The sequence below is a fragment of the Haliotis rufescens genome, unplaced genomic scaffold, assembly GCF_023055435.1.
Source record: "Haliotis rufescens isolate VD_foot unplaced genomic scaffold, xgHalRufe1.0.p SCAF_6, whole genome shotgun sequence".
Lineage (NCBI taxonomy): Eukaryota > Metazoa > Mollusca > Gastropoda > Lepetellida > Haliotidae > Haliotis > Haliotis rufescens.
The window spans coordinates 18,935,975-19,008,063 of NW_025964334.1; the positions used below are offsets into that span (position 1 = coordinate 18,935,975).

At 40.1% G+C, this 72,089-nt stretch overlaps 5 protein-coding genes across 5 annotated transcripts in view; 2 read left to right on the forward strand and 3 right to left on the reverse strand.

The window, feature by feature from the left end:
* The window catches only part of LOC125374905 (CD82 antigen-like), a 6,066-nt gene extending 1,681 nt beyond the window's left edge, over positions 1-4,385 (reverse strand). Inside the window, exons 1-5 of the mRNA XM_048386654.1 lie at positions 4,185-4,385; positions 2,816-3,022; positions 2,041-2,115; positions 1,351-1,458; positions 666-728 (exon numbers count right to left, since the gene is read on the reverse strand). Of these exons, the coding sequence (XP_048242611.1) occupies positions 666-728; positions 1,351-1,458; positions 2,041-2,115; positions 2,816-3,022; positions 4,185-4,250 (519 nt within the window). The 5' untranslated portion in view covers positions 4,251-4,385. The remainder of the gene's footprint in view (positions 1-665; positions 729-1,350; positions 1,459-2,040; positions 2,116-2,815; positions 3,023-4,184) is intronic.
* A 16,275-nt stretch (positions 4,386-20,660) lies between these two features.
* LOC124111256 (CD82 antigen-like) lies at positions 20,661-26,885 on the reverse strand. Its single transcript, XM_048386457.1, has 8 exons — positions 26,546-26,885; positions 25,177-25,383; positions 24,402-24,476; positions 23,712-23,819; positions 23,026-23,088; positions 21,812-21,916; positions 21,287-21,370; positions 20,661-20,774 (listed from the first exon to the last, which is right to left on the reverse strand). The coding sequence occupies exons 1-8, from the start codon at positions 26,609-26,611 to the stop codon at positions 20,703-20,705; spliced, it is 780 nt and encodes a 259-aa protein (XP_048242414.1). The 5' UTR covers positions 26,612-26,885; the 3' UTR covers positions 20,661-20,702.
* A 23,501-nt stretch (positions 26,886-50,386) lies between these two features.
* On the reverse strand, positions 50,387-53,423 carry LOC124111287. The gene is made up of 3 exons (XM_046470939.2): positions 53,345-53,423; positions 52,430-52,686; positions 50,387-50,569 (listed from the first exon to the last, which is right to left on the reverse strand). The coding sequence occupies exons 2-3, from the start codon at positions 52,676-52,678 to the stop codon at positions 50,462-50,464; spliced, it is 357 nt and encodes a 118-aa protein (XP_046326895.2). The 5' UTR covers positions 52,679-52,686; positions 53,345-53,423; the 3' UTR covers positions 50,387-50,461.
* Positions 53,424-53,597: 174 nt separating this feature from the next.
* LOC124111286 lies at positions 53,598-58,140 on the forward strand. Its single transcript, XM_046470937.2, has 3 exons — positions 53,598-53,661; positions 55,794-56,001; positions 57,943-58,140. Exons 1-3 carry the CDS (start codon positions 53,618-53,620, stop codon positions 58,078-58,080), a joined length of 390 nt encoding a protein of 129 aa, XP_046326893.2. The 5' UTR covers positions 53,598-53,617; the 3' UTR covers positions 58,081-58,140.
* Positions 58,141-66,732: 8,592 nt separating this feature from the next.
* Positions 66,733-67,489, forward strand: LOC125374747 (uncharacterized proline-rich protein-like; the record flags this gene model as incomplete). The annotated part of the gene is made up of 4 exons (XM_048386138.1): positions 66,733-66,799; positions 66,843-66,932; positions 67,274-67,339; positions 67,389-67,489. Coding segments are annotated over 4 exons (324 nt in total), but the record flags the coding sequence as incomplete, so codon positions are not given.
* Positions 67,490-72,089: the final 4,600 nt, after the last annotated feature.

Sequence of the window (72,089 nt, forward strand, 5' to 3'; positions counted from 1 at the left end):
TCTTTATTGGGAATGTTGCCATTTTAACATTAAGCGGTTGGTGCCCCTATGTGTGCACTGACGTCCTTCGGTACACATTGATCTTGCATGTTTTTATTTTTTGCTACCTATATTAAATATGTCCTGTTAGGGTTGTTCAATGATGTCAATTTTGTTCTTTGAGTCTCATTATCAGTAAGAAAATAATTATTTTCAAGTAATACTTTATTGGAAACATTTGACTATTGTTGAACTCTATTTCACTTGTACTTTTTGACAGAATTGCGGCGATTATCACCGTCCACAGTATCAGGACAACACGTATCTGCAAAAAGTATTCTACTGTCTTCAATCGCTGTTTACCTTTGGTAAATTAAACATCAGGTCATTTTCTATTTGGCTAAGGTCGTTAATATACATTGTGATGACCACTTGTCAAATTTCAATCTTGTAATTTTCAGTGACACCTATAACAATCATAATATGAATGTTATGTTGCATATGATGACGTCACTCGTTGCAAGTGACAATCCACGCCTTAATGAACCAACATGGTACGTTTACAAATACCACCATGGACACGACTTTATAGCCAAAATGGAGGCATGAGTTGTATATCGAACTATAACTCATTACTAATTATTGTTTACAATACCTTCTTGAAACAATGAAATCACGGTACACACCTTATCATTGCCAGTAAACACCGCATCATAATCTCTGTAATCGAAAACGCCACAGCAATGTAACTGTAAAGATAAGGATTCGGTGTTAGATTGGACCCCTAGACTGAAAGGTAGAGTGAGGGCTTTTTAAGTCTGTTACTTGTATATGCATATGAAATGCACATACATTTTTATAATGGAGGACATGCTATCAAAACAATGACATTTTCTGCTTTATTAAGTGAGGTTGGATAATGAATAGTTATGTAAATAAAAGAGGCAAAACCTTTGCAATAATCATAGTTTTACGATTTCGACAATATCATGGCCATGTATGTATGTACATGTTGCCCCGTGCATAAAACACTAGTCAGTACTCTACAGTTAACACATGACGGGATTCATGTCAAAGAAAAGCAAATATAAACATCTTGTATACGGTCTTAACAAATCTTAAAATAAACATAAAAAAGATCCGTGAAATTACTTTATTTTCTTAGATAATAACGTTGTTCTGCTCGAGTGAGCTACATGTACAGTTCCTGCACAGACAAACCACATCATTCAGTGGCGTGACAACCATAAATTTTCTGAAATATTGCCGATGGTGCGTTTCAATTCAAGTAAAGTAGCATTGGACACATTGGTTTGAGTACCGTTTTCCTGATTAAAGGTACATTCTGCCCATAAAGCTGTTTCCTGTTACCTGTTTTTGAACATAGTCCCAAGGTTTGGTGAACTCGGTAGCATTCTCGCTGTACTTGTTCTGCAAACGGTTTTTAAGGGTGCTACTGAAATGGTCTCTATCCTTTTTCTGAAAACATTAAACATATGTATGAACGGGTTATAAAATATAAAGAAATGTCTGTGATTTAGTCGTTCACGACTAGCCTCAGCACCATCCTCCCCCGTCTGAAGATAACACCTTTGGGGCGTATTTCCTGAAGGCGCTCGAAAATGACGTTACATGTCTCTGATACTATGACTTTGTTGATGCCCGAATAAATCCTGGAACTATCATCCCCACTAAGACAGCATATATGAAACTTTGAGCAAAAGGTTAAAATTACATGAGTCAAGAGAAGACAAACGTCAGAAACAATTGCACACTAGGTGGAGAACAGACAAGTATAACAATATTGAAAGTGAGAAATCTGTTAAAGTGTTCTAAGTGTTGATGGGTGTGTGGGATGGTCCCGTGAGCTGCAACCCTTGATTGGTGATGTGAGATGCGACTCCTGGGCAGTCCAAAAGTCTATGATCAATGTTTCAAATGCATCTAAGATTATAATTCTTGCCGTAAAAAAAGAACTATGCCATTCTTTATATTGTTTTGCGGGGTAACCGTGTTAAAATGATGAAAGGATATGTCCTACACATTGTGGGTTAGACCTACCAGATCAAAGTACTTGGCTGCCGATATGATGAACACCAGTATTACGATGGGGATGGTCAGGGACAAGGCGATGTACTGAATAATTAAGAGCACACTATTATACGACATGAACATTACATAAGAGCTAAAAAACAGTGTCAGGTACGCAGTTTCAACGTACCCTTGGGGCATGGACTGTTACTTGTGCTATTACACACACTGGTTTGTCTGTTACATATAGCGTTTTTAAACTGTTGCTTAAATATTGTTTCGGTATTGTAAAATAACATTCACTCATACCTAAGTATTATTACATCATAAGGGATTCAATTGGACAGATGTGATCAGGGGCCTGTGTGAACGAACATGTCATGGTAAGTAATCATATACAATATATTGGAAAGGATTAGGGGTGACTAAGGGGTTGTTTCTACTCTTCAGTCTTGTGTCAATGTATAATGCTGTAAAGCATTACCTTTGCTTATATGCAACTGAGCCAGAAAATACCATAATGAACTGTAGTCCTTGCTAATGTGTTCACTAATGTGTCAATGTATAATGCTGTAAACCATTATCTTTGTTTAAATGCAATTGTGCCAGTACATATCCTCATGAACTGTAGTCCTTGCTATGATGCTATTGTAGTAACTGATATTTCTGTGATCTAGTATCGTTGCTTGGATGCTATTGTGTCATTGGGTAAAGTGGTGAACAATTATCCACGCTTTTCTATAATTATATACAGCAACAAGTAAAATGTTATGAAAAATGTTAGTAAAATGTTGTTTGTTCATACCATTCCTAGCAAATACTTGTTCCTGGCAGCAGCTCCGACACAGCCACAGAAGCCAACAAAGACCACAAGGGCCCCAATGCCAATGATGATCAAGGCGCTGTTGGCGAGAAATGTACTACTTCCATCCAGCTTAATTTGAGTGATGTAAGTAATAAAGGGGTTCACTTTGAGAAAAATGCCAAGTCCTATTGTGGCTATTCCGACAATCTGTAAAGATTCAAGATCTCAATACATTATCATTGTGACATAGAAGACGTTCCCGGTTAATATATTCAGAAAATATGCATAAATCACATTTCAGTTGCAAATGTGCTTCTTGTAAGAGGATATTTCAGCACTAGTGCACAAAACCATACCAGAATACACACTCAACACATTGTACAGCTTTGGGGAATCGAATTCGGCTCTTCGTAGTCACAAACTCAAAGCTTGCTGGATTCTCCGGGCCTGTATTGTATTATGAGCACAAAGTTCACGAGTAAAGGTAGTAATACTGGTGTATTACGGTGTCCTCACTCACTCACTCATAGTGCTGACTTTAAAAGCATTAAGTTTATATGTGAAGACGTATTACCTGCCCTGTCCGGTATGGTAACCAAACGTAAAGATTATATTTGCATACATTACAAACATAAACAAAATCATATGAAATCTCTGCTGATAGGCATACACTGTAAATATATAAATCTGAATTGTACCTCAAACGTTGTGAAATGAAGAGAACAAAGGCTTGAGTTTAGAGGATATTGCTCAACATGAAGGGAACATTGAAGTTTTATGGATAGATTATTGTCACTCTGAATCTGTATGCATATATTTAAATATGAAGCAAACGAGGCTGTTTCTCTCGTCTCTTTTATGGCGACCTCAGGTGAATAAATCAGTGGAAGGTCACAGGCTATTTGACCATTACCGATTAACATCAGATCATTTATGTACCTGAAGCTTAAGTGAAACGTTTTTGGCGAAATTGGATCAGCAAGGAGGGGAGCTGAAATTAATGTTCACATGAATGTCTGCATGAAATGCGTCACAAAACTAATGCGAGTGCCATCTTTTAGCCTAGAATGCGTCATGAAATTAATGAGTGAGTGAGTTAATGCTTTACGTCACATCGGCAATATTTCAGCCATGTCGTGACGAGTATGAAATTAATATATAAAGTAATCATCATATAATTCAGTAAGGTATGATAACGGTTCTGTTGAATAATAACGTTTGCTGTTTCCTGCTGTAGTTATTTGACAAGGTTACAAAGAAAAACACATTGTAAATTTTGCTTGAGTAACTAGTTGAACAGACTTTAATTGTATCAAATAGGAGGGTTTCAGAAAAGTTTATATTTAGGTGAGGAGGAAAAGCAACTTACAGCAAATATGACATTGAAGAAGATGAAGAGGCACCTGAAGGTCTTTGTACACCAGCCCAGCTCCATCTTAGCGTGTGTAGTCTTGAGGAATATGGCTCCAGGTGTAACAGATGTAGGTGAGAAGTTTGACCTTAGAGTTTACCTCTGAAGCAAAACATAATTCATATAGGCAACTAATCTAAGTTGAGACTGTCATGTTGGTAGGGCTTATCCGTACATTTCCTAGTGAACTATTTATATCAAACATCAAACACATGAGCATAGAAAGAGGAAACCCATATGTCTTGACTATGTAAACAAAAGCCACAAACATTCTCCATAATCATCAGAAATATCTGCTAAAAGCAAAGTCCATTGTATGATTCAGACTCTATGATCAGCATTTGTTTGGGAATCATCATGAAATAATGATGACACCAGCTGATCGAGAAAAGGTGTGGATACAACCCAACCGGTGGCATACCTTCGAAACACGCAAAACGGTCAGTCATTTGTTCACTTGCGAAAAGCTAGGAACATGTTTTACAAAACAGGGAATTGCATCAGACTTAATGTTGGTCACTGATACAACAAATGTCGACATGTCTGCTATAAAACATGAAACCCGGATCAACAACGGTTGTATGCCACTCTTTGAATGTATTTTGAAGAAAGAGCATGTTTGAATGTATCTCAAAAGAGCTGGACCACCAAAGGTTGGAGCTGCTGGAACATTGCTCGACATTCAGGGAAAGTTGACTATCGGAATGTTGACGCCATCCTTATCATACAGTCTTGTGGAGATGTATTTTGTCACATCTAAACTTGTATGCATATATCTAAATATGAAATAGATGAGGTGGTTTCACTGGTCTCCTATATTACTAATACTGGTGGGTAAATCTGCATAAAAAGCCGACCAACGAGAAGAGGAACATAATTGGTGCCAATGGGAATGCCAATAACTACTTCTTGTGTACATGTTTTATCCCCAACTGTCACCATGGATGTTTTCAATGAGGAGGTCCAGCATTTCACATGTTGTTTGATCAGTTAATTTTATTTACTTTCATTTTTGACAAATTGCCTAGACCTGAAGATAGAGATGTAAATATAGCTATGGCAACCACGATTAGGAACAAATGTCCCATCGATCAAGGAATGAAGTTTTCCCCCAAGTTTGTAGTGTGGGGTTGTGGTACATGTATACAAAGGTGTAAAATCAAATATTTTGACACAATTCAACTTGAATTGGTTATTTTCTGAGATTGCACAAATTCAAGCAAATCCTTCGAATTTGTTAGAATCGACATTGTGAGAATTCCACTTGTCTCAAATACAGTCTGTGGATATATAGTAAGTGTTAAATATATTATTGATTATGGTTAATCTTTGAGACAAGGATCAGGGATTTGGTGCTACGTATGCAGAACCTGCAATATGTCGTTCTGAGTACGGATTTTAATGGAGCTTTGAAAACCAGTAAAAAAGGAAATGGACATGTCTTCATTTGTCATGCCAAAAGTATCTCAGTTAACATACTGACCTTATCTGTTGCATCACTTAATATGTAACTCATACCATTTTCTCCAATCAAACACTCAATTAATTGTATTTTGCTTTTAGGGTTTATCAGTGGGAACTACGACACACACATCATGGAAGTTCAGCCTCAAAGTTCAAGTGAGTGTACAGCGTTTGTTGGTCTGTCACCGATCTGTCGTGACTCCTTCTCTAAACCAGATGAGTGTATATGAACCTGACACTTTATCGTTACACGACTTTGTTCACTGTTTATAAAATGGAATTTTACTTTCAAAATACACAACCGAAATGAAAAAAGAATCTTTTCGGAAACTTACATATTTCTCGGAAACCTTAAGGTCGACCATGTGTTCTTCTTAAAATTGAAACATTGATAATCACATAATGGACAAATGCAACATAGATTAAACTGATTTTGCTTTTACAAATACGTCATTTATTTAGGCATCACCATAATCTCCACTGACCTTAAGCGACTATGTTATGAGAACATAAAATCTTATATCTCAGGAACCTCTGACTAAAAGTGGTGATACCCTGATGCTCTCTAAACTGACTTCATTGAATATAGTTCTCGCTCTCGCTCAGTTATTATAGGTTCAAAAACGTATAACCCTATTATCAATGGTGACTGACTTACTGTAGGATTCAATTTCATTACACGTTCATTCTATTAACAACAAAGGCAATGTGGACCCAATTTGAATGTACAGGGTAACAATCCATTCACAGAGGAGGCCTAACCTCATGCTAACATAGCTGTCTCACCTGTTTTGCGCTGCCAGATTACACAGTGTCTCGAGGCATACACAACGTATATGTACGCACAACTAGTAATAACAGGTACAGTGCGATACCTTATTTTGTAATTTCACTGAATATGTCGTCCTAATATAATGCAGGGTGTGACTGATCATGAATTATAACGATATTAAGTGGCTTTCAGGTTTATAATTAAAAATATATTAACACAACCGTTCATATAACGATGACCACGCCAAGTATCAACTTTCAGGTCAAATTTCGAATTCATGTGACCATTCAGATTGCCTGAAATCACCATAACGGATTTATTTGACAAAATCAAATGTTATGAAGGAGGTTGTGCAGAAACAAATACAGATAGCTTAGTATCCACAATATGACCTTGGGGACAACAAACCAAAGATCATACTTAGTGCGTAAGTTGGATTCGAATAAATGTAAAACGTCAATGTCATACAAGAGTCAGGGCATCCACCGAAACCGATTCCATTCGGTGCAAAAGATAAGAAATAACTAATCTAGTAATAAGGTTTTAAAGGGCAGGTTCAACCTGTTGTTTTTTTACTTTGTCAATGCGAAATGTTAATATTCAACATGAAGAGTATTTACCGAGTAGTTTCGATGAAAGTTGGAAGAGCCCATGCGCATTTGGACACATCCTTATCTTTAACAGTGACATTTTGTCGGTTTCTATTTCACATGCATCAAAGCCACCTTTGCTAAAACTGGGCAAATATTGGGGAAATATAGGGGAACGTTTGAAACAAATAGGGGTGTTAAGGAATTTTCCTTGACTTACAACTAAAGATACAGCTGTATAATGGAAATTTGTGCTTACCAGATACAGGTGTTTAATTGTCAATGGACATTCACTATCTTTCCTGACATTTATATGCACATGAAGCATCCTTAAGAGCAATATCAGTCCATTCAATTCCTAATCAGTCCTAATCTTGCTTCAAACTGAATGTCTGAATGGCCGTGGGGGTTATTGACTAGATGTGGGTGACATGGCTGGATACCAAACCTCAGCGCAGAGAAATGACAGGAACGTTTCACTACCTTTTTGTTTTGCTCCTACAAAAAAAAATCAAAAAAATCTAAAGCACCTAGGTAGTCAGTTGTGCCATAAAAATATGTCAAGTATAGGGATAAAATGTCAATATAGAAAATATTGGGAAAGTTAAAAATATAGGAATCTATAGGAATTAAAGGAACGCTGTTATGCCTGTATTTCATAACACAAAACCCAGAATGATATTCAGCTATGTTATACATTTCAAATGAGCACCCAAATTGAATGTGAAGAAAAACAGCCCATTCTCACTCGTAAGTGTGCTATCTCACGTGTCTTGCGCTGCCAGCATACTCGGTGTCCATGACTAGCAATTCCCAATATAGTGTGATACCTTTTATTGCCTTTATACTGCATATGTCGTCCTTGTATAATGCAGGGCGTCCATTGTCATGAGCTATCATATTAAGTGGGTTTCAGATATATAATTAATGAAAAGGTTATTAACGCTTACTGGAAAGTGGAAACCATGTTCAACTCACATTTCGAATTTATGTGACTATTCAGATACCAGCAATATCATATGGCCGAATTCATTAACAAAATAAAATATACGTAGAGAGGTTGTGCAGAATTATATTCATATGTACAGCTGATTATATCTCTAATATGTAGTCTATATAACATAAAATTATAACATGATACGACTAAAATGAGCAACACATAAATGGAGCCTGCAAAATGCTTTTGAAACCATACTTTATAAAATTTATGTTTATTCTGTTATTGGCAACCTCCTCGTGGTGAGTGCTGGCTAACGCTAATAGCTCTTCCCCCGTGTAGAACCGGGGCAGAATGTGTCCACAGCACCCCATTGCTGGTCATAAAAGGCGACCGAATTGGGCAACCTGTTTGCCGTGGGTTGCGCCCATGTGTCGGTGGAGGACGGGATTCTGGTGGTTGAGGGCACTGAAGCCAGGAACAGTGTTCTTTTGCCCCCAAACACCACTTCGACCCTTACTTCACCTAGACGGGTGGTAGAATGGGCCCGGTTCTATCAATCCGCTGGTCACGCCATGCCCTGTGTATGGAAAACGTTCATGTTAAGCATGTTCTGTATCTTTGAATGCTGTAAATGAATGTTCTCACTGAAAATTATATGTACAATGAATGTCCCATGCCAGAAGGCGGTGGCTCATGGGCCAATCTGGTATTGTTGACCTCCAAACTCAATATGTATCCAATTTCCTGTCATGGGCAGAACCAGCCTGGCATTTATTTTGGTATACAGATCTTGCTGTTTGTGTCATATTTTCTGGAGTATAACAACCCTGTAGCCCTGGTGTTTGCATCTTGGAGATCCGGTGCATTGCAACACTGTCTATTATGATACTCATGGTGGATGGGGAGCAGGGTGGCTGAATCACTTCAAAATAATCATGGCTCACTCACACTCTGGTTAAAAAAAGACGTCATTTAGACTCAAGTTTGTCTGATGAAGCTAATACTCTTCCTGATTCCTGGGCTCGATTCCTTGTGATCGAAGCCACAGATCATGAACCACTCAAACTAAGTCCCTTTGCTATACCAAAAGCTATTCATGGATATTGTGGAGAAGTTAAAATGTCACACGATTGCGTACTAGATCTCTTCTGGTGGAATGTGCGAGGAAACAGCAGTCTCACAATTTATTATCTATCAAACACTTTGCTAATATTGAGGTTACTGTTTTTTAAGCATAGGACGTTGAACTCTTGTGGTGGCATTGTTCGTGACAGGACACGTTCCCTTTCAGACGTGAGAAAAGATGAAATTGTTTCTGAACTAAAAAATCAAGGAGTACAAGCCGTCAAACGTTTCACTTTTGCTCGTCCGTCGGTTCAAAATTAAAGCAGGTTATGTCAACATCGGAGTGGAGGTGTATGTTCCCAATCCACTCCGATGCTATAAATGTCAAAAGTTTGGTCACGGTTCGAAAACCTGTAGACGCCCTGTTGTTTGTCATCATTGTGGTTGCAACCATGAGAGTGCGGATTGTACTCACGATCTCAAATGTGCCAACTGTGAAGGCCAACACATGGTCTCTTCCAAATCCTGCCCAGTATTTCAAACCGAGACGAAAATACGTAAATGTGAAATTAACATCTCTTTTGCAGACGCTAGGGAGCTTGTTGGCAGTCAATCAACAACTCTAAACTATTCTGCTGTTCTGACCAAATCTGCTAAAAACTTCTAATCGGTACTGTGTCAAACCGATCACTCTGTTGTGTTCAGGCTGAGACTCAGACTTCGTCTGAGGCATCTCCCGAAGAACCATCTATTCGGGAACGTAAATTATCTAAAAAGCAATGGCAAAGGTTAGATAGGAAACAATCATCTAGCACCACCTCTTCTTCGGAAGTATCTCTTCACAACTCCTTAAGTGCTTTAGACATGGGGTTGACTCCATCGCCAGGCAGTAGCGATAGGAGTTCATCTTACTCACGTTCACGTGAGCGATCACCAATTGAGCCACCATGACCCACTCATCCAATTTAATTCAATGGAACTGTAGAGGACTTAGGAATTATTATACTGAGTTACAACTCTTAATTCAGGATTTTAAGCCATCTGCCATATGTTTACAGGAAACATATTATAAGGATACTGACAAATGTGATATTAGAGGAAAAACCTCCTACAACGTCTTTTCACCTCCTGGTGCTAAAGCCACTGGAGGTTCTTCAATTCTAATGAAACACGGCGTCCTCCATAACCCTGTTCAACTTATTACTCCCCTTGAGGCTGTTGCAATCCGTGTAACTTTGAACATTGTTTTTACATTGTGCTCGCTATATATCCCACCATCTTCTTCTCTCCGACAGTCTGAACTTCAAACTCTCTGTGATCAACTCCCAAAGCCATGTATTATTTTGGGTATCTAAATGGGCACAATCCCCTTTGTGGTAGTGTTCAGACAAATAATAAGGGGAAACTTTTGGAAGATTTCATTTCCAACAATGACTTTCTATAACGATGGTTCAAACACATATCTACATCCCGGTACAGATACCTACTCTGCTCTGGATTTATCACTCATTCACTCTGATTTATTAAACGAATTTGAATGGTCCGTCCACGAAAACCTCCGTGGCAGTGATCATGTCCCAACTATTTTAAAACCTGCCTTACCTTCAGATGTTCCTCCTTCAACTAAATTGAACTTCACTAAGGCCAACTGGCCTTTATTTGAAATACTCGCATCCAATAAATTGAAACCTGATCTATTTATTGACGCGACTGATCCTGTACAATTATTTTCGGAGGAATTAAACAAAATGGAAGATGAATGTATTCCTAAGTCCTCTACAAATCCACACATCTGTAAACCATGGTTCAACAATGGCTGCAAACAAGCTAGGAAGGCACGGAAAAAGGCTGAACACTATTTCCGTCGCCATCCCATGGTCCATAATTTGAATAAATATAAAATCTTAAATGCTAAAGCCAGGCGTACGTTTAAACAAAATAAACGCCAATCTTGGCAACATTATGTTTCCAAAATACACTCACGAACGCCCATGTCCAAGGTATGGAACATGATACAGAAAATGAAAGGTAAGAGTTCTAAATGTAGCGTCCACCATCTTAAGAATGGGGATGACATAATAACTAATAAATCGGATATTGCAAATAAACTCGGTGAAACGTTAGCAAAACATTCTTCTTCCTCAATTATGTGCCTCAATTCCAAAAAATTCAAAAACAGCAGGAAAAGAAAACTATAAATTTTAAATCAGATAATGGGGAAGATTATAATGAAATATTTTCGATCCATGAACTTTTATACAGCTCTTGGACAAGCTCATGATACTGCTACATGAGCTGATAATGTACACTATCAACTCCTTACCAGAACCGTGTTTAGAAACTCCTTAATTTTTGATGATATATGGACATCTGGTAAGTTTACTTCTTCCTGGCGTGATGCCATAGTTATACCCATACCGAAACCTGGACGGGATCACAGTGATCCCTCAAATTAAAATCCAATTTCATTGACCAGTTGCGTTTGCAAAACTATGGAACGCATGGTCAGCAACAGATTTACATGGTACTTTGAATCAAATAATTTAATTACAAATATTCAGTGCGGCTTTTAAAAGAATCAAAGTACCGTTGACCATTTAGTACGGTTAGAATCATTTGTGAAAAATGCAATCATTAATAACCAGCATACAGTGTCTATCTTTTTCGATTTAGAAAAAAGCGTATGACACAACGTGGAAAAACGTGATTTTAAAGGATTTACATGATTTTGGATTGAGAGGCCGTTTGCCAGAATTTATATCAAGCTTTTATCTGACAGACAATTTCAGGTCCGCGTGGGTTTTATCCTGTCTGATCATTATTATCAGGATCAGGGTGTCCCACAAGGCAGTGTTTTGTCTGTCACTTTACTTAGTATAAAAATAAATAGTCTTTTAAAGGTTTTAAGTGATTCAGTAGATGGATCACTTTTCGTGGATGAGTTTCACGTTTCTTGTCGTGGAAAAAATATGCATACATTAGACAGGCAGTTGCAAATCTTGAAAACGGGTTTATATTTTCCAAATCAAAAACTAACTGTATACATTTCTGCAGAAAATAGAAGCCGCATAAGGACCCTGAACTATTTTTAGATGGCACCCCTATCAAAGTTGTAAAAGAAGCCAAGTTATTGGGCCTTATTTTTGATAGTCATTAAACTTTCCTTCCGCATATTAATTACCTTAAAGCCAAATGCCTGAAGGCACTCGATTTGTTGAAAGTAGTTTCTAATTCTAAGGTGGGAGGGGATCAAACACCCTATCAAAGTTGTAAAAGAGGCCAAGTTATTGGGCCTTATTTTTTATAGTCATTTAACTTTCCTTCCGCATATTAATTACCTTAAAGCCAAATGCCTGAAGGCACTCGATTTGTTGAAAGTAGTTTTTAATTCTGAGTTGGGAGGGGATCAAACAACCCTCTTACACTTGTACAGGTCATTGATCCGTTCAAAACTCGATTATGGCTCCATCGTCTATGGTGGAGCCTGCAAAAGTAATTAAAAAAACCTGGATACTACCCATCATCAGGGCCTGAGGCTTTGCCTTGGAGCCTTCAGGGCGTCTCCAATTCACAGTCTGTATGTAGAAGCGGATGAACCTTCTCTTAAACAACGCCGTCTGAAATTATCTTTACAATATGTCACTAAATTATATTCTAATCAATGAAATCCAGCTTTTAGTTGCGTCTTTAATCCTCTTTACCAAGATATTTACAATAAAAAATCATCTCTTGTTCCACCGCTCGAAATCAGAATCCAGTCTGCTATGTTTGCTTCAAATATTAAACTGCAACATATTGCTCCCTCTCAACTGTTTTCATCACCTCCTTGGCCAATGGTAAGGCCAGAGGTATATCTCACATTAACCAAATTCAAAAAATCTGAAACAAATCAACTAATTTATCAACAACAATATAATACATTAAGGAGCAGTTATGATACTTACCAATCCATATTTACAGATGGATCCAAGGATGGTGACGCTGTTGCCAGCGCCACTGTCATTGGACCCAGAACCATATCATCTAGATTACCGAATGACAGTTCCATTTTTACAGCAGAATCACATGCAATATTAACTGCTCTCAAATATATAAATACTAAATCTAAACATAAACGGTTCATTATCTCTCTGATTCACTTTCCTGTCTTCGGGCAATTAAGAATATATCTTGTCAACATCCACTTTTTCCGTGAAAAAATAGAACTACATAATGATCTTGCTACTGGCCAGTACGACATCGTCTTTTGTTGGTTGCCAGGCCATGTTAACGTTGGTAACATTGGTAACACAATGGCCGATGCTGCTGCTAAAGCAACACTCACCAAATCTGGGACACCACTTCTCATCCCATATAGTGATTATAAACCTATAATTAGATCTTACATCCGTGATCTGATGCCAAAGAAGTGGGACACCCAAGTAGGTATCAATAAATTACATGAAATTAAACCAAATATCAGTTACACCTACTTGGGTTGTCGGTCCAGATTTGAGGAGGCCATAATACGACGATGTCGTATTGGCCATAGCAGGTATACAAATGAATATTTATTGAAAGGCGAAGATCCTCCATTTTGTATCTCTTGTGATGATAGAATCACAGTCAGGCATGTCCTGCTTGACTGTATTGATTTTTCCGTCACAAGGGATAATTTTTTCAATGTGTCATCTATAAAGGATCTTTTTAATCAAATACATGCTCATTTAATCATCGTTTTTTTAAAGGAAATAGAATTTATTAATAAATGTTGATGTACTAAGATATATATTTCATAAATTGGAGGTATATGATAATTACCTGAGATTGTTAGTTGCAATATCCTCGAAGGGGGTAGAAGTAGCGTAAAATTATTGTCCCCCGAGAGGATATGTAAGCCCACATAAATCAAAGTAATTTTATATCTGGAAGTGTTTTAATCGTAGTATATTTGTTGGTTTTAAATCTCCGGCTAAACTTTGTCAATGGTCGCCAGTGACTAAAGGGATGGTGTAAATCCTGCTGGGGTCCATGCAGGTAGCAAAGGTACTGTGAAACAATATGCGTGAAACAATACGTTATCTGTGCGTAAAAGAATTCAGTGTGAAACTAACAAACAGTCGGTGCTTAATTAAACAACGGCGAATTGAACAAATATTTTGCACATTTATTCCTAATAGAAAACTACACATTACCATGTAAATATTTCCTGATGTTTTCAATCATACCAAGGTTAAGACCAAAGCGAACACAAAACTTGAATTACGTTATTGAAGGTAGTCTGCGTTTCGTGTTTGGAATCTTTTTCAATTTTTAAATTTGTGCAAATTGATTTCAATAATCAAATCTCCGATATCTTAATTCTAAGTGAGTATAAATTCGATGTTTTGTTATCGTTAAATAACAGCGAGATGGTAAATTTTGAACCATTTCAGTAAATGTATTATCCAAAACAGAAAACAGAAAAAACCTCACCTTTCGAGGTCATCATGTCAGTTACAGAAATACGAACATTCGGGTTAATCTAACGTGACATGTTATAACATTTGCAGGAAATAATTAATGACTTATAAATATCACCAATCTTAATTTCAAGCGTTTTGGTTGAATATTTACGATATACGCATATACATTTCTTGTGTCGTGATGCTAGCAGACGTTTGAAAATCAAACATGGCGTGCATCGCCCGACCTCAGCACAATTTACTGCTATTTTAATCTCAGCAAAGGAGAAGGCATTGCCTTCATATATATGCACTGGCGAAAGTTGACGATCTTCTGAATCGAAGAATGTTTTATTTGTCATTTTCCGTTGAATATGACGAGAGAAAAACGAAAATATAGATCGAGAATTCTGACAGCAATATTTTAGTAAGTGCAAAGCTCACCGGATGTGATGTCACAGACAGGGGTAGTATCCTTATAATCTTTCGTTACAAAACAATAACAGTACATTTGGAAATATTTCGCCTGTCACAAACAGAATAAACACAAATCATTACATAGTATCAGTAATCACCACTAGTATGAAATAACAATGTGATTTTCACGATATAATTGGCATATTATTTAATCCGTTTGATCTTCCATGCTCCCGTGAGCTGGTGTCCCGGTATAAACTCTCCCCCGTACAAATTCTCCCCCTGGAGATTTTATACCGGTACAGATTCTCCCCCGGGCGGATATATTCGCGCCCCCTCTCAGTATAAAGTCTCCCCCCTATATACTTGAAATAGTTATCTTTAATGTAAGGAGGGTTACTTTACAAAATAGATTATGAAATATGGTCATAATGGATTGATATTTCAGCATATTCTATTTGGTAACTGTACCTTCCATCCTAAAATAATTATAAGACATAATCATACCAAACAAATTTGAGTGAAATGACTTAATGTAACAAATACATGTACGGGTACTGTTGTAACTGAATTCAGAAATATTAATCCTCGCAAACATTCGGTTTTAACACTAACTAGGTAAACACTGTCAATATATCCACGCGCGCCTCCAGCTCAGGCTGTCCGTTATACTCTAATTTAAGATCTAAAATATATTCCTTAAAACAGGCTACGATTTGAAAATGGTATCAGTGTAATATCAGTGGCTAGAATATCATGGAGCAACCAGGTTTCTGTTAAACATACAACATCATAACTATCTAATTCAGCACTGATTAAATCTACTTTGTCTTTAAGACTGCGTACGTTTAGATATATAATCTTTAAATCTGGACTATGCAAAGGTCCTGGATTCGGATGTATATCACCGCAGCAGAATAGAAAAAGTGAAACTAAGAATGATAATCGGAACTTATATAAGCAAAGTAACCCAAAATATAGAGAAATGTGCATCATCTTCCCGAAATGATTAGCATGTAGAATAGTTTCAAAAACACCCACCGCCAGCCTGTATTGAACAACATCAACTGGCATCGTCAAAGCAAAGTGTACTTGTAAAAAACAACAACGAACAGTGCTCGATTATCTTGAACGGCGTGGTTGATGATACATCTGTGTGTTTAAAGTGGATTTTGACAGCCCGGGCCAAGTCGGACCCAACACAGGCCAAACACTTCTGATAGAGAGTATGTTGAGAATGTAGAGGGAAAAATGCTTCACTTTGAGCACCTTGTTTCCTTTAAATACCGCGAACTGAGACACTATAAAGATGTATTTAGGTAAATAAAATACTAATCTATAGGTGTGGATCCATTTCATGTTATATCTGTGAGGTTTAAGTTGATTTTGACAGCCCGGGCCAAGTCGGACCGAACACTTGTGAGACTGTTGAGAGTATGGGGAGAAGAGGTCTACTTTAACCAACGTGTCTGCTTTAAATACGATGAACAGTGACATTATAAAGTGGTATTTACTTAGATATAGTACGTTTCTATAAATATAAACGCTACGCCGACAGATGGAAATTTGTATCACGATAGCTTGAAGTATTTAATACGTTTCAAATCTTATTTCGTTTAACGATTGATCTTTTACATGTTACCTAGATCAGCGACGCTTACACACAGCTCCACTTTCTGGTTTTCAAGCGATTTACTCCGAAGTACTTATTAATGGTGCACGTTTTTGGTTGGTGATTGTTCAGTAATGACATGTGTGTAGGTTGCATCAATAATATGTAGGTATGATCGCCGATAATGAAGTAATTAGCCAATAACACTTTGGCCCGTCTTGGCCCGGCCCGGCCCGACTTTTAGGCAATGCCCTCAACTATTTAACTGCATGGCAAGTATTTATAAAAACGACCGGAGGAGGAAATATTCTGGGGGGAGATTTTATTTCGTAGGGTGGGGGAGAGTTTATTTCGAGAGGGGTGGAACTGTACCGGTATAAATTCGCCGGAGGGAGATTTTATTCTGGGGGCGAATATATTTCGTGACACCGGAAACCGTAGCCGATGAATCAATATGCCACATGCAAGTTACTTGGTATCTTTCATTCGAACTTCTGTTCATATATAATGATCACCATTCGATGTTACGTTGATATGAAGGGATCTGATTCATGTATCTGCAATGTACACGCTGATGATTTTGTTTTCACTATATTGATTGTGTCCCACGCAATACGTCTGTAGATATCGTCGATCGGCAATGATCCCCCTCCACAACAGGTGCGGGTAAATGGGTGTGACAAAATAACATTCATGCTTTGCGGAATATCATAAGATATACGCAATTTCGTGATGTATATATCATTAAATACTACAAATATCAGTGTTAGTTTCACATTAAATGCTGGATAGTTAAAGGATTTTTCTTTTTACAATATATTTATAGATTCTAACATGATTCCCCGGAGCATTTGAAAATGTATTCCATAAATATAAAGACTGCAATGGTTGCGTATTGGTGATAGATTTGTAAATGTTTAATTATGTACACCTGTTCGCAGTTTTTAAAATTGTTAGTTATATTTTTTTATCAAGTATGAATGTGTGTATGGACGCTAAATATTGGTCAATGCATCAGCATAGTGTAACTGATCAAACTGATCTCAAACTGAACATCAATTATTTGAATTAGTAACTATTTGATTTCATTATTTAATTTTAGCATTCCAAAAATAATAAATAAGTAGATAAGATCCTTAACATATACATACACAACTCATGTGGACACTTATCTTGTGTATTTAGTTATTTGTTTCCTAACAAAACAATTCTAAAATAATATTGTAATATGAAAATGATACATTAATTTCTTGTAACAGTTTCTTGTAATGATATTTGTGTTTGTTTAATCTCAAGCACCAGGGTGGCACTTAAGCTGGTGAGTTAGCCATATGTTTATTAGAGAGTGTTATCGTTTGAGAAAGGAGGAAAGCAAATACATGGACATTGACAATTCTTGCATTTCCGTTCTATTGGAGAAAAGTACATGGATAATATCCTACCTTGTGTATTTGTTACTGGTTTCTCACAAATGAAATAATGAGTTATTAGTCTGGCAGGACTTTCCAGGTTTGTTGCAGTATGCTCAGGTGTGTGACAGTGACGCCCATGGATATCCCTAAAGGAACACGAACCATGCATGGTGAAGTGCGGGAAATTGTTTTTTGTCTATCAGTCAATGTGATGTACAAAGACTCAAGTTAGATAGAATTATAACTTTTAAAGCCCTCATTTCTGAGGTGTCCGTATTTTTCAGATTTCTTTTTTACTTTTAGGACCAAGCATGAGCCGTTTACCTGCATTTGGTTACCTATACAAATAGTCATTTTGAAATGTGATATGGAATTCTACTGACGCGAAATATTTTTATCCCATTTTCCAACGAAATCCAGTTGAAATGTGATTTTTGTACCTAAAGTTCCTTGTGAGTGTGTATCCAAAACGGTTTGTGCTTTTGAACCCAGAAATGTTTTGTATTAGTATCAAAGATACACATTACTTTCGTGTCAAACAGTTAATTTATCATCATTTTCCTATCAAAACACTACAATTAACAAAGGGTTTACCAATTTATCAGGCCTCTTTTTCAGATTTCAGTTTCCTATCAAAATCAAACAATCAATTTGAGTTGTGCCAATGTGGACTGACTTCACTCAAGGACCACGTACAGTTAGTTATATTATGAACTTGATGAAATGTTTTATCATAATGTTCTGCTCATTGTTTGCAATAAACATGAAAAAATAGATATAATCGTATATATTTTGTATAGTTTTCTTGGGTACAAGTATTTTGGTTACAGTTTTTGGGTACAAAATCAAACAGAACCTGCATTCAGACAGTCGCCGTGTACCTAGTTTCATCCGTCCTGAGGATTTGGGAGGTTAGGGGTAGACGTGTTAGAAACATCCTTGGTATTTTACATTGTCCTTCTTGCAATGACAGATCAATCCCAATACTGTGTTGTTATTATTATGGCACATCAATGTGTTATATCGCTTGCCGTTGCCGTCGTTTTCAGAAATAATTAAAACAATCATCGTTCGTGGAATCCTTTACGATTTCGGATTTTTCCCTTCAAATTTGATGTCACGCACAGGCGGCTATCATGATAATATAGCAAGGAAAACTATTACCGCGATGGAAATAATTTTCTGTATTTTCATTTTAGTTTTTGGCATTTTCGCTTTTGTTTTTGACCTTTTCGTTTTTGTTTTTGACATTTTCATTTTAGTTTTTAACCTTTTCGGTTTTGTTTTTGACATTTTCATTTTAGTTTTTGAAATTTTCGCTTCACTTTTCAGCGATTCAATATCTACTTTATACATGATCTATCACATATTTGTATGAAAAATAGTGTTAATTTACAAAAGGGTACGATAACAGTAAGTGAAATATCAAAATATTGAAAAACATACTCCATGTCCCTTATGGGCCACCGTACAAAGCAGTAACATATTGAAGATCCGATCTCAAGAGCAACATAAAAAAAAATTAACGGGTAAATGACATTACAAGCGGATTTCGGACAACATTTGTATCACTTTATAAGGGAAAGTCAAATGCCACTCGATCCGTGAAGATCCAGGGTAGAATAGGTCTTCAGCAACCAAAGCTTGCCGTAAAAGGCGACTATGCTTATCGTAAAAGGCGACTAACGGGATCGGGTGGTCAGGCTCGCTGACTTGGTTGATGCATGTCATCACTCCCAATTGCGTGGATCGATGCTAATGATATCAATCACTGAATCGTCTGGTCCAGACTCGATTATTTACAGACCACCGTCATATAGCTGGAATATTGCTGAGTGCGGCGTTAAACAACAAACCAACAAACCAAATGCAACTTCTTACCTCAATAACAAAGTTATTAGCACTTTTAGTTTAATACAGGGGCGTTCGGGTAGCCAGGTGGTTTAAGCGTTCAGTCGCAAGCCCATTTCTGGGGTCCCCCGCCGTGATATTGCTGGAACATTGCTAAAAGCGGCGTTAAACAATACTCACCCACTCCAGTTTCATGACCTTGACCTTTAAACTCTGTGATGAACTGGCAGAAAATATTACATGATGTGGTGTAAGAACACGTAGGATACATGCTTTCAAGCTCACGCGTATAACCAACCATCTTTATCCTTTCATTATTTTAATAATATGGTTTATAGAAATTGTAGCCAGGTTTCATGACATGATCTCTGAATATATTGACCATGTACCGTGGTCACTTAAAAGATAATTCCGTGGAGACCCCTTAAGCTTCCTAAATATAAATGTCCTCAAAATCCATTCTTTATTAAAAACACAAGTTATTATTAAACTGCCTTCTTCAATTTGACTCCTACATAATAATATTATCTAATTGAACTCTTTTCTAAAACTTTGTTCTTTAAAGAAATTGCAGTTTGAACTTATGGCAATTAATTAGGAATAATGACCAAGTACACAAAATATAATTGATGAATATTTCATTAATTTAAAATATGTCTTCATTTTCTAGCCGAAATGTAAGTGAAGTAACATTGAACTCGTCATTAAATCATATTTTACCTCATCTCTGAATAAGATTCAAGTGAATCCAAGTTGCTTTCTAAAGTATGCTTTATTAGTTTAATGTGGACAGTTCGATTCAGTATTACAGTTCTATGTATCACTGTAACTTAATTACCAATATAACTTCATAAGGCGGCATAGTAATAGTGGATAGAGATTTCAAATGTGCACTTGTTTATTCGACACTGATCGGTAGCATATCACATATTATAATGTAGAATACTGTTCCTTTTCAGCATTTCTTCTGCACAAACATGCGGCAATGATGATTCCGATGATCTGGGAAATAAAGAAGTAAAATTATCTTTAACTTTATATCGTTATCATAAAATTTCCTTCAGAGTTTCTAAAATGTGTCCAGCATGAGAAACACAATTACGGCGTCTCCTCTTAAGGGATAGTCAGCATTATCTGTGTATCATTCGCTTTGATGAAGGCACATATTGATGGGTGGATACAACTGTACCATTGTGTACATGTTTCTATATAACTGTGCCAAGTTGCCTCTCTTGGGCACGCAATGATCGTTGGTTCGAACCCCGGTTCGTTTTGATTATGTTTCCACGTTTGTCAGTACCATATCGGTGATATTACCGGATATGGGCACAAAGAAACACTCACTGTTTGATAGTGTGGCGGACAACCGGCTATAAAAAAATATATTGGTATTGTAATTGATATGGACAACTATTTTGTATTTTCGGTCATATTTCACTCATGTGTTCCGTATGTAATTATTCAAAGATAATCTGCCTAATCAATGTCTGTTTAACTCGCAACAAGATACTTACTGCCAACACAACGATAACGGGGTCAGCAACAAAGCCTGTCTTCGCAAAGAGGAGTAGATAATCACGTAGTTGTGAGGAACATCCCTGTAAGATACACAGACACATGCGTATCAAAATCAACATAAACATGGCCGTACCTGATGTTCACATGCATGTAGTATGCATGTTGGAAAAATAGTTCAGTAAAAACAAAACTAAATTTACATACCATAATGACTTTTCCATGGTCCGATAAATTCCGAGAAGTATTTATTTGAGAAGGGTATGTGTGTATGCTTATATAGGTTTTGGTTATTTAGATGAGACTAAGATATCCAGAACATTAGGACGAGATGTACGGATAACCCATTCACCACATCTTGCATAAAATATTTATGAACCATATAGTTTAAGATACGCTAGCGTTATGATCCTCGGAAATTTTAGAAAAGAATCTCTCTCTCTCTCTCTCTCTCTCTCTCTCTCTCTCTCTCTCTCTCTCTCTCTCTCTCTCTCTCTCTCTCTCTCTCTCTCTTTCTCTCTTACTTTAGAATACATCAGCTGATTCGGGCAGAAGTTGCTGCTGCTGGTCCAACTTGCGTGAAGATCAGTATCAGCTGATGACACACAACAACTAATTGGCAATTTCCCCTGAAACATGATTTACAAATATTTTGACCGTATGGACGGCTGTTTGGTTTGAGAATACATCAATTGTCATGTTTTGCGATTATTAGTGCGTCATTAGTCAGGTGATAATACATCTTTGATAGTAATTTGACATGTTAATCGAAAATTACATTTTTCCTAGCTTTAATGATATTTAGTCCGCTGTTATTGTTCATTATTTTTCAATGCCTTTATTATAAAAAGGTGCATTTACAACACGTCTCACTTCCCTGGCGGAGTTTACTGTGGGCGCGCTAATAATCATCTATATGACGTCACAAAGTTTGTGCACGGGGAATGACATAATACATAAATACGTTGCGAACATGGGTGTAGCGATGCCCATGGCATGCAGGTATCATATACACAGCAGAATAAGCCCATATAGCTCTGAATGTTTTACAACTTGCGGCTTCATCTGACATTCTTTATTGGGAATGTTGCCATTTTAACATTAAGCGGTTGGTGCCCCTATGTGTGCACTGACGTCCTTCGGTACACATTGATCTTGCATGTTTTTATTTTTTGCTACCTATATTAAATATGTCCTGTTAGGGTTGTTCAATGATGTCAATTTTGTTCTTTGAGTCTCATTATCAGTAAGAAAATAATTATTTTCAAGTAATACTTTATTGGAAACATTTGACTATTGTTGAACTCTATTTCACTTGTACTTTTTGACAGAATTGCGGCCATTATCACCGTCCACAGTATCAGGACCACACGTATCTGCAAAAAGTATTCTACTGTCTTCAATCGCTGTTTACCTTTGGTAAATTAAACATCAGGTCATTTTCTATTTGGCTAAGGTCGTTAATATACATTGTGATGACCACTTGTCAAATTTCAATCTTGTAATTTTCAGTGACACCTATAACAATCATAATATGAATGTTATGTTGCATATGATGACGTCACTCGTTGCAAGTGACAATCCACGCCTTAATGAACCAACATGGTACGTTTACAAATACCACCATGGACACGACTTTATAGCCAAAATGGAGGCATGAGTTGTATATCGAACTATAACTCATTACTAATTATTGTTTACAATACCTTCTTTGAAACAATGAAATCACGGTACACACCTTATCATTGCCAGTAAACACCGCATCATAATCTCTGTAATCGAAAACGCCACAGCAATGTAACTGTAAAGATAAGGATTCGGTGTTAGATTGGACCCCTAGACTGAAAGGTAGAGTGAGGGCTTTTTAAGTCTGTTACTTGTATATGCATATGAAATGCACATACATTTTTTATAATGGAGGACATGCTATCAAAACAATGACATTTTCTGCTTTATTAAGTGAGGTTGGATAATGAATAGTTATGTAAATAAAAGAGGCAAAACCTTTGCAATAATCATAGTTTTACGATTTCGACAATATCATGGCCATGTATGTATGTACATGTTGCCCCGTGCATAAAACACTAGTCAGTAATCTACAGTTAACACATGACGGGATTCATGTCAAAGAAAAGCAAATATAAACATCTTGTATACGGTCTTAACAAATCTTAAAATAAACATAAAAAAGATCCGTGAAATTACTTTATTTTCTTAGATAATAACGTTGTTCTGCTCGAGTGAGCTACATGTACAGTTCCTGCACAGACAAACCACATCATTCATTGGCGTGACAACCATAAATTTTCTGAAATATTGCCGATGGTGCGTTTCAATTCAAGTAAAGTAGCATTGGACACATTGGTTTGAGTATCGTTTTCCTGATTAAAGGTACATTCTGCCCATAAAGCTGTTTCCTGTTACCTGTTTTTGAACATAGTCCCAAGGTTTGGTGAACTCGGTAGCATTCTCGCTGTTCTTGTTCTGCAATCGGTTTTTAAGGGTGCTACTGAAATGGTCTATATCCTTTCCCTGAAAACATTAAACATATGTATGAACGGGTTCTAAAATATAAAGAAATGTCTGTGATTTAGTCGTTCACGACTAGCCTCAGCACCATCCTCCCCCTTCTGAAGATAACACCTTTGGGGCGTATTTCCTGAAGGCGCTCGAAAATGACGTTACATGTCTCTGATACTATGACTTTGTTGATGCCCGAATAAATCCTGGAACTATCATCCCCACTAAGACAGCATATATGAAACTTTGAGCAAAAGGTTAAAATTACATGAGTCAAGAGAAGACAAACGTCAGAAACAATTGCACACTAGGTGGAGAACAGACAAGTATAACAATATTGAAAGTGAGAAATCTGTTAAAGTGTTCTAAGTGTTGATGGGTGTGTGGGATGGTCCCGTGAGCTGCAACCCTTGATTGGTGATGTGAGATGCGACTCCTGGGCAGTCCAAAAGTCTATGATCAATGTTTCAAATGCATCTAAGATTATAATTCTTGCCGTAAAAAAAGAACTATGCCATTCTTTATATTGTTTTGCGGGGTAACCGTGTTAAAATGATGAAAGGATATGTCCTACACATTGTGGGTTAGACCTACCAGATCAAAGTACTTGGCTGCCGATATGATGAACACCAGTATTACGATGGGGATGGTCAGGGACAAGGCGATGTACTGAATAATTAAGAGCACACTATTATACGACATGAACATTACATAAGAGCTAAAAAACAGTGTCAGGTACGCAGTTTCAACGTACCCTTGGGGCATGGACTGTTACTTGTGCTATTACACACACTGGTTTGTCTGTTACATATAGCGTTTTTAAACTGTTGCTTAAATATTGTTTCGGTATTGTAAAATAACATTCACTCATACCTAAGTATTATTACACCATAAGGGATTCAATTGGACAGATGTGATCAGGGGCCTGTGTGAACGAACATGTCATGGTAAGTAATCATATACAATATATTGGAAAGGATTAGGGGTGACTAAGGGGTTGTTTCTACTCTTCAGTCTTGTGTCAATGTATAATGCTGTAAAGCATTACCTTTGCTTATATGCAACTGAGCCAGAAAATACCATAATGAACTGTAGTCCTTGCTAATGTGTTCACTAATGTGTCAATGTATAATGCTGTAAACCATTATCTTTGTTTAAATGCAATTGTGCCAGTACATATCCTCATGAACTGTAGTCCTTGCTATGATGCTATTGTAGTAACTGATATTTCTGTGATCTAGTATCGTTGCTTGGATGCTATTGTGTCATTGGGTAAAGTGGTGAACAATTATCCACGCTTTTCTATAATTATATACAGCAACAAGTAAAATGTTATGAAAAATGTTAGTAAAATGTTGTTTGTTCATACCATTCCTAGCAAATACTTGTTCCTGGCAGCAGCTCCGACACAGCCACAGAAGCCAACAAAGACCACAAGGGCCCCAATGCCAATGATGATCAAGGCGCTGTTGGCGAGAAATGTACTACTTCCATCCAGCTTAATTTGAGTGATGTAAGTAATAAAGGGGTTCACTTTGAGAAAAATGCCAAGTCCTATTGTGGCTATTCCGACAATCTGTAAAGATTCAAGATCTCAATACATTATCATTGTGACATAGAAGACGTTCCCGGTTAATATATTCAGAAAATATGCATAAATCACATTTCAGTTGCAAATGTGCTTCTTGTAAGAGGATATTTCAGCACTAGTGCACAAAACCATACCAGAATACACACTCAACACATTGTACAGCTTTGGGGAATCGAATTCGGCTCTTCGTAGTCACAAACTCAAAGCTTGCTGGATTCTCCGGGCCTGTATTGTATTATGAGCACAAAGTTCACGAGTAAAGGTAGTAATACTGGTGTATTACGGTGTCCTCACTCACTCACTCATAGTGCTGACTTTAAAAGCATTAAGTTTATATGTGAAGACGTATTACCTGCCCTGTCCGGTATGGTAACCAAACGTAAAGATTATATTTGCATACATTACAAACATAAACAAAATCATATGAAATCTCTGCTGATAGGCATACACTGTAAATATATAAATCTGAATTGTACCTCAAACGTTGTGAAATGAAGAGAACAAAGGCTTGAGTTTAGAGGATATTGCTCAACATGAAGGGAACATTGAAGTTTTATGGATAGATTATTGTCACTCTGAATCTGTATGCATATATTTAAATATGAAGCAAACGAGGCTGTTTCTCTCGTCTCTTTTATGGCGACCTCAGGTGAATAAATCAGTGGAAGGTCACAGGCTATTTGACCATTACCGATTAACATCAGATCATTTATGTACCTGAAGCTTAAGTGAAACGTTTTTGGCGAAATTGGATCAGCAAGGAGGGGAGCTGAAATTAATGTTCACATGAATGTCTGCATGAAATGCGTCACAAAACTAATGCGAGTGCCATCTTTTAGCCTAGAATGCGTCATGAAATTAATGAGTGAGTGAGTTAATGCTTTACGTCACATCGGCAATATTTCAGCCATGTCGTGACGAGTATGAAATTAATATATAAAGTAATCATCATATAATTCAGTAAGGTATGATAACGGTTCTGTTGAATAATAACGTTTGCTGTTTCCTGCTGTAGTTATTTGACAAGGTTACAAAGAAAAACACATTGTAAATTTTGCTTGAGTAACTAGTTGAACAGACTTTAATTGTATCAAATAGGAGGGTTTCAGAAAAGTTTATATTTAGGTGAGGAGGAAAAGCAACTTACAGCAAATATGACATTGAAGAAGATGAAGAGGCACCTGAAGGTCTTTGTACACCAGCCCAGCTCCATCTTAGCGTGTGTAGTCTTGAGGAATATGGCTCCAGGTGTAACAGATGTAGGTGAGAAGTTTGACCTTAGAGTTTACCTCTGAAGCAAAACATAATTCATATAGGCAACTAATCTAAGTTGAGACTGTCATGTTGGTAGGGCTTATCCGTACATTTCCTAGTGAACTATTTATATCAAACATCAAACACATGAGCATAGAAAGAGGAAACCCATATGTCTTGACTATGTAAACAAAAGCCACAAAACATTCTCCATAATCATCAGAAATATCTGCTAAAAGCAAAGTCCATTGTATGATTCAGACTCTATGATCAGCATTTGTTTGGGAATCATCATGAAATAATGATGACACCAGCTGATCGAGAAAAGGTGTGGATACAACCCAACCGGTGGCATACCTTCGAAACACGCAAAACGGTTAGTCATTTGTTCACTTGCGAAAAGCTAGGAACATGTTTTACAAAACAGGGAATTGCATCAGACTTAATGTTGGTCACTGATGCAACAAATGTCGACATGTCTGCTATAAAACATGAAACCCGGATCAACAACGGTTGTATGCCACTCTTTGAATGTATTTTGAAGAAAGAGCATGTTTGAATGTATCTCAAAAGAGCTGGACCACCAAAGGTTGGAGCTGCTGGAACATTGCTCGACATTCAGGGAAAGTTGACTATCCGAATGTTGACGCCATCCTTATCATACAGTCTTGTGGAGATGTGTTTTGTCACATCTAAATTTGTATGCATATATCTAAATATGAAATAGATGAGGTGGTTTCACTGGTCTCCTATATTACTAATGCTGGTGGGTAAATCTGCATAAAAAGCCGATCAACAAGAAGAGGAACATAATTGGTGCCCATGGGAATGCCAATAACTACTTCTTGTGTACATGTTTTATCCCCAACTGTCACCATGGATGTTTTCAATGAGGAGGTCCAGCATTTCACATGTTGTTTGATCAGTTAATTTTATTTACTTTCATTTTTGACAAATTGCCTAGACCTGAAGATAGAGATGTAAATATAGCTATGGCAACCACGATTAGGAACAAATGTCCCATCGATCAAGGAATGAAGTTTTCCCCCAAGTTTGTAGTGTGGGGTTGTGGTACATGTATACAAAGGTGTAAAATCAAATATTTTGACACAATTCAACTTGAATTGGTTATTTTCTGAGATTGCACAAATTCAAGCAAATCCTTCGAATTTGTTAGAATCGACATTGTGAGAATTCCACTTGTCTCAAATACAGTCTGTGGATATATAGTAAGTGTTAAATATATTATTGATTATGGTTAATCTTTGAGACAAGGATCAGGGATTTGTGGCTACGTATGCAGAACCTGCAATATGTCGTTCTGAGTACGGATTTTAATGGAGCTTTGAAAACCAGTAAAAAAGGAAATGGACATGTCTTCATGTGTCATGCCAAAAGTATCTCAGTTAACATACTGACCTTATCTGTTGCATCACTTAATATGTAACTCATACCATTTTCTCCAATCAAACACTCAATTAATTGTATTTTACTTTTAGAGTTTATCAGTGGGAACTACGACACACACATCATGGAAGTTCAGACAGACTTGGATGACTGAAAGATGGGACAGAATAGGTTTATTTCCATTCTGGTTCCTCTCTTCAGTTGTGCATTCAGCCAATTACAATATCACGCACGGAATAAGTAGGGAAGTCACTTGTGGTTATGACCATCATATTGGTAGCAGATTACGTCTTCGGAGTCATACATAGTAATAGTCAAATCTTTATATTTACTTAAGAATTGACCTTCACTTTGTGTGAGTTCATTGGAGTATGAACCTTCATAGAGTGAGGGCCAAACTGTATGAACGTCGGAGCTTGCACCCCTTGGGCCATGTGGGCTTTTTTTACAAACTGTGGTGACCGTAGATACAGTCACATATTTATCTTCAGAGGTCAATTTACCTAAAATGAAAGTAAATGCCATCTGCCGTTTACTGATAAAAAACAGTATGTGCAATGCTGGACTTCATTGACAACAGGTAAACGTTGGGGGTAAGACATTTTGGAAAGAAGGAGGCATTCCCATGGGCACCAAATGTGCTCCCCTTCTTGCTCATTGTTTTCTTTATGCCAATGAATCGGAATTTCTGCTCGGATTGGCAAAGTCAAAAGAAGTTTAACTTAAGCTTCGATGATCTGATATCGTTCAAATAACCATCCAATTTCAAATACCCTTCCTCTGATTTACCCACCTGAACAAGTAATAAAGGAGACCGTTGAGACTGCCTGTTTCATATTTAGATCTATGCCTAAATAAACAGGTTCACACTTTCCACAAGACTGTATGACAAGAGAGATGACCTCACCTCACCACTAGTCAACTTTCCCTTTATGTCGAGCTATTAATGCAGCTCCGTCATTTGATGTTTACATTTCACAACTTTTGAGGTACATTCGAGCATTCCCTTTCTACCGAGATTTCAAAGAGCGACATACGACTCTGACAACTTTCAGAATAGATTTCTTTTTATTATGGATTTTGTTCTCGCTAATACTTTCAGCTTATCTTATAGATCGAACAAGAATGATAAAAATAAAGTAAAGAACACCATCCCAAAACCTGTTTGGTGTCATCCATGTTTTTTTAATGATGTACAGGTATGTTCCTCATAAAAACTTCTTATCCCTCGGATAGTGGCCAAAAAAGTTCAGTTCAGCCTCAAAGTTCAAGTGAGTGTACAGCGTTTGTTGGTCTGTCACCGATCTGTCGTGACTCCTTCTCTAAACCAGATGAGTGTATATGAACCTGACACTTTATCGTTACACGACTTTGTTCGCTGTTTATAAAATGGAATTTTACTTTCAAAATACACAACCGAAATGAATAAAGAATCTTTTCGGAAACTTACATATTTCTCGGAAACCTTAAGGTCGACCATGTGTTCTTCTTAAAATTGAAACATTGATAATCACATAATGGACAAATGCAACATAGATTAAACTGATTTTGCTTTTACAAATACGTCATTTATTTAGGCATCACCATAATCTCCACTGACCTTAAGCGACTATGTTATGAGAACATAAAATCTTATATCTCAGGAACCTCTGACTAAAAGTGGTGATACCCTGAATGTGCATTGCCGCATTAATGCTCTCTAAACTGACTTCATTGAATATAGTTCTCGCTCTCGCTCAGTTATTATAGGTACAAAAACGTATAACCCTATTATCAATGGTGACTGACTTACTGTAGGATTCAATTTCATTACACGTTCATTCTATTAACAACAAAGGCAATGTGGACCCAATTTGAATGTACAGGGTAACAATCCATTCACAGAGGAGGCCTAACCTCATGCTAACATAGCTGTCTCACCTGTTTTGCGCTGCCAGATTACACAGTGTCTCGAGGCATACACAACGTATATGTACGCACAACTAGTAATAATAGGTACAGTGCGATACCTTATATTGTAATTTCACTGAATATGTCGTCCTAATATAATGCAGGGTGTGACTGATCATGAATTACAACGATATTAAGTGGCTTTCAGGTTTATAATTAAAAATATATTAACACAACCGTTCATATAACGATGACCACGCCAAGTATCAACTTTCAGGTCAAATTTCGAATTCATGTGACCATTCAGATTGCCTGAAATCACCATAACGGATTTATTTGACAAAATCAAATGTTATGAAGGAGGTTGTGCAGAAACAGATACAGATAGCTTAGTATCCACAATATGACCTTGGGGACAACAAACCAAAGATCATACTTAGTGCGTAAGTTGGATTCGAATAAATATAAAACGTCAATGTCATACAAGAGTCAGGGCATCCACCGAAACCGATTCCATTCGGTGCAAAAGATAAGAAATAACTAATCTAGTAATAAGGTTTTAAAGGGCAGGTTCAACCTGGGTTTTTTTACTTTGTCAATGCGAAATGTTAATATTCAACATGAAGAGTATTTACCGAGTAGTTTCGATGAAAGTTGGAAGAGCCCATGCGCATTTGGACACATCCTTATCTTTAACAGTGACATTTTGTCGGTTTCTATTTCACATGCATCAAAGCCACCTTTGCTAAAACTGGGCAAATATTGGGGAAATATAGGGGAACGTTTGAAACAAATAGGGGTGTTAAGGAATTTTCCTTGACTTACAACTAAAGATACAGCTGTATAATGGAAATTTGTGCTTACCAGATACAGGTGTTTAATTGTCAATGGACATTCACTATCTTTCCTGACATTTCTATGCACGGGAAGCATCCTTATGAGCAATATCAGTCCATTCAATTCCTAATCAGTCCTAATCTTGCTTCAAACTGAATGTCTGAATGGCCGTGGGGGTTATTGACTAGATGTGGGTGACATGGCTGGATACCAAACCTCAGCGCAGAGAAATGACAGGAACGTTTCACTACCTTTTTGTTTTGCTCCTACAAAAAAAAATCAAAAAAATCTAAAGCACCTAGGTAGTCAGTTGTGCCATAAAAATATGTCAAGTATAGGGATAAAATGTCAATATAGAAAATATTGGGAAAGTTAAAAATATAGGAATCTATAGGTATTAAAGGAACGCTGTTATGCCTGTATTTCATAACACAAAACCCAGAATGATATTCAGCTATGTTATATAATTCAAATGAGCACCCAAATTGAATGTGAAGAAAAACAGCCCATTCTCACTCGTAAGTGTGCTATCTCACGTGTCTTGCGCTGCCAGCATACTCGGTGTCCATGACTAGCAATTCCCAATATAGTGTGATACCTTTTATTGCCTTTATACTGCATATGTCGTCCTTGTATAATGCAGGGCGTCCATTGTCATGAGCTATCATATTAAGTGGGTTTCAGATATATAATTAATGAAAAGGTTATTAACGCTTACTGGAAAGTGGAAACCATGTTCAACTCACATTTCGAATTTATGTGACTATTCAGATACCAGCAATATCATATGGCCGAATTCATTAACAAAATAAAATATACGTAGAGAGGTTGTGCAGAATTATATTCATATGTATAGCTGATTATATCTCTAATATGTAGTCTATATAACAGAAAATTATAACATGATACGACTAAAATGAGCAACACATAAATGAAGCCTGCAAAATGCTTTTGAAACCATACTTTATAAAATTTATGTTTATTCTGTTATTGGCAACCTCCTCGTGGTGAGTGCTGGCTAACGCTAATAGCTCTTCCCCCGTGTAGAACCGGGGCAGAATGTGTCCACAGCACCCCATTGCTGGTCATAAAAGGCGCCCCAAACACCACTTCGACCCTTACTTCACCTAGACGGGTGGTAGAATGGGCCCAGTTCTATCAATCCGCTGGTCACGCCATGCCCTGTGTATGGAAAACGTTCATGTTAAGCATGTTCTGTATCTTTGAATGCTGTAAATGAATGTTCTCACTGAAAATTATATGTACAATGAATGTCCCATGCCAGAAGGCGGTGGCTCATGGGCCAATCTGGTAATGTTGACCTCCAAACTCAACATGTATCCAATTTCTTGTCATGGGCAGAACCAGCCTGGCATTATTTTGGTATACAGACCTTGCTGTTTGTGTCATATTTTCTGGAGTATAACAACCCTGTAGCCCTGGTGTTTGCATCTTGGAGATCCGGTGCATTGCAACACTGTCTATTATGATACTCATGGTGGATGGGGAGCAGGGTTGCTGAATCACTTCAAAATAATCATGGCTCACTCACACTCTGGTTAAAAAAGACGTCATTTAGACTCAAGTTTGTCTGATGAAGCTAATACTCTTGATTCCTGGGCTCGATTCCTTGTGATCGAAGCCACAGATCATGAACCACTCAAACTAAATCCCTTTGCTATACCCAAAGCTATTCATGGATATTGTGGAGAAGTTAAAATGTCACACGATTGCGTACTAGATCTCTTCTGGTGGAATGTGCGAGGAAACAGCAGTCTCACAATTTATTATCTATCAAACACTTTGCTAATATTGAGGTTACTGTTTTTTAAGCATAGGACGTTGAACTCTTGTGGTGGCATTGTTCGTGACAGGACACGTTCCCTTTCAGACGTGAGAGAAGATGAAATTGTTTCTGAACTAAAAAATCAAGGAGTACAAGCCGTCAAACGTTTCACTTTTGCTCGTCCGTCGGTTCCAAATTCAATTAAAGCAGGTTATGTCAACATCGGAGTGGAGGTGTATGTTCTCAATCCACTCCGATGCTATAAATGTCAAAAGTTTGGTCACGGTTCGAAAACCTGTAGACGCCCTGTTGTTTGTCATCATTGTGGTTGCAACCATGAGAGTGCGGATTGTACTCACGATCTCAAATGTGCCAACTGTGAAGGCCAACACATGGTCTCTTCCAAATCCTGCCCAGTATTTCAAACCGAGACGAAAATACGTAAATGTGAAATTAACATCTCTTTTGCAGACGCTAGGGAGCTTGTTGCCAGTCAATCAACAACTCTAAACTATTCTGCTGTTTTGACCAAATCTGCTAAAAACTTCTAATCGGTACTGTGTCAAACCGATTTGACATGGGTCAATTCTGACCGACCTGTTGCATGTGCTTCTGTCATTGATATTCCAATCTCTGACAGTAAATCCGCATCATCACCCTGTTGTGTTCAGGCTGAGAATCAGACTTCGTCTGAGGCATCTCCCGAAGAACCATCTATTCGGGAACGTAAATTATCTAAAAAGCAATGGCAAAGGTTAAATAGGAAACAATCATCTAGCACCACCTCTTCTTCGGAAGTATCTCTTCACAACTCCTTAAGTGCTTTAGACATGGGGTTGACTCCATCGCCAGGCAGTAGCGATAGGAGTTCATCTTACTCACGTTCACGTGAGCGATCACCAATTGAGCCACCATGACCCACTCATCCAATTTAATTCAATGGAACTGTAGAGGACTTAGGAATTATTATACTGAGTTACAACTCTTAATTCAGGATTTTAAGCCATCTGCCATATGTTTACAGGAAACATATTATAAGGATACTGACAAATGTGATATTAGAAGATATACCTCCTACAACGTCTTTTCGCCTCCTGGTGCTAAAGCCACTGGAGGTTCTTCAATTCTAATGAAACACGGCGTCCTCCATAGCCCCGTTCAACTTATTACTCTTTATTAACTTTGAACATTGTTTTTACATTGTGCTCGCTATATATCCCACCATCTTCTTCTCTCCGACAGTCTGAACTTCAAACTCTTTTTGATCAACTCCCAAAGCCATGTATTATTTTGGGTATCTAAATGGGCACAATCCCCTTTGTGGTAGTGTTCAGACAAATAATAAGGGGAAACTTTTGGAAGATTTCATTTCCAACAATGACTTTCTATAACGATGGTTCAAACACATATCTACATCCCGGTACAGATACCTACTCTGCTCTGGATTTATCACTCATTCACTCTGATTTATTAAACGAATTTGAATGGTACGTCCACGAAAACCTCTGTGGCAGTGATCATGTCCCAACTATTTTAAAACCTGCCTTACCTTCAGATGTTCCTCCTTCAACTAAATTGAACTTCACTAAGGCCAACTGGCCTTTATTTGAAATACTCGCATCCAATAAATTGAAACCTGATCTATTTATTAACGCGACTGATCCTGTACAATTATTTTCGGAGGAATTAAACCAAATATGAAGATGAATGTATTCCTAAGTCCTCTACAAATCCACACATCTGTAAACCATGGTTCAACAATGGCTGCAAACAAGCTAGGAAGGCACGGAAAAAGGCTGAACACTATTTCCGTCGCCATCCCATGGTCCATAATTTGAATAAATATAAAATCTTAAATGCTAAAGCCAGGCGTACGTTTAAACAAAATAAACGCCAATCTTGGCAACATTATGTTTCCAAAATACACTCACGAACGCCCATGTCCAAGGTATGGAACATGATACAGAAAATGAAAGGTAAGAGTTCTAAATGTAGCGTCCACCATCTTAAGAATTGGGATGACCTAATAACTAATAAATATGATATTGCAAATAAACTCGGTGAAACGTTAGCAAAACATTCTTCTTCCTCAATTATGTGCCTCAATTCCAAAAATTTCAAAAACAGCAGGAAAAGAAAACTATAAATTTTAAATCAGATAATGGGGAAGATTATAATGAAATATTTTCGATCCATGAACTTTTATACAGCTCTTGGACAAGCTCATGATACTGCTACATGAGCTGATAATGTACACTATCAACTCCCGAAGCACTTACCAGAACCGCGTTTAGAAACTCCTTTGTTAATTTTTGATGATATATGGACATCTGGTAAGTTTACTTCTTCCTGGCGTGATGCCATAGTTATACCCATACCGAAACCTGGACGGGATCACAGTGATCCCTCAAATTAAAGACCAATATCATTGACCAGTTGCGTTTGCAAAACTATGGAACGCATGGTCAGCAACAGATTTACATGGTACTTTGAATCAAATAATTTAATTACAAATATTCAGTGCGGCTTTCAAAAGAATCAAAGTACCGTTGACCATTTAGTACGGTTAGAATCATTTGTGAAAAATGCAATCATTAATAACCAGCAAAAGTGTCTATCTTTTTCGATTTAGAAAAAAGCGTATGACACAACGTGGAAAACGTGATTTTAAAGGATTTACATGATTTTGGATTGAGAGGCCGTTTGCCAGAATTTATATCAAGCTTTTATCTGACAGACAATTTCAGGTCCGCGTGGGTTTTATCCTGTCTGATCATTATCATCAGGATCAGGGTGTCCCACAAGGCAGTGTTTTGTCTGTCACTTTACTTAGTATAAAAATAAATAGTCTTTTAAAGGTTTTAAGTGATTCAGTAGATGGATCACTTTTCGTGGATGAGTTTCACGTTTCTTGTCGTGGAAAAAATATGCATACATTAGACAGGCAGTTGCAAATCTGTCTCAACAAAATTCATAAATGGTCCCTTGAAAACGGGTTTATATTTTCCAAATTAAAAACTAACTGTATACATTTCTGCAGAAAATAGAAGCCGCATAAGGACCCTGAACTATTTTTAGATGGCACCCCTATCAAAGTTGTAAAAGAAGCCAAGTTATTTGGCCTTATTTTTGATAGTCATTAAACTTTCCTTCCGCATATTAATTACCTTAAAGCCAAATGCCTGAAGGCACTCGATTTGTTGAAAGTAGTTTCTAATTCTAAGTTGGGAGGGGATCAAACACCCTATCAAAGTTGTAAAAGAGGCCAAGTTATTGGGCCTTATTTTTTATAGTCATTTAACTTTCCTTCCGCATATTAATTACCTTAAAGCCAAATGCCTGAAGGCACTAGATTTGTTGAAAGTAGTTTTTAATTCTGAGTTGGGAGGGGATCAAACAACCCTCTTACACTTGTACAGGTCATTGATCCGTTCAAAACTCGATTATGGCTCCATCGTCTATGGTCGAGCCTGCAAAAGTAATTAAAAAAACCTGGATACTACCCATCATCAGGGCCTGAGGTTTTGCCTTGGAGCCTTCAGGGCGTCTCCAATTCACAGTCTGTATGTAGAAGTGGATGAACCTTCTCTTAAACAACGCCGTCTGAAATTATCTTTACAATATGTCACTAAATTATATTCTTATCAATGAAATCCAGCTTTTAGTTGCGTCTTTAATCCTCTTTACCAAGATATTTACAATAAAAAATCATCTCTTGTTCCACCGCTCGAAATCAATATCCAGTCTGCTATGTTTGCTTCAAATATTAAACTGCAACATATTGCTCCCTCTCAACTGTTTTCATCACCTCCTTGGCAAATGATAAGGCCAGAGGTATATCTCACATTAACCAAATTCAAAAAATCTGAAACAAATCAACTAATTTATCAACAACAATATAATACATTAAGGAGCAGTTATGATACTTACCAATCCATATTTACAGATGGATCCAAGGATGGTGACGCTGTTGCCAGCGCCACTGTCATTGGACCCAGAACCATATCATCTAGATTACCGAATGACAGTTCCATTTTTACAGCAGAATCACATGCAATATTAACTGCTCTCAAATATATAAATACTAAATCTAAACATAAACGGTTCATTATCTCTCTGATTCACTTTCCTGTCTTCGGGCAATTAAGAATATATCTTGTCAACATCCACTTTTTCCGTGAAAAAATAGAACTACATAATGATCTTGCTACTGGCCAGTACGACATCGTCTTTTGTTGGTTGCCAGGCCATGTTAACGTTGGTAACATTGGTAACACAATGGCCGATGCTGCTGCTAAAGCAACACTCACCAAATCTGGGACACCACTTCTCATCCCATATAGTGATTATAAACCTATAATTAGATCTTACATCCGTGATCTGATGCCAAAGAAGTGGGACACCCAAGTAGGTATCAATAAATTACATGAAATTAAACCAAATATCAGTTACACCTACTTGGGTTGTCGGTCCAGATTTGAGGAAGTCATAATACGACGATGTCGTATTGGCCATAGCAGGTATACAAATGAATATTTATTGAAAGGCGAGGATCCTCCATTTTGTATCTCTTGTGATGATAGAATCACAGTCAGGCATGTCCTGCTTGACTGTATTGATTTTTCCGTCACAAGGGATAATTTTTTCAATGTGTCATCTATAAAGGATCTTTTTAATCAAATACATGCTCATTTAATCATCGTTTTTTTAAAGGAAATAGAATTTACTAATAAATGTTGATGTACTAAGATATACATTTCATAAATTGGAGGTATATGATAATTAACTGAGATTGTTAGTTGCAATATCCGCGAAAGGGGTAGAAGTAGCGTAAAATTATTGTCCCCCGAGAGGATATGTAAGCCAACATAAATCAAAGTAATTTTATATCTGGCAGTGTTTTAATCGTAGTATATTTGTTGGTTTTAAATCTCCGGGTAAACCTTGTCAATAGTCGCCAGTGACTAAAGGGATGGTGTAAATCCTGCTGGGGTCCATGCAGGTAGCAAAGGTACTGTGAAACAATATGCGTGAAACAATACGTTATCTGTGTGTAAAAGAATTCAGTGTGAAACTAACAAACAGTCGGTGCTTCATTAAACAACGGCGAATTGAACAAATATTTTGCACATTTTCTCCTAATAGAAAACTACACATTACCATGAAAATATTTCCTGATGTTTTCAATCATACCAAGGTTAAGACCAAAGCGAACACAAAACTTGAATTACGTTATTGAAGGTAGTCTGCGTTTCGTGTTTGGAATCTTTTTCAATTTTTAAATTTGTGCAAATTGATTTCAATAATCAAATCTCCGATATCTTAATTCTAAGTGAGTATAAATTCGATGTTTTGTTATCGTTAAATAACAGCGAGATGGTAAATTTTGAACCATTTCAGTAAATGTATTATCCAAAACAGAAAACAGAAAAAACCTCACTTTTCGAGGTCATCATGTCAGTTACAGAAATACGAACATTCGGGTTAATCTAACGTGACATGTTATAACATTTGCAGGAAATAATTAATGACTTATAAATATCACCAATCTTAATTTCAAGCGTTTTGGTTGAATATTTACGATATACGCATATACATTTCTTGTGTCGTGATGCTAGCAGACGTTTGAAAATCAAACATGGCGTGCATCGCCCGACCTCAGCACAATTTACTGCTATTTTAATCACAGCAAAGGAGAAGGCATTGCCTTCATATATATGCACTGGCGAAAGTTGACGATCTTCTGAATCGAAGAATGTTTTATTTGTCATTTTCCGTTGAATATGACGAGAGAAAAACGAAAATATAGATCGAGAATTCTGACAGCAATATTTTAGTAAGTGCAAAGCTCACCGGATGTGATGTCACAGACAGGGGTAGTCTCCTTATAATCTTTCGTTACAAAACAATAACAGTACATTTTGAAATATTTCGCCTGTCACAAACAGAATATACACAAATCATTACATAGTATCAGTAATCACCACTAGTATGAAATAACAATGTGATTTTCACGATATAATTGGCATATTTTTTAATCCGTTTGATCTTCCATGCTCCCGTAAGCCGGTGTCCCGGTATAAACTCTCCCCCGTACAAATTCTCCCCCTAGAGATTTGATACCGGTACAGATTTTCCCCCGGGCGGATATATTTCGCGCCCCCTCTCAGTATAAAGTCTCCCCCCTATATACTTGAAATAGTTATCTTTAATGTAAGGAGGGTTACTTTACAAAATAGATTATGAAATATGGTCATAATGAATTGATATTTCAGCATATTTTATTTGGTAACTGTACCTTCCATCCTAAAATAATTATATGACATAATCATACCAAACAAATTTGAATGAAATGACTTAATGTAACAAATACATGTACGGGTACTGTTGTAACTGAATTCAGAAATATTAATCCTCGCAAACATTCGGTTTTAACACTAACTAGGTAAACACTGTCAATATATCCACGCGCGCCTCCAGCTCAGGCTGTCCGTTATACTCTGATTTAAGATCTAAAATATCTTCCTTAAAACAGGCTACGATTTGAAAATGGTATCAGTGTAATATCAGTGGCTAGAATATCATGGAGCAACCAGGTTTCTGTTAAACATACAACATCATAACTATCTAATTCAGCACTGATTAAATCTACTTTGTCTTTAAGACTGCGTACGTTTAGAGTATAATCTTTAAATCTGGACTATGCAAATGTCCTGGATTCGGATGTACATCACCGCAGTAGAATAGAAAAAGTGAAACTAAGAATGATAATCGGAACTTATATAAGCAAAGTAACCCAAAATATAGAGAAATGTGCATCATCTTCCCGAAATGATTAGCATGTAGAATAGTTTCAAAAACACCCACCGCCAGCCTGTATTGAACAACATCAACTGGCATCGTCAAAGCAAAGTGTACTTGTAAAAAACAACAACGAACAGTGCTCGATTATCTTGAACGGCGTGGTTGATGATACATCTGTGTGTTTAAAGTGGATTTTGACAGCCCGGGCCAAGTCGGACCGAACACTTGTGAGACTGTTGAGAGTATGGGGAGAAGAGGTCTACTTTAACCAACGTGTCTGCTTTAAATACGATGAACAATGACATTATAAAGTGGTGTTTACTTAGATATAGTACGTTTCTATAAATATAAACGCTACGCCGACAGATGGAAATTTGTATCACGATAGCTTGAAGTATTTGATACGTTTCAAATCTTATTTCGTTTAACGATTGATCTTTTACATGTTACCTAGATCAGCGACGCTTACACACAGCTCTATTTTCTGGTTTTCAAGTGATTTACTACGAAGTACTTAATTATGGTGCACGTTTTTGGTTGGTGATTGTTCAGTAATGACATGTGTGTATGTTGCATCAATAATATGTAGGTATGATCGCCGACAATGAAGTAATTAGCCAACAACACTTTGGCCCGTCTTGGCCCGGCCCGGCCCGACTTTTAGGCAATGCCCTCAACTATTTAACTGCATGGCAAGTATTTATAAAACGACCGGGGGAGGAAATGTTCTAGGGGGAGATTTAATTTCGTAGGGTGGGGGAGAGTTTATTTCGAGAGGGGCGGAACTGTACCGGTATAAATTCGCCGGAGGGAGATTTTATTCCGGGGGCGAATATATTTCGTGACACCGGAAACCGTAGCCGATGAATCAATATGCCACATGCAAGTTTCTTGGTATCTTTTATTTGAACTTCTGTTCATATATAAGGATCTCTATTCGATGTTACGTTGATATGAAGGGATCTGATTCATGTATCTGCAATGTACACGCTGATGATTTTGTTTTCACTATATAAATTGTGTCCCATGCCATACGTCTATAGATGTCGTCGGTCGGCAATGATCCCCCTCCACACCAGGTGCGGGTAAATGGGTGTGACAAAATAGCATTCATGCTTTGCGGAATATCATAAGATATACGCAATTTCGTGATGTATATATCATTAAATACTACACATATCAGTGTTAGTTTCACATTAAATGCTGGGTAGTTAAAGGATTTTTCTGTTTATAACATTGCAATCAAACGACAGGATGTTGGTTCCGTGTGCACAGAATCCGAATTTCCTTGCAAATGATCATGTGACACCCTAAATGTCAACAGATGTAACAGCGAAAATACTGAATATGCTTCTCATTGAAAGTTGGTCACTGCGACCAACGACTGCACTCACAACTTGTCATGCATAGTATTCAAATACATATAACCTATATATTCACACGACTTAAACACGGTCTCGGGGAAAAGGCTTTTTGGTGAAAAAAGACCTGATAATGACGTAAGTACCTGATACGTACGTAAGTCACGAACATTTCCAATCCCGGCCATGCCCTCAGGGTGACATGTACCAAGTTTCATTGAATATCATAAAATGCTTCGCGAGTTAGGCTGCAAATAACATAGGCATTAAAACATATTGTGAAGTTTTACTTTCAAAGAAAAACCTATTAAGAGGTTTTCCTTTAAAATTAAAACCTATTATGAGGTTTTGTTTTCGTTCCGGAGGTTTTACTTTGAATGTAAAACCTCCAATCCCAGGTTAAACCAAGTAACTGAATAAATGACAACATGTAGCAATTCAAAATTTTAATTCAATTAAAATTGTATGTCATGTGTACAGTTCCGCGCGGACATTTAAAAGTGGCATCATTTGACTTTGAGGTTCCAGATGTAGATGGTTGTAGTTCAACAGATGCAGATGTAGATGGTAGTGGTTCAACAGATGCAGATGTAGATGGTAGTGGTTCAACAGATGCAGATGTAGATGGTAGTGTTCTACAGATGCAGATGTTTATGGTAGTGGTTCAACAGATGCAGATGTTTATGGTAGTGGTTCTACAGATGCAGATGTTTATGGTAGTGGTTGTACAGTGGTAGATGGTAGTGGTTCTACAGATGCAGATGGTAGTGTTTCTACAGATGTAGATGTAGATGGTAGTGTTTCTACAGATGCAGATGGTAGTGTTTCTACAGATGCAGATGTAGATGGTAGTGGTTCTACAGATGCAGATGTAGATGGTAGTGGTTCAACAGATGCAGATGTAGAAGGTAGTGGTTCAACAGATGCAGATGTAGATGGTAGTGGTTCTACAGATGCAGATGTAAATGGTAGTGTTCTACAGATGCAGATGTTTATGGTAGTGGTTCAACAGATGCAGATGTTTATGGTAGTGGTTCTACAGATGTAGATGGCAGTAATTCTACAGATGCAGATGTAGATGGTAGTGGTTCTACAGATGCAGATGTAGAAGGTAGTGGTTCAACAGATGCAGATGTAGATGGTAGTGGTTCAACAGATGCAGATGTAGATGGTAGTGTTCTACATATGCAGATGTTTATGGTAGTGGCTCAACAGATGCAGATGTTTATGGCAGTGGTTCTACAGATGTAGATGGTAGTGATTCTACATATGCAGATGTAGACGGTAGTGGTTCAACAGATGCAGATGTAGATGGTAGTGGTTCTACAGATGCAGATGTAGATGGTATTGGTGATATGCCCTTCTTCCCCTTCTTGGCACAAATGACATCTGATGCTTTGGCTTTGAGGTCATCATTTGTACGTTTATATAACCGAACGGCATCACTACGATGACCTGGAATAAACATAAACATGCAGATAAAAATCATTATAGTTCATGGAGGTGGAAGTGTTTACCGGTTTGGGGATCAAAATCTACTATTTTTATATACTGAGTCAAATTAAAAACTTCACATTTTTAAAAGTAATCCCATATATGATATACAACGGACAAAGGTATCAGAAAAGGTAATTTTTAATCATTAATGTCCAAAGAAGGATTTTAATTAACGGTGATAACCATAATTTGTTCAAAGCACCTACGGTATTCGGTAATAACATCAACAGTTTAAATCATAAGTCCCAAGCACGAGAATCTGATGGCACATAAGTTCAGTAGCGTGCATGGCCACCATGTGCGTTGACAACTGCTACACAACGCCTCCGCATGGACCTTGTGATGCTTGTGAACACATGATTGGGAAGACGACGCCATTGTTGCTGCAAAATAGTGCCAAGATCTTGCAAATTCTGTGGTTGGTTCTGGAGAGTGCGCAGACTTCTGCCAAGAGCATCCCAGACGTGTTCGAAGGGATTGAGGTCGGGAGACCTTGACGGCCAGTCCATGACGTTGACTCCCGCATTGTGAAGGAAATTCCTTATCAGAATTGCTGTGTAGGGTCTGGCATTGTCGTGTTGGAAGATCATACCGGGTCCATGTGCTACCATAACAGGCAGAAATTCTGGTGCCAGTATCTGGTCGCGGTAAGCAGCAGCGTTTGCGTTGCCACGGATGACAAGAAGCCTGGAACGTTCATTGCCACAGAAAGCACCCCACACCATGACACTTCCGCCTCGAAATCTGTCATTTTCCTGTACACAACACTGGGCGTAACGTTCATGACGGCGCCTCCATCGCCCTACCATCAGCAAATCGAAGAATAAATCGGGATTCATGACTGAAGACGACTTGATTCCAATTCCTCTGAGTCCATCGTAAGTGTCGCTGTGCCCACAACTGACGTTGACGTCTGTGTAATTGAGTTAGAATCGGCCCCCAGTATGGGCGTCGTGCTTGAAGGTGAGCAGTTCTCAGACGGTTTCAATAGTTTGCGCACTCAGTCTACCCTAAACATTTCATTTCTGGTTGATGTAGCCGTCGGTTACGGAGACAATCTGACGATCCTCTGCATGTGATGTCACACGTGGTCGACCTGGCTGAGGGCGATCAGCGGTGGTACCCGTTTGCTGTAGACGCGTCTGTAAATCATAAACAGTCCGTCGACTACAACCCATCGTCCTTGCGACTTCAGCTACGGACGTTCCCGTCTGCAACATGCCGATGGCACGTTCACGTTGCACATTTGAAAGGCGTGGCATGACAAATGGCTGTAAAGACTTTTGTTTTCTTGTGTTTTTCTTTTTTTGTTAATGACTGCTAACAAGTTTGGCTGAAAACACGTGCGGTACTATGGCCACGTAACCAGTTGCATGTGAAAAACCACTTTGCCCCTATAGTGCTGTGCACATCATTTTGATCGATTCACCTGCACAAAAACGGGTGTTATCTGAAGACCAGACGTGGCCATTACTGTTTAAATACACAATAAGGGCCCACAATGACAACTGGTCAAAATGTTAAAACTTTAGGATTGTGAAGTTTTTAATTTGGTTCAGTATATTATATTATAGTATACTATACTTCGGACTGAAAATCAGATTCTTCTTTTATGTTCTTACTTTCTTCATGGTTTAAGTATTAAAATGTCCTTTTTTAAGTGTGTTTTAATGACAAATAATCAAATATTCATTATAATGCCTTTGCAACCACAACCCACCGATTACGAAAATCATTCTCATGTACCAATTTTAAGCTAACAAAGATAATTTTTCAAATTAGTTTTGAAGGGCACGTTTGACCAAAAACTATAGATATACAAATATTTATATGTATTTACAGTATTTCATCTCCATTATGTATTATGGTCAACTAATATCTTGAAGTTTAGGGATACATATTTCTAAAAAAAGGAAAACTTGTCAGATAAAATTAATCTAACACCTTCATTGTCTTCTGTTAAAACCGTTAGAACAATAAAAAAGTCAATATTTATGCCTACCTGTGTGTTCGAAAATCTGCTGCCCGCTAATACTAGCCTCATACAGGCGGGTTGCAGCTGTTGATCGCAAGGAATGGTTCGTCTTTCTGCCAGTAAGTCTGGCCATTCGGCACACCCGTTTCTCATTGTTTTGTAGAGTATTATGACCCACTGGAGATTCCAAAAACCACTTTTCCTCCCTTGTTTTTTTAGGGCAGCGAAGTAGAAAGCGTTCGCCCGTGTAGGCGACTGGGGACTGAAAAACAGATAAATAGAATGAGTGAGTGAATTAGTGAGTATGGTTTTACGCCGCTTTTAGCAATATTCCAGCAATATCACGGCGGGGGAAACCAGAAATGGGCTTCACACACTGTACCCATGTCGGGAATCGAACCCGGGTCTTTGACGTGACGAGCGAACGCTTTAACCAACAGGCTACCCGACCGCCCCCAGATAAATAGAAATAGTTAATCAAAATCGTTTGGGAGAATTGTTTTTTTATTATACTTTGACCTCTTAGGAAGGCTTAACATGACCTTTGGGGCTTTCAAATTAACAATAATCATTAAACGATTTGCCGTTTGACCTTCGTTCCAAATCGAACCTTTTGGATACTAACCCAGCCAAAACCTTAAATATTTTTTCTGACGGTATTCTCATAGTATTGCATAATTGCAGTATTTGTTTTCGTGCTTTCATGAGAGGTGCCAATAGTGGGACAAGAATTGTTTACTCCTTTAGCTGGGCAGATATGTCAAATAAATGTTCACTTCTGGAAGAAAGCATGAAAATTTGTATACAGGGGTTATGGAGTATGCAGAATCCGATTTTAATGGGATCCACGCTGGCAATCCAATGGTTCCCACTCAAAATGGAGAAATCCAAGATGGCCGCCATCCGTATTACAAATTTCGATATATGGCCGTAACTTTGGATCTATTTGACATAGAAACATGATCTTGGTGGCAAATTATAGGTTTTCGGGGCCAAGGAATGCAATGAAATAGTTTAAAATACTGTAATGTGCACGATCCAAGAAGGCCGCCATCCATTTTACGAATTTGATATCTCTCCATAACTGTAATTTGATTCCCACCCAGAATTGAGATTGAACATATAATGTATGAAGTTGAACCATAATTTAAAACATAGCTTTTATTGATTTTTTTTTTTCTGTCATCAGCACATTCCAACTATAAGATTTTGTAAGTATTTTGTGGGCATGACGACGCAAATACATGTAAAAAAACAAGAATCAAGAATCAAACAAAACTGTTTCTTCTGACGTGATGCTACCATACACGAAACCTTCACACTTAAAAGTTGTAGGATTCCACCTAATTCTGAAAAAACAAGTGTTCTCTTCTTGTAAGAAGTCCTTCATTCAATGTCTGCAAGAGGTCCGTCACTCAATGCGCCTTGGTGTACACTGTCCACCACAAAAGCAGAGCTGTGTGCATGGGAGACTGGCTTTGGAGCATTGGCATCGTCTTGTGAAGCGTTTCTTGCTGGCACACTCAATGATTTCTCTGCACCCCTTTGATACTTCAGGGAGGGTACTCCATAACGGCACCCAGATTCCTTCGCTGTCCAGTTTCAATCCCCAGATGTGTCCGGCTTGGTTAGCCGCTCGCTTGACATGTTGTAGCAGTGCTGCACATGACGGTGGGATGTTCTCCAGCTTCCGATTACCGTAGGAGAACAGTTCACTTCAGTGAGTGAGTGAGTGAGTGAGTGAGTGAGTTGGGTTTAACACCGCTTTTAACATTATTCCAGTTAAATCACGGCGTGTCAGCTTAATTTGGGAGGAAAGCCCGAAGTGATGTAGGTCTCAGACGTTTACCACTTCGGTGAAACCCACGAGCACAGGTATGGTGCTGACAAACCTAGAAACATAATCGGGGCGAACCGGGATTCGAACCCATAATCATAGCTTTCTGGCGTGCCCAAGGGACGCATCTCTGAACAGCGAATCGCGGCGCCTTAGACGACTGGGCCACCTGTGCCTCCTCACCTCAGTGAGCTGTGATGTGCGAGAGTAGAGCAGGACCACATATCTCTCGAGTTCTTTCATGTCAGCGTCTGTCACCTCATCTGGCGTATCTGACAACCGATGAAACACGTCGTTGATTTGAGGATGTGACTTCCATACTTCCCAGGCTGTCTTCTTACTGATGGAGCAGAATGATGACACCGTGTCAGAGCCTGATAATGCATGCACGAATGGCAAGCCTCTGCAGTAATCATTGCCCATCTCGCTGGCAACAATATGAGCTCCAATGTAACGGAAATGGGCACCATGTCCGAAAGCTAACCAAAGTTCACAATCTTCAATGTCGATTGCAGTCACAATTGCAAGAACCAGTACGTCCGTGTCAGAGGCATATAACACTATCTTCTTCATGCCATGTTTGTACGCATGGAGACAATGGAGCATCATTCGGTAGTCTGACTCTTCGTGTGATCATGGCTGTAGGTCAGAAGCATCTAGTGGTGTGGATGAGGTTACACTCTGACCCTTGGTTGTGATCAGTATCTTCCCTGTTGCTGTTGCTTCAGATTCAATAACTGTGGCTAGAAACTTGAAGAGTTCTGTCGTGTTGCTGTCGACTCGCAAGAAGTGTGGAAGTCGTGTTTTCTCAGACACACGAAGAGCTTCTCCTGTTCCTCGTCCCTCTCTGGTGTGCGCTTTCAGACTGTCAGCTATGTAGGTATCCCATACAACATCTACCCGTGCAGCATGTACAAGCTGCCTCTTCAGATACGGGACAAAGACATACTCTGCATAGTCTTTGAACGTTTTCACATTTGTTGTGGCAGTCTTCGCATCCAACGTGTGCACGGGGGCAGCACCATCAAAGATCTTCACGTCCACAGTTGGTGTGGTCTGTGGACGTGGTGCTAGTGGTTCCAGATACTTTGGCAAGTCAGATTTTGCTCCGAGACGCATCATGTTGTTTTCAGCCAGAGACGGTGGCCAAGAGTGGTTTTCATGCTGGAAGAACACATCCATTTCACCATTTCGTGCTTGACAAGAGATGTACATTCGCGAAAATAGCTGCAGTCGCTCTTCATGTTGGACATTTTGGACTTTATCTTTCAGGAGACTTTCCGTTCTCCTGACTTGAACAACCGGAGGTTATTTTTTGGAATAGTGTCATTGAAAGCTTTCTCCATCTTCACAACTCGCAGTCCTACCTATTTCCTTGGCTTCTGAGAAGTTCTGGACGACTTGATCATACATGATGACCTTCGTGTCAAGTGTGAGGAGATCAGCGCTCGTTTCTGTGAAGGGATTACCCAATTCACGTAGCACATCTATCATGCTTTGGACATTTGTTGCAAATTTCTTTTGTGTGGTCAGAGTTTGCTCATGGTGTCGATCTGCTCACTTCAACCTCATGTATGATCCTGGCCATCTCGGGACCTGCAATCATCCACCGCCTGAGGGCTGCTTCATTTTCAGTGATGCCGATTATTCCACCATCCCCTTTCAACACAGCATTGAGCTGCTTGTGTACATGGTCAAGAGCCATCATGGAGAAGCGATGAGTTGTTTTCTGTGTCACAAAGTGTCCTTTTTTTTAACTCATTGCACACTGCTGGACATTCACGCTGTAACTGCATCAGATCTCGCACGTGAACAGACAACCACCTCGTATAGTGGAAGTGATCCATGGCAAACATCCATGGCACAATCTTTCCTAGTGTGCCAATGTAGAGCTCAAATTTCCTTCACGCTGTGACTGCACGAAATGGAGGAAGAGAACCTCAGGTTTGAAGGTTTTGTTCCAGTACCGAAACTGCGGATGATGCGTCTCCATGTGTGTGCACCAGTTTTCGAATGGCATCACAGGCCTCGCGCCTGCCTAGGCTTCTACTTTGTATGAAATGTAGGCTTGGCTACGTAAACAAAACAGTGCAGCAGCTGTTACTTGATGAGTCCACTGAGAACGTGCCGTGAATGATCCCTTTCTAAGAGCATCAGCCCTACAATCGGTGGTAACGTTCGCAGTCGTCAGTACAACCAACCATCCACTGCCATCTAGCCAATCTCCTAGAACTTTCGGGAACCCCATCTCTATATGCAATCCACCCATCATCACAACATACTTGTCTTCGCCATAGGCAGTTGGCCAGGTCCACTGGATCTTCCTGACGATGGCATACAGTGGCTGATCAACAGTCAATATTGGGACTTGTCCAGGATGCACATGTTCGGTAGCTTTAGCGATTACATCCATGCCATGCTTTACCATCGCCAAAGAATGTGCATTATCACGGAATAATGGCATGAGCCTCGATATCGCCGGTGGTCTGGGCAGGAATCTTGTGAAGCTGCAAAATGTGCAGACCAAGAGATGTTATCGTCAGATTTCAATTCAGGTTTCTCCAACAGCTTCTCAACTGCCTGTGCCCATGCAGCTCATCTGAGTTGACTGGAGACGTATTTATCAGAAATCTATATCAAAAGTTTCAGCTGAATGCTGATCAGGATGCATGTTGTCAAATTCTACAAATTCAGCACATCATGCAATTAATGCTTATGCATGCATTCACCGGGTGTACTATGGATATGATTTTCCTGAAAAATAAATGAAAAGAGATTTATAAATTAAGTTTTAATTGGAGTTCACCCTTCAAAAAAAGCATATTTGTCGTTTACACAAGTTGTTACCCGGATGGCGGCCATCTTGGGTCTTGTTCTTGATGCACTTTACAGTATTTTTTAACTATTTCATTGCATTCCTTGGCCCCGAAAACCTATAATTTGCCACCAAGATAATTTTTCTATGTCAAATAGATCCAAAGTTACGGCCATATGTCGAAATTTGTAATACGGATGGCGGCCATCTTGGATTTCTCCATTTTGAGTGGGAACCATTGGTTTGCCAGCGTGGATCCCATTAAAATCGGATTCTGCATACTCTAAAACCCCTATGTACAAATTTTCACGCTTTCTTCCAGAAGTGAACATCTTGGCCTTATATTGTTACATATCTGCCGAGCTATAAGAGGTTTGATGTTCAGACTTAATTGAGGTGTTTGATCAAATGGATTTTACACTGAGGAAAGTTTGACATTGATGTATTTGCTTCCAGATTAAACTAACAAATAGATTTGTGTAGATATCAAGTAAATGCATTTTACACCCGGCTTTAAAAACATAGGTTTTTATGCGTTTCCTTTCAGTGTAATTGAACAGTGTATGCACAAGATGGCGGGGAGAGGGTGCTAATCGTTCCTATGTGGACAACACAGTCCTGATACCCGAGGCTGCTGAGTATGCCAGCAGACTACCCAACTGTGTTGCAAAGGATGCAGAAGTTGAAGGCATTGTCCTGGTCAACAAAACTGCTTCCACTGAGTAGTTATTGCAGTTGGTGGCTTATCCGCTGTCAGGAGCAGCCTGGAAAGCCGAAGTGAGTGAGTGAGTTGGGTTTTTACGCCACTTTGAACAGTATTCCATTTATATCACGGTGTGTCAGCTTTATGTGGGTGGAAAGCCCGAAGTGATGCAGGTCTCAGACGTTTACCACTTCGGTGAAACCCACGAGCACGGGTATGGTGCTGACAAATCTAGAAACATAATCAGGGCGCATTGGGATTAGAACCCACAATCATAGGTTCCTGACGTGCCCAGGGGACGCAACTTGCAAATATTGTGCAAGGGTCTCAAACCCATCTTTCATCGCGGCTCTTATCTCTAAGATGACGGATTGGAAAATGGCGCTCGAACCAGCCAAAGACACAGCCTGTCGGCCGTCACTTTTCCTGCTCTCAGACGAGTCGTTATTTATTTGTGGATGGTATTTGACTTCTGGCTCTCCTCACTGTCAGACAAAGCAATGCTAACTTTGGCTTACGCCATAGTTTCATGCACCGTTGCATGAAAGAACCACATTCACTTTTAAAATAAATTAACCTTCAACAGTTTCTTCTATGCTAAATTCATGTACTGAGATACCAAATATGTCCCCTGGCACCAGGAGGACAACGTTAATCAGACGGACGTGAACTAATGTGGTCCGCGATCAAAACACACGTCTTCGATGCTTGACGCTAGCTCTAGGCGCTGATGTCACTCGCGCATGCTCATTGCTCTTTCACGGATCACTCAGAACCAAACTCATTAAGTGCACACAACAAACTATCACAACTGAAGGAAAGAAGTTTTGAGACATTTTATTGGTATAGGTAAGAATGTGTGTTAGGAATGACAAACGAAACCCATCTTGTCTCGAGCTACTCAGCGGCTACTGACTGTTTCTTTGCCTCTTTCGCGGCCAACTTCTGGTTAATATCGTCCTGGGTTACGTCATAGTAATACAAGCCGGTTGCAGAATAATCCACCTGAAAAACAAAAATGCCAAATAATAACTCTGTTGTGAACGTGATATGTCATTTAATCATCAACCTTTCTCCCACTGGCTGCAGTAAATAGTGTTTGAAGCGGTTCAAATAAAAGCGACAAAACCCTTTCCATATCCATAGGAAATTTTTGCCAAAAACAGAGTTCACTGTCCGATTCCGACTATATCATGAGCATTTGTTTATGACTCGCTATCAAATAGTGATGATACCAGGTGTTCGCCCATCAGTGGCACCTGTCACAAAAACATGCAAAGGCAAGTCAATTGAATTCACTCACAATGGCTCCATATGCACGTGCAACTGAAATATGCAGTATAATATGAGGATACCTAGAGTTATTATAGAATAGAATAGAATTTATTGCACAAGACGTCCTCGTTGGGGCATAGAACAAGCATAATGAATTTGGTACACAACACTCAGATGTACTAGTCACTCTGATGTACTAGTCACTCTGATGTACTAGTCACTCTGATGTACCAGTCACTCTGATGTACTAGTCACTCTGATGTACTAGTCACTCAGATGTACTAGTCACTCTGATGTACTAGTCACTCTGATGTACTAGTCACTCTGATGTACCAGTCACTCTGATGTACTAGTCACTCTGATGTACTAGTCACTCTGATGTACTAGTCACTCTGATGTACTAGTCACTCAGATGTACTAGTCACTCTGATGTACTAGTCACTCTGATGTACTAGTCACTCTGATGTACCAGTCACTCAGATGTACCAGTCACTCTGATGTACTAGTCACTCAGATGTACTAGTCACTCTGATGTACTAGTCACTCTGATGTACTAGTCACTCAGATGTACTAGTCACTCTGATGTACTAGTCACTCTGATGTACTAGTCACTCAGATGTACTAGTCACTCTGATGCACTAGTCACTCTGATGTACTAGTCACTCTGATGTACTAGTCACTCAGATGTACCAGTCACTCTGATGTACCAGTCACTCAGATGTACTAGTCACTCTGATGTACTAGTCACTAAGATGTACTAGTCACTCTGATGTCACTCTATATGTACATGCAACCCGTTAATTCACGTGAACGTATTTTAGCACGATCCAGTTGAATGACAAAAACAAAAATATTAAATACTATTGCGAAATACGTGATATACCTGATCCTATCGGGAACTGATGGAGTAATAATGGACGACAATATTAACCACATATATATAGTGCTTATACGTGAATTTACAATAGAGCTGAGTATAACTATTAGGACTTGGTTTTCGATACCTCATCAGCGTGATAAGGCTACTCCTGCATCCTCTTTAAGTGAGTGAGTGAGTTAATATTTAACGTCACATCGGCAATATTTCAGCCATATCGTGACGAGAATTAATACATTAATAACAAATAAGTATATATAATTTATAAAAAAACCTGTCAGCAAAGGACAGTACACTAACTAGAATATCACAGAGTGTATTAAAACTAGTTGAGGAACATATAAAAGCAATAGCATCCTCTTTAAGACAAGTTTAAGGAACATCCAATTTTATCTGTTTTTGTGAAAAAAATACAAATGTGTTTTGCTACTTTTTTTCAGATAATGTGTTTAAAACATGAATATGTCTCTAAAAATATACATAAAACATTTACTTGAGACCATGTACCAACTGTGACTGATGCGGTATGTAAGCAAAGATAACTTATCCCGCTATTTAAATTCTCAGCGAGAACATAAATACATTCCTAACCCCTACGTTTACGCTAGTTATACAACACTTTAAAAATTGCCCGCAATGTAAACTTACGATCATTAATGCATGGTGGATAGTACCTGCTGTTTAACAATCCGGTTTTGATATAAGTTACTCACGTATCCATAGTCCACCACAGCACCAACTGCGTACAATCCGTAGTTATCGTAGTTGTATTTGGCGTAGTAATATTCATAATCTCTCTTGTCCTTGTTGTTCTGCTTATCCGCGTCGTTTGCAGAGGCAATGATTGATTTAGCGGCGTTCATGACGTTGTCGCCATGATTCTTGTTTGACCTCTTGGCCCTGGTTAGGGTTCTGGCGGAAGCAACGACAACAACGACTGCAAGGATGACGAGGACCTTCATGCTTGGATCTGTGAGTATACATGTTTTAGTCAAAGGTATGAATATTAATCACGTTAAGTAGTCATAAATCAAAAGTATCTCAATAACAATGTCATTTACCATATAATATTACAAAAAAAATAATGCATTTTAAATCCTCCAAATATGATTTATCTAAAGTTGTGTTTATTAGTTTAAGAGATATTATTCAACATTTAATGATAACAGGTTAAGCATTGTAAACTATACCCTGCACCCTTATTGTAACGAGTTATTCTAAGGAGCTTTGAAGAGTATTTTTTTTAAATATCGCCGCCTGTTAGCCTCATGTGAAAAGAAAGTCCGAATTGATGAAGGTCTAGACTTTGGAGCAACCCTTGAGCCGAGGTATGAAAGTTCTGCTTTCGAATTCCTACGGGGGAAGAAATCCCAGTCTTCATGATATTACTATAAATATGTACACTTCTTTTCACTTCAACCAAACAAACAAAATACACAAATCTATATATGCAACATTGTTAACAAAGATAGTTATGGTCAAGAGATGTTATGCATTCAATACACGAGGTTAACGAGGTAAAAATATATCTGGATTTATTATGATATTTTTATATCATTCATATTGGAAAATGACTACCTGGCCAGGGTACAATGTTGTAATATAACAAATGTGACAACTTTACTCACTTGCACAGTTGAAACCTCGATATTCACACAGAATATGTTACATTGCTAAACAGTAATAGTATTTATATTCACATGAGCCTCCAAATATCGGACTTCTGTGTTCACTGAAGATTCCGACTGATAGAAATATCCTGTCACCGTGTCTATCAATTTGAAGGTATCCATGTCTCGTCTTCTCAGGTTTCTTCAGTTTCAGCACCTAGTAGATAGAACATGGAAGTATTGCAGGATTAAATATCAAGGCACAGAATATAAGCCCTGGGTGAATTGTGAATGTCATTTCTGTTCTATAGAGGATCCCAAGCAGCTCGAATCAGGTACGTTCTGTGTAAATTAGGAGAAAAAACTATTCTGTTTTAAAATATACGGCGGTTCATCGTTGATGTTACACTTCGCGGAGTCAACAATGAACCTCGAAGTTAAAAACTGAATAGGTTTATCTCCGTTATACCATGCTTTTTTAGACGGACTTTATTTCTTGAGTCAGTGCAGTGATGCAGTCAGAAGTGGTTATCACCAATTGTATCTTTTTTATTTCGATAAACATAGTAAGTAGGGTATCCAAGTGGGTAAAGTGTTCGCTTGTCCGAGTTCAATTCTCCACATGGGCACCACGTAGGTTACTCCCGGCTGCAACTCCCGCTTCCTCCGATTACAGTTTTTACACGAGTGCGTCGCCAGATCTCGGAAAGCTAATACTAATTTAGGGTTTACCAACATGATTATAAATGTAACTTGCAATAGGTGGGAGACCCGTGAAGATTCCGGTGTAGAATAGGTCTTCAGTAACCCATGCTTGTCGTAAGAGGCGACTAACGGGTTTGCTGACTTGGTTGATGCATGTCATCGATCCCAATTGCGCGGATCGATGCTTATGTTGTCAATCACTGGATTGTCTGGTCCAGACTCGATTATTTACAGACCGCCGTCATATAGCTGGAATATTGCTGAGTGCGGCGTTAAACAACAAACAAACAAACAAACTGCAATAGGTGGGTTTCCCGTAATACACTGATAACATAAACGTATTATGACATCACTGAATTTTGCAGTAAACGTGTGATCAGTAAGCAAAAGTCCCCTATCAGAACGCAGTAGAATATGTCTCGAAAACAAAGAAAACAGACTGTTTTCTGATAATGTAATAGATTTTTAACCCAACTATTTATCCATATTATGTCCGTTGTCATAGGGGCGGTCGGGAGGCCTAGTGGTTAAAGTGTTCGCTCGTCACGCTGAAAACTCGGGTTCGATTCCCGACATGGGTACAATGTGTGTTCCCCGCCGTGATATTGCTGGAATATTGCTTAAAGCGGCGTAAAACCATACTCACTCACTCACTCCGTTGTCATAATATTAATCGCTGGTTTGACAGGTCATTGGTTACAGGCCACGGTCATATAGCTGGAGTGAGAGTATAGTTTTCCGCCGCTTTTCGCAATATTCCAGCAATATCAATGCGGGGGGGGCACACATGGGCTTCACACACTGTACACATGTGGGGATTCGAACCCGGGTCTTCGGCGTGAAGAGCGAACGCTTTTTTTCCACTAGGCTACCCCACCGCCCCTCATATAGCTAGAGTATTGCCGAGTGCATTTTAACGTACATTAAAGACTTCTGATGCGTTACGTCTTTATTAACTTAATTCAATCGTGTGTTATTAAAACTTCAACTTACTTCACAGCATTGTCACTAACAGAGGCACTAACGACTCACTTGCTGAAAGATTTGTCTATATTATGAAACGTAGCACCATAGTGGGAATTACCGCACCAACCCAACCCGGAAAATAAGTGTAGTCAGGCTCGGTGACTTGGTAGATACTGACAACGTGCAGGGGGCACGGGTGGCCCAGTCGTCTGAGGCGTCGCGATTCGCTGTGCAGAGTTGCGTCCCTTGGGCACGCCAGAAACCAATAATTGTGGGTTCGAATCCCGGTTCGCCCCGATTATGTTTCTAGGTATGTCAGCACCATACCCGTGCTCGTGGGTTTCACCGAAGTGGTAAACGTCTGAGACCTGCATCACTTCGGGCTTTCCTCCCACATTAAACTGACACGCCGTGATATAACTGGAATACTGTTAAAAGCGGCGTTAAACCCAACTCACTCACTCACTCACTCACGTCGTGCCTGATGGCTGGGAGTGTCCTTCGTAGTGTTACGCTCTGGTGTGCCTTGCCAAGACTTGATTATGTACAGAAAACCATGATATATACTTTTAAAAGACGTTAAAGAACACCGATGCTTTCATATCAAAAGAGTTATTCTGCCATGACAGTGTTGACAGCGTTCACGCCCCCACTCTAAGTAACAACGAAACTGGTTACAGTTCATGCGTACTATGTACAGTTCAAATGACTTTCAATATATAAGAATTATTATCATGAAAGTCGCCAGATGTCAGTTGGTTCGTAGTGGATAACATTGTTAGATATTTCTCCACAGAATGAACGTAACCTTTGTCTTCGTGGTGGCTTGCCTCGTGGCCTTGACATTGGCTACACCTCGTGACTCGAGGAAGAACGCCAGGAAACAGGACCGACAGTCACAGCAGTCCAAGGGAGCGCAACAGAAGAGGGATGCTTTAACCTTCCTCGATTCTGACACGACTTACGGTTCTTCTTCCGTTACTGGTTACGAAGATCAAGGTTATGTGAGTATTTGAGGTGAACGATTTCAGAGTATTTCGCAGTGCAGGATTCTTGCACCATTATAATGACGTCACGCTCTTGCGCCAATATAATGACGTCACGCGTCCTTGTAGGAGATTCAGAGCCAGGAATACACCGGCCATTCTGAACATTTTAAACAAGTGCATTTTAAACAAGTGAAGCTGCCTCAACTACAGGTCGTTGATAAAAGATAAATTATGTTTTAACCATATCATGGTTTAAGTCAGAAATCACTCGAATCTGTTGATTCCGAAAGTCGATTACAGACTCACCTTTTCAAGCTCATTTGTGCGCATACACTTCACAATAAATTAAAGTAATTATCCTTAAGCCCCACCATGGCCATAAATAGTCCGCAAGGTGGCAGTGTTTCAGTTTCGAACAATGACTGGCAACGTCAACACTAACTGAGTGTCGAGGGAAGCTTTTTTGAAAATCGTACGTAAACAAGATCACCAAAGACCTCGAATTTCGTATCAACTTGAATGACAAACCTTGGATACTACAAATGGCTCCATGTCTGGATATAAGTCAATAAGTTTTCTGTAGTTTTATCATAAAAAATCGAATCGGTCGTGTTTGAGACTCTGCCTCATTTACAGTGGGCGGAGCTTATTTAGGGTTGCGCTATTAATAGCAAAGCACATGGTCATGTGACACATTCGATGCATATACGAAAATTACGTTAGTTATACAAGTATTAGCGACAAGATTCTTTCAGTTCAATCCGAAAATGACATATATATTTGGGTAGCTTATACAATAATCAGATTGCATTTTAATTATTTCATAGCTTGACAGCCGTATGTCAATTGTGTCAGCATAACAATGCACACAACCAACTGATAAACAAATAACGAAATAAAACCAGATGTTGTTGCCCTGTATTAGGCGTAGCTAGATAAAATATTGTACTTACGATAAACGAAAATTAATTATGGATTTCTTTTTCTTTCGCATAATTTTCACCCACAAAACTGAGTTTAATCAGAAGATACACATGTGTCCTGTGTACTTTGTGTGCGGTAGAATTGGATACTGACATTTTTATTGTTATAAATGTCGGATTCTGATTGACTGAGACCCATTCTATTATTTTCTATTTATATAACATGTCAGGTACATTTCTTATGTTCTCCGCCGAATTGCCGAACTGTTGGTATTACATTTGCAACATACCAACCGTAATTTTGTATCTCGAATTCATTATGTAAGACGCCATTCTCCGGTTATTTTCGATATTTTCCGAATGAAATAGATCCATGGGATTAAATCTAGGTTTGTTTTCGGTCATCTGCTATTTTTCGACGAACGTGAAAAAGAAACGAAGTGAATACATTCCTAACAGGGGTATTCTTACCACTTCGGACCAAAGCATGCATGCATGTATGTAAGATAAATTCGTGGTCCACGGGTCACCCTCGAGACCAGCGGACAACTTATAGTGTTAGGTGAGGTGAAATTGGGTTTAACGTCGCATCCAAGATTATTGCACTTATATAGCGACGTGCATGCACGTGTATGTGTGTGTGTGGCTGCTTGTACTAGTCCGGACTGATGCCGATTTATAGTGCTAGCTCACTGAGATACCATGCCGCAGTTTAACATGAATACCCCACTCACACAGTATACGGACTCCGAGCCGACCAGTCCTTGTTTTAGCCCCTTAATGCCGAGCGCCAGACAGGGTAACAACAAGTACAATCTTTTAACGTCTTTTTGTATGACGCGGCCCGGGATCGAACCCTGGACCTTCCGCTCTCCGGGCGGACGCTCTACCATTAGACCACGGAGGCGGTCACTTATAGTATTAACTTCCGGGTATCACAAATAGTTCCTTGTCATAACACCTACCTGACTTCACACCATACAACATGTGTATCATGACGAGTGACATCAGAAACCCACCATTTGTTCCACAGTATAACCAGTATGACTACGGGTTGGGATGGCTTGAGTACTACAACAAAGATGAGGAGCAACAGGAAGCCAAGCAGGAGACGCAGGAGAGACGCCGTCGTCGTAGAAGGGCAGTTCCCGTTGTCAGAAGAGTGCAGTAGACATGGAGCTGTAACACAACTGTAATGTTCTGTAATAAACCTTGAAATTATTTTAGTCAACGACAAATTGATTATTTGTTCTTCCAGGATCCCCTATACATGGTACCAGTGAGTATGGTTTTACGCCGCTTTTAGCAATATTACAGCAATATCACGGCGGGGGACACCAGAAATGGCCTTCACAAATTGTATCAATACAATACTAGAGTTAGCATCTACGGGTAAATTGTGCCTTCCTCTAATCATCGTGAGCGGTGGGGTAGCCGAGTTGTGAAAGCGTTCGCTCGTCACACCAAATGCCCGGGTTCGATTCCCAACGAGGGTACTTTGTGTGAGAGCAATTTCTGGTTTCGTCATGATATTGCTAGATATTGCTCACTCACTCTTCTATTCCAGTTTGTATGTACCCTTTTGTACGAGTCGTTGTTTTCACGATAGGTACTTAAGTACCTCAAATATTTTATCAGGGATAAACGACAAGGATTTTCCGGACAACATTAGCATCTTTAACGTATGACCCTTCCGTGTATATTTCGTGAAATACAGATGAATGTGTGTGAAACGTGAGCGAAAGGACTGAAAGGATATCGATGACAAACTTCAGAAATGAGTGAGCATCCAATCTGTCTCAGAAACCTCTCGTAAAATCATAAATCATTCCTTCGTCGGCCGCCATTGACCTAGCTACACGTAATCAATGGCGATGGCCATTAACGCGGAAATAACGTCGGACTAACTTGATGACGTTTCATTTGCTCCTAATTCTGTTAACGAGACTGAATGTCTATCCAGCGAAGCACAGAACGAGTCGCAATACAACAGGACATTCGTGACCAACTCGTGTTATTCCGGGACAAGCCGAATAGCGACTCGTGCCCCTTTCATGACAATTTTTGAGACCGGGTTCCGTCTTAGCGCAAACGGGCATACCTAAAACAATTGTCAACTCGTTACGTAATGGTTCACATATATTTCCCCATGTATTATATATATTTCAGATGTAATTTAAATCACATCGGGACATGCGGAATTGTACAGTTGACTGAATACATTTAACTGTGCCTTGGGTATATTTTAGATGCAAGACATATGTAAAATCAAAAAATATTTCTGAGGGATTCTTTGACGAAGAACTTGAAATCATACGCGCATTCTGAATTGTTTGTCGCACATAATATTCATCGTTAGGGGGACGAGTCTTCTTGCAGGTTACGGAAAGGGACGAGTGGTGACGAATCTTCACCAGGAACCACTGCCAAGGATGGGATGTTGTAGGGATCAGTATCAAAGAAACTATCGCTTACAGTGCTGCTCGTGAGTTTTAAGTCACTTTAGCACAATAGTCCAATAATAGACAAAAAAACGTTTCCATAATCATACGGAACCTCATGTACTGATCAAAACAAGTACATGTATTCTTTATAATATTTGACAGCCGAATACAAATAAAAGCGACATTTCCATAATCATAATATATCTCTACTAAAATCAGATTCCATTGTACGATTCTGACTCTATCATGAGCATGTGTTTATGATTTATCTCTATAACATAGTGATGATACCAGGTGTTTGCAAACAGATGAGCGTATCCTGCCCAAATGGTAGTACCTGTCACAAATACATGCAGAGCATGTCAATTCTTGACCTCAACGAACACGGGAATATATGGTACAAGTTAGAATAGTCCTGTTCAACGCCGCTTTCAGTATTATGAGGCCGTGTCAGCTCAGTGTTTGAGTAAAATCCGGAGTGTTGGCGGTATTGAGTTTTTCAATTTAGGTGAGGTGAGGTGAAATGGGGTTTAACGTCGCGTCCAAGACTATTGCACTTATATAGCGACGTGCGTGCACGTGTATGTGTGTGTGTGTGTGTGTGTGTGTGTGTGTGTGTGTGTCCGGACTGATGCCGATTTATAGTGCCAGCACACTGAGATACCACGCCGCAGGTTAAAATGAATACCCCACTCAGACACAGTATACTGACTCCAAACCGTCCAGTCCTTGTTTTAGCCCCTTAATGCCGAGCGCCAGACAGGGAAACACCAAGTTCCATCTTTTAACGTCTTTTGGTATGACGCGGCTGGGGATCGAACCCCGGACCTTCAGCTCTCCGGGCGGACGCTCTACCATTAGACCACGGAGGCGGTCTTTTTCAATTAAGTGAAATTAGGAAAACCAGTATGTGATGACAAACCAAGAATGAAACCACGATCTTGACACGACTAAGGGATGAAGTCTGCACATAGAACTACAGCACTATAGGCCACATGGTCATCCGTTTTGAAGCTCCTTACAATTAAAGCTAATGCTGGAATCTGGTACAGATGAGTCAGTGAGTATGTGTACGTTGTGTCAGGCCTCATTCAACTAACTACAAATTATATCACGTCGGCCAGAACAGATCAAATATTCAGGCCGTTAGACAATCAATCAATCATATGTTATAATTACCAATTTCGCTTATCGGATCTTATGAAAATTCCATTAGTGTGTGATGTCGTTGAACGAAGCACTCAGCAATATTCCAGCCGTATCACGATGGCCTGTAAATAATCAAATCCTGGCCAGACAAAGATCGATATTATGAGCAATTACAATGGCAGTACCCAATAGATCGGTAATACAATACTCAATGGCAATGTATATAAAAAGATGGCAGTGGTCATTATCAGATACAAAAATCTAGTGGTGATGGCAAAATACAGTGATAATAATGTATATTCACCCAGCGCCGACAGCGGTAAAGCTTCCGAGACGGGCCTTGGCAGGGATTCAGGGATTTCACATGAAAGTTGGTCCCAATGTGATGAATTGTGTGAGAGAGATGCGAGACACATGCTCTTGTCTCCTCATATACAGGTTACCTAGCTACTGGAAATTTCAACACAGTGTCCACACAACAAAGCCTATTCCACGTGTTTCTATAACGACACAGAAATGATCTTATTTCACCTGAAGCAATATCCTAAACCCAGTGATAATGTATATCGGTTTGTTCTTGAGTTGACCAACTTTCTGAAAACATACCTCTAATCACGACCTGACAATTGAACCTCTTTGTCTGCATAATCAGAGCGGGGAGAAGGTCGACGTGGAGCCACCACTGTATCCTGTTTAAAGGGAATTGGGGTAGCCTAGTGGTTAAAGGGTTTGCTCTTCACACCGAAGGTCCGAGTTTGATTCCCACATTAGAACAATAGTGAAGCCCATTGTTAATGTCCCCCTGCTGGAATATGCTAAAAGCGGCGTAAAACCAAATATGTCACTCACTCATGCATTAGGAACAGATTCTTCCGTTTTAAGCCGTACATTTGCTGGCCAATCAATATGGCTCAATGTGGGTTTAACATAGTAGAATGTAAGAGGCGACTTATAGGATCGGGTGGTCAGGCTCGCTGACTTGGTTGATGCATGTCATCGTATCCCAATTGCGTGGATCGAAGTTCATGTTGTCAATCACTGGATTGTCAGGTCCAGACTCGATCATTTACAGACCGCCGTCATATAGCTGGACTATTGCTGAGTGCGGCGTTAAACAACAAACAAACAAACAGGACGTTTGACCTTGGACGACGTGGCGGGTATCCCCTAACTAAGACTAAAATGTAAGGTGAGGTGAAATTGGGGGTAACTTCGGGTCTAAGATTACTGCACTTATATAGCAACATGCATACTTGCGTGCGCACTTGTACTAGTCCGGACTAATGCCGATTTTATACCATGCCGCAGTTTAACATGAATACCCCACTCAGACACAGTATACTGACTCCGAGCCGACCAGTCCTTGTTTTAAACACTTAATGCCGAGCGCCAGGCAGGGTAACAATAAGTACCATATTTTAACGTCTTTTGGTATGACGCGGCCGGGGATTCAACCCCGGAATTTTCGCACTCCGGGCGGACGCTCTACCACTATACCACGGAGGCGGTCCAGAAAAAAAATGAGTACTTGTTAACAAAAACTTGCGGAGCTGGCGAACCTTCTTGCCGGAAAGTTTGACATAAATAAACACATAATATCCGCATTTTATTTGCACAGTTTACCCTCATAATTTGCCTTTGAAAACAAAGACTAAGTGTTTTCAGAAAATTTGCGAAATGTAAATATACCCCAACATAATTGCATATAATTTAAAAAAATAAGCGACTGAGAAAACTGTTTCTTTTATCACGTAGCGAAAACACTTTGTAGATCAGCATTCAAGCAAGTTGTTGGTCAGAAAGCGAATCACTTGGTCTGTTTAACTGCGAACTGTACTACTACTACTGTTTAACTTACTACAAGGCCCCTATACCTACTGTACGTGCGGATGATAAGATGTGTTTGTCAATAAGGGCGGTGTTTTGGGCGTAATAAACCTTTTTTTTAACCAGTTAAACATCTTTAAAAATGATTCGGTTTTTTTTAGGATGTAGAGTTATATCCTAGATAACGGTAATCAGCAATAGCTAGGGTTACCTCCCTTGCACCGCGCATGACCAACAGCCAGAAGCCCGTGTCCATGGATGAACATACTTACCTCAAATAAAAGGTTTCTTTAGAAGTTCACTCTTCTTGTTTATTCACATATAAGTTTACACATCAACTTACAGTACACAGTCGTTGCCATTGAATGCTATTAAAAATACTTATCATATATAATAGTTTTATTAATATACAATTACTGTGTTTAATATATGCTATTAATATACAATAATATACATATTACTCATGTCTGGAAGAGAGTAACACGTCACCTTAATTGTCACCTGATACTAAATGAAAGCATCTTTATTTAATTATTTTTGTATCACTGTTAAAAGCATCATATTCTATAGTCCTCGCTACTTGAAATAGAATTAAAAAAATATCGCGATGGTTTCTAAATAACGATAGCTGTATGTGTGCTAATACTTATCAAGTGAAAACAAGCCATTCCGACGGTAAAAAATATTACTCACAGAAATGATTAAAATTTCAAAGTGCGATTTTCAAGAAGTACCCTAGTGTGGAGGACGACAGTACTCACGAACATCATTGGATAATTCCCTGATCGGAGTACGTTGTTGCAGTGACAAGCTAAGCACGATTACTGAAAGAGGCGGACACAAAATCTAAAAATCGCCTAATTTGCGCTAAAATAAAATGCCATTATATATGTATTAAATGTCTTGAAAATGCAAAACGTCAATGCTAGAGGATAACCAGTCACGATTATCTACCGAAACAGATTCCATTGGGCGTTTGTAGAGGACCAAAAGTGGTGAATATTATCTGAATGGCCCACCGAAAATCCAGCTTGTTCTAACCAGTTTAAATTATGGGTGTTTTTTTTTACATATATCTGCATGCAGCTATAAATGCAAAGGAGCCTGCATATTGGAAATACGTGTATATTGCATGTAATCTTTTATATACTCATCCGAAGACATATGACATGATCCTAGTTTTCAGTTAGGATTCAGCATGAAACACAGCCCACCAAGCGGCCCACCTCCACCCCAGGCCCCCAACACCCCCACACCCCCTCCACCCACCACAACCACACACACACCCCTCCCCCACTGCCATCACAACCACTGCCACACCCATCCCACCACCACTGCCATCACCACCACCACCACCACCACCACACCCATCCCACCACCACTGCCATCACCACCACCACCACCACACCCATCCCACCACCACTGCCATCACCACCACCACCACTACCATCACAACCACCACCACTGCCATCACAACCACCACCACTACCACACCCCATCCCACCACCACTGCCATCACAACCACCCCCACCACCACACCCATCCCGCCACCACTGCCATCACCACCACCACCACCACCACCACACCCATCCCACCACCACTGCCATCACCACCACCACCACCACAACCACACCCATCCCACCACCACTGCCATCACCACCACCACCACCACCACACCCCATCCCACCACCACTGCCATCACAACCACCACCACCACCACACCCATCCCACCACCACTGCCATCAAAACCACCACCACCACCACCACCACACCCATCCTACCACCGCTGCCACTCCCATCCCACCACCACTGCCATCCCAACCACAACCACTACCACACCACACCACCGCTGCCATCACAACCACCAGCACACCCATCCCACCACCACTGCCATCACAACCACCACCACCACCACCACCACCACCACACCCATCCCACCACCACTGCCATCACCACCACCACCACTACCATACCCCATCCCACCACCACTGCCATCACAACCACCACCACACCCATCCCACCACCACTGCCATCCCAACCACAACCACTACCACACCACACCACCACTGCCATCACAACCACCACCACCACCACACCACACCACCACTGCCATCAAAACCACCACCACACCCATCCCACCACCACTGCCATCACAACCACCACCACACCCATCCTACCACCGCTGCCATCAAAACCACCACCACTGCCACACCCCATCCCACTACCACTGCCATCACAACCACCACCACCACCACACCACACCACCACTGCCATCAAAACCACCACCACACCCATCCCACCACCACTGCCATCACAACCACCACCACACCCATCCCACCACCACTGCCATCAAAACCACCACCACTGCCACACCACACCACCGCTGCCATCAAAACCACCACCACCACCACACCCATCCCACCACCACTGCCATCACAACCACCACCACAACCACACCCCATCCCACTACCACTGCCATCACAACCACCACCACCACCACACCCCATCCCACCACCACCACCCCCACACCCCCTCCACCCACCACAACCACACACACACCCCTCCCCCACTGCCATCACAACCACCACCACAACCACACCCCATCCCACCACCACTGCCATCACAACCACCACCACCACCACACCCCATCCCACCACCGCTGCCATCACAACCACCACCACTACCACACCCATCCCACTACCACTGCCATCACAACCACCACCACTACCACACCCCATCCCACCACCACCACTGCCATCACAACCATCACCACCACCACCACCACACTCCATCACGACTAGGGCTGCCATCACAACCACCACCACCACACTCCATCACGACTAGGGCTGCCATCACAACCATCACCACCACCACCACCACCACACCCATCCCACCACCACTGCCATCACCACCACCACCACCACACTCCATCACGACTAGGGCTGCCATCACAACCACCACCACCACCACACCTATCCCAACACCACTGCCATCACAACCACCACCACTGCCATCACAACCACCACCACCACTGCCACACCTATCCCAACACCACTGCCATCCCAACCACCAGCACCACTGCCACACCTATCCCAACACCACTGCCATCACAACCACCACCACTGCCATCACAACCACCACCACCACTGCCACACCTATGCCAACACCACTGCCATCACAACCACCACCACTGCCACACCTATCCCAACACCACTGCCATCACAACCACCACCACTGCCATCACAACCACCACCACCACACCCCATCCCACCACCGCTGCCATCACAACCACCAACACTACCACACCACACAACCGCTGCCACAACAGCCACCACCACTGCCACACCCCATCCCACCACCACTGCCACACCCCATCACCCCCCACTGCCATCACAACCACCACCACCACACCCCATCCCACCACCACTGCCATCACAACCACCGCCACTACCACACCACACAACCGCTGCCACAACAGCCACCACCACTGCCACACCCCATCCCACCACCACTGCCATCACAACCACCACCACTACCACACCACACAACCGCTGCCACAACAACCACCACCACCACCACACCCCATCCCACCACCGCTGCCATCACAACCACCACCACACCCCATCCCATCACCGCTGCCATCACAACCACCACCACAACCACACCCCATCCCACCACCGCTGCCATCACAACCACCACCACACCCCATCCCATCACCACTGCCATCACAACCACCACCACTACCACACCACACAACCGCTGCCACAACAACCACCACCACCACCACACCCCATCCCACCACCGCTGCCATCACAACCACCACCACACCCCATCCCACCACCGCTGCCATCACAACCACCACCACAACCACACCCCATCCCACCACCACTGCCATCACAACCACCACCACTACCACACCCCATCCCACCACCGCTGCCATCACAACCACCACCACTACCACACCCCATCCCACTGGCACTGCCATCACAACCACCACCACCACCACACCCCATCCCACCACCGCTGCTATCACAACCACCACCACCACCACACCCATCCCACAACCACTGCCATCACAACCACCACCACCACCACACCCATCCCACAACCACTGCCATCACCACCACCACCACCACACCCATCCCACCACCACAACCACCACCACCACCACCACACCCATCCCACCACCACTGCCACCACCACCACCACCACCACACCCATCCCACCACCACTGCCACCACCACCACCACCACCACACCCATCCCACCACCACCACACCCCATCCCACCACCACCACCACACCCATCCCACCACCACTGCCACCACCACCACCACCACCACACCCATCCCACCACCACCACCACACCCATCCCACCACCACCACCACCACCACCACCACCACCACACCCATCCCACCACCACCACCACCACCACCACCACCACCACACCCCATCCCACCACCACTGCCACACCCATCCCACCACCACTGCCATCTCAACCACCACCACTACCACACCCCATCCCACCACCGCTGCCATCACAACCACCACCACTACCACACCCATCCCACCACAACTGCCATCACAACCACCCCCACCACCACACCCCATCCCACCACCACTGCCATCCCACCACCACTACCACAACCCATCCCGCCAACACTGCCATCACAACCACCACCACTGCCCCACCCATCCCACCACCACTGCCATCACAACCACCACCACTACCACACCCCATCCCACCACCGCTGCCATCACAACCACCACCACTACCACACCCATCCCACCACAACTGCCATCACAACCACCCCCACCACCACACCCCATCCCACCACCACTGCCATCCCACCACCACTACCACAACCCATCCCGCCACCACTGCCATCACAACCACCACCACCACACCCATCCCACCACCACCACCACACCCATCCCACCACTACCACCACCACCACCACCACCACCACACCCATCCCACCACCACCACCACCACCACCACCACCACCACACCCCATCCCACCACCACTGCCACACCCATCCCACCACCACTGCCATCTCAACCACCACCACTACCACACCCCATCCCACCACCGCTGCCATCACAACCACCACCACTACCACACCCATCCCACCACAACTGCCATCACAACCACCCCCACCACCACACCCCATCCCACCACCACTGCCATCCCACCACCACTACCACAACCCATCCCGCCAACACTGCCATCACAACCACCACCACTGCCCCACCCATCCCACCACCACTGCCATCACAACCACCACCACTACCACACCCCATCCCACCACCGCTGCCATCACAACCACCACCACTACCACACCCATCCCACCACAACTGCCATCACAACCACCCCCACCACCACACCCCATCCCACCACCACTGCCATCCCACCACCACCACTACCACACCCCATCCCACCACCACTGCCATCACAACTACGCCCCTCCACACACCCCTTCCCACATCTCAAGCCTCACCCCACTGCACACACCCCAAGAATTCATTGAAAAAGCAGTTAATCGTTAGATCTTTCCTCACACATCACTTGACTTTGGTCACCAGGTCTGCCAGATCAACAACCTACCTCCCATATGTCTGACTTCCGAGACGAAAGTATAAATACTCATGCCATTAATAAATTCGTATTGTGTTCTTTTCTTTTCGAGACAGGGTTCCTTGTCAAATATCGTTGCAACCAGAACATGAGGGGCTCCCCCGCTGATCTCATCAAAGTCTGATTCCTTAAACGAACGCACAAATCGATCGATATTGGTCAGCTTATTCTATAAAGACGAAAGCGCATTTGCTTAAACGTAAATGCTGTCATTATCTGTCTGTATTAGCGGTGAACAGAACCTACATATACCTCATTATCAGACTGAAGCTTGACGCACCTTTATTTCATCTTGGAAACGTAAGGTAATGAGCATGACGTTTTCTTTACATTTAAAGGCTCGCAAGCATCGTGCTGACTTTATTACTAAACCTGTTACATGAGTGTGGTATATCCCCTGGCACCAATGGTTATACATGATGGATGCGCGTGCACTGGCTGCGAAGTTGCTGGTCATCAAAACAGCAGCGAAATGAATTATTCGATGAACATTTCTGAATGGGACAGACTGGTTTTGGAGAACAAAATTCGCCCTTTGACATCGGCTGGCTACCTCGGAACAGCCATATATCTTACTGTAATAGGTAAGTAGTTGATACACAATAATTTTGAATAGTTTCTTATACACATATTTCGGGATAGTTATATTTGTCAAAAGTTTATGGAGGTTAATCATTAATCAGGACATTGTCATAGTGTATTGAGGACACAATGTAGTCTTAAATTATTAAAGTATGCATGCATTAATAAGAAATTATATTCATATTCTTATCCAGATCAAAATCGTAATGACAGATCAATGTTCAGCCATCTCCTCTCATTTATCTTCAACTTTGACTGAAAAAATCTAACTAGTATGTTTCAAACTATAGAATAGGTCCCAATAAACTATAGAATTGTTTATGTCAACTATATCTTAAGCTACTTTGCTTTGTACGGTTCCAAGTCTTGAAAACCTATTGATAGCTATATTCTTCAATGCTTGACGGGAGGTAGTTTTCGCCCCTTTCAATTTGAAATATATCCCAAACCCGAACAACAGATGATTTGTATGAGAATACAATTGTTATAACAGAGATTGTCGTGGTACATACTACATGAAGATAGTGTATACCTTTCTTGGAATAAGACCTTCGCGTATTTCAATAAGTTTCAACCAAGATTGTAACGCTTATCACAAAGAACGTATATAAAGCTTATATGTTTCACTTTCACCATTAACTGTAGCATTAGTGTCTGGAGACATGTCTCTAGTTGACATATACTGGGTCAGGACGAGCTTACTCTTGTCGCGAACACTTAGTCTCAACACTGATTTTCAGTGATCCATTCTTATAAATTACACGGCTCTTTTGCCTTTTGCGCCCAACGCAGATAATCGAGACTGGTTATTGTCTGGCGTTGACGTTTTATGTTTAGCTGCCATCAAATCTCCTTTTCTATTTTTCTATTTTTCAAGTCTTTGTACATCCCAAACCTCCGAGCCATATAGAAATATGGGTTGTACCATGATCCATACTTTCCCATTTTTCAAGGTGAACAATTGTCTTGCCTTTGCATGTATTTATGACGGGGCCACCGGTGGAGCAGGATATGCTCACCTTTCGTGAACGCCTGGTATCATGGCTATTTGATAGTGATAATAAACACATGCACATGATAGAGTGAGAATCTTACAATGGAATTTGATATTAGTGGAGAAAGTTAGTATGATGATTGAAATGTCGCTTTTATTTGTATTTGGGTGTCACTTATTTTAAAAGAAAAAACATGAAGCTTGACTGTCTCAATCACCCAACGAAACAGATTTCATTGTGCCTGTAAGGAAAAATAGCGGTGAAAATAATATGAAAGGATCACTGCAAATAAATGAAGACAGCAGGTGTTCACGAAAAGGGCAAGCATGTCTACTGCTCTTTTCTGTCTGAGTGTAACCATTATTTGCTTAGAGTTTTAAGCTTGTGTTACTGTTGGCAAATTCAGGACATACCTTACATAGTCAGCTGAAGTTCACACAGGTTGGAAACTGAGGCTAGGAGAAAATCGAACACATTTACAGTAATTACTTATGCTTCTGAAATGGAGACATCAATCTATTTAAATGTCACGCTAAATGTAGCGACAATAACAAAGTAATAAGATCATCGAAGTCTTAATAATCCGCGATGGAAGAGAGGGTATAGAGGGAAGTAGCTCAAATCGGGTAAAGCGTTAGCTCGACATGTCGAAGGTCCGGGTTCGATTCCCCATGTGGGTACAATTTTTAATGTCCCCCACCGTTATTTTGATAAAATCGGCATAAAACCATAATCACTCATTTTCTTTGTGCGAGACTGTATACATAGCTATGTATTAGATTATTTAAATAGGAATAGTGTTGGTGGTTATATTTTTGTAATCGACCTTTTTTCAAAAAGGAAACAGTTAGTCTACATGTTTAAATATCTGTTTTTTGTTTAACGCTGCACTCAGCAATATTCCAGCTATATGACGACGGTTACCTTATTCCCTCTTCTATTCAAGGTATATTAATAAGTCGCTAATGGGATACAAAACGGTATTCAGTGAGTGTTGAATTCATCACGGCTGCGTTTCTTTTCTTCTTGTGTGACAAGGGGCGGTCGGGTAGCCTAGTGGTTAAAGCATTAGCTCGTCACGCCGAAGACCCGGGTTCGAATCCCGACATGGGTACAATGTGTGAAGCCCATTTCTGGTGTCCCCCGCCATGATATTGCTGGAATATTGCTAAAAGCGGCGCAAAACCATACTCACTCACTCTTGTGTGACAAAAGCATCTACCAGTTACTGTTATGGTGATCCAGACTGCATCAAATTTGCCTCCTTGTTAACAAGTGCTAAAAGTATACTCTAACAGAAATTATCCCGGTTTATGTATCATGTTTATCATATTTATCGATGCCCAGAAGAAGCATTCCCTCGAAGAAATAGCTATCGCTCAGCAGTAAACATGATACAGTCAGACCGTAAAAGACATCAGTGACTAAACCTTTCAGCCATTTCGTGAACTGACTGAAATAACATAATCCATCTCAGATCAAACAACACACGCTAATTACTTTAATTAGTTGTAGATTGTTAATTAGTCTGGGCCATAAGCATGAACCTGCTTCGTCTATTTCCTTAAAAACAGATAGACCAGGTATGGTCAGATATTATGACAGGTGGTCAGGGAATTATTCTTCTTGTGCCAACCTCCAGTGTTGATGTTGGTTCTGTGTCCTTCATTGGCATAATATAAACGTTTCAAATCTTCAAAACAAGTGCTCTACTTGCAAAATTCCACACTCCAAATCTTAGCTATGTTCATCCGTACTTCCACCTATACCTCTCCGCGGTTTAAGTTACTTAATTCACTAACGGTTCTTAATTGAAAAAACTGTAATTAATCTTATCCCATGACTAAGCGTCTGAATCTGTTATCTGCTATAAATATCAATATTTTCAAACTACCTTAGTTCAGTTACATTTCTTGATTGAAAACACTGTAATTAATCTTATCCCATTACTAAGCGTCTGAATCTGTTATCTGATATAAATATAAATATTTTTAAACTACCTTAGTTCAGTTACATTTCTTAATTGAAAACACTGTAATTAATCTTATCCCATTACTAAGCGTCTGAATCTGTTATCTGATATAAATATCAATATTATCAAACTACCTTAGTTCAGTTACATTTCTTAATAGAAAAAACTTTAATTAATCTTATCCCATTACTACTTATTAGAATAAATACATTGCTATTAATCTCTTTATTGTTGTTCTCAAGTTGTCCCATCCAAAACACCCTAGGCTCAGTGATAGTCTCCAACCAGATTATAAGTGTCAGTGACTGCATGGATTACAGGGGCGGTCGGGTAGCCTAGTGGTTAAAGCGTCCGCTCGTCACGCCGAAGATCCGGGTTCGATTCCCGACATGGGTACAATGTGTGAAGCCCATTTCTGGTGTCCCCCGTCGTGATATTGCTGGAATATTGCTAAAATCGGCGTAAAACCATACTCACTCACTAATGGATTACACTGAGCCTAGAGAAACCGCTCATTCATGGTTAGACCACCAAGGCATTGTTAGAACACCAGGGTTGTAATTCTTTTCACGT

Excerpts from the sequence above, each read along its gene's own strand:
- LOC124111256 (XM_048386457.1), bottom strand. The coding sequence starts at position 26,611 with ATGGAGCTGGGCTGGTGTACAAAGACCTTCAGGTGCCTCTTCATCTTC. Across the intron at positions 25,384-26,545 it reads TCTTCAATGTCATATTTGCT|ATTGTCGGAATAGCCACAAT; the intron begins GTAAGTTGCTTT and ends GAATCTTTACAG. Across the intron at positions 24,477-25,176 it reads ACAAGTATTTGCTAGGAATG|TACATCGCCTTGTCCCTGAC; the intron begins GTATGAACAAAC and ends TTAATTATTCAG.
- LOC124111286 (XM_046470937.2), top strand. The coding sequence starts at position 53,618 with ATGTCATTTCTGTTCTATAGAGGATCCCAAGCAGCTCGAATCAG. Across the intron at positions 53,662-55,793 it reads TCCCAAGCAGCTCGAATCAG|AATGAACGTAACCTTTGTCT; the intron begins GTACGTTCTGTG and ends ATTTCTCCACAG. Across the intron at positions 56,002-57,942 it reads GTTACGAAGATCAAGGTTAT|TATAACCAGTATGACTACGG; the intron begins GTGAGTATTTGA and ends TTTGTTCCACAG.
- LOC124111287 (XM_046470939.2), bottom strand. The coding sequence starts at position 52,678 with ATGAAGGTCCTCGTCATCCTTGCAGTCGTTGTTGTCGTTGCTTCCGCC. Across the intron at positions 50,570-52,429 it reads CTGTGGTGGACTATGGATAC|GTGGATTATTCTGCAACCGG; the intron begins GTGAGTAACTTA and ends TTTGTTTTTCAG.